Source organism: Alosa sapidissima, chromosome 7 (assembly GCF_018492685.1).
Source record: "Alosa sapidissima isolate fAloSap1 chromosome 7, fAloSap1.pri, whole genome shotgun sequence".
NCBI lineage: Eukaryota > Metazoa > Chordata > Actinopteri > Clupeiformes > Clupeidae > Alosa > Alosa sapidissima.
The window spans coordinates 25,674,544-25,746,632 of record NC_055963.1 but is presented as its reverse complement, the minus strand read 5'-3'; the positions used below and the strand labels follow the sequence as shown (position 1 = coordinate 25,746,632).

General features: G+C 41.3%; 1 protein-coding gene and 1 long non-coding RNA gene across 2 annotated transcripts; both read left to right on the top strand.

Moving 5' to 3' along the window:
• Positions 1 to 1,288: 1,288 nt before the first annotated feature.
• LOC121714107 lies at positions 1,289 to 4,752 on the top strand. Its single transcript, XR_006033027.1, has 2 exons — positions 1,289 to 1,531; positions 4,707 to 4,752. It is a non-coding gene; the product is annotated as an uncharacterized LOC121714107 (long non-coding RNA).
• A 40,547-nt stretch (positions 4,753 to 45,299) lies between these two features.
• On the top strand, positions 45,300 to 70,858 carry ngfa (nerve growth factor a (beta polypeptide)). Its single transcript, XM_042097959.1, has 3 exons — positions 45,300 to 45,491; positions 68,999 to 69,122; positions 69,713 to 70,858. Exon 3 carries the CDS (start codon positions 69,724 to 69,726, stop codon positions 70,579 to 70,581), a length of 858 nt encoding a protein of 285 aa, XP_041953893.1. The 5' UTR covers positions 45,300 to 45,491; positions 68,999 to 69,122; positions 69,713 to 69,723; the 3' UTR covers positions 70,582 to 70,858.
• Positions 70,859 to 72,089: the final 1,231 nt, after the last annotated feature.

Genomic DNA, 72,089 nt, shown 5'->3' with positions numbered 1-72,089 from the left:
TATTGCCAAGTTTGTTCACAGATGTATAAAATGCCGAAAGCTTAGACGACCTACAGAGGAGCAAAAAATGTCCGACCTTCCAAAGGAGCGCTGCCAAGCTTCAGACCCCTTTACATTCTGTGGGATGGACTGCTTCGGTCCATTTGTTGTCAAGAAAGGTCGTAAAGATTACAAGCGATATGGGCTTATCTTCACATGTTTGTATTCACGAGCAGTCCACATTGAAATGCTTGAAGATATGTCTACGGACTGTCTTATCAATGCCATAAGATGCTTTGTCAGTCTGAGAGGAGCAGTCAGTCAACTCCGCTGTGACCAGGGCACAAATTTCGTCGGAGCTAGAAATGAGCTCAAGGAAGCCCTTAAGCAATGTGATACAAAGGCACTGGAAGCCTTCCTGGCAGACAAACAATGTGAGTTCATCTTCAATGCTCCTTCCGCCAGTCATGCAGGAGGCATCTGGGAGCGACAAATTCGAACCATTCGGAATGTGTTGAATGCTACTGTTACGCAGTGTCCAGGTAGACTAGATGACTCTTCTCTCAGAACACTATTCTATGAAGCAATGGCCATTGTCAACAGTCGTCCATTAAACGTGGAAGGAATCAATGACCCTCGCTCATTAGAGCCCTTAACTCCAAATCACCTCGTCTTGATGAAATCCAAAGTCGCCTTGCCGCCGCCTGGGAAGTTTGTCAGGGAGGATTTGTATGCTGTAAAAAGGTGGCGCAGGGTACAATACCTTGTTGAGCAGTTCTGGAGCAGGTGGAAAAGAGAATACCTCCTGAATATTTCCATAAGACAAAAGTGGCACTTACCTCGGCGAAATCTAAAGGTAAATGACCTAGTCATCATCAAGGATGACCTGCTCACAAGGAATGAGTGGCGTCTTGGACGAGTGATTGACGTCACAGAAGGAAGTGATGGGTTAGTTCGTCGTGTAAAGGTACTAGTAGGAGATCGGAATCTGACAGGAAAGGGACACTACACTTTTAAAACTTCAATTATAGAAAGACCTATCCAAAAATTAGTCTTGCTACTGGAAGCTCAGTAAACGATTTCCAACACAAGCCACTTACCTCAGACATGTTTAGGTCACATGTGGAATGTTTTTTTTTTGTTTTGTTGTTGTTGTGCGTGTGTACTAATGTGGCCTAGAAATCATGACTGATTCATTGTTCATTTTCATGTTTGTACCTCATTCATCATAACATGATTTGGTGGGAGTGTAATTGACCATAGTTTGAGACTTTTATTTTGAAATTACACAGGACAGGGGTAAGGAGATTCAGCGCGCGGCAAGCTTTGTTAGACAAGTCAGACATTTTTTCTCTCTTGCGTGAACATACACCACATACGCACAGGAACACCTTTTCTCATTGTTTTACTTGAAGATTTATGTGTACATCACCGTTACGGATTACATTTTAGCATATTATGTTCGTGTTAAGTCTGTTTTGTGAACTACCTGCAAGGAGCTAATGGACAGCTAAATGAACTGCTAGTTTGCACCCTTGGAAAGTGGAGCGAGGTATGAAATCTTTAAGTATAATGTTCAGTTATCCAAGTGAACCTTGTAACGTAAAGTGTTAAATGATATTTGCAGTGTTTTCTTGAGTTATGAGTTGTCCACACGGGTGAATTTAATGTGAAAGTTGGCTTTATTGTAGCCTATTGCATTTTACATTACATTACATTACATTACATTACATTTGGCTGACGCTTTTTAACCAAAGCGACTAACAACATGGTAAACAGTAAGTTTTTAGAACAATTCTCACAATTTTAGGACAGTTTAAAAAAAACATTAGAGTACAGTAAGAATAAGTGCGTCGGTGAGTGCTGTTTTTAACAGTTACTTGTCAGTTTAAAACGGCTGGTGAGTGCTAGGATCAGTAAGACTTGTTGTAAGTGTTGCTATGAGAGTAGATGTTCTCTAAAGAGCTGGGTCTTCAGGAGTTTTTTGAAAGTGGAAAAGGATGTCCCTGTCCTTGTAGGAACTGGCAGTGTGTTCCACCAACGAGGAACAACAGATGAGAAAAGTTTGGATTGGCTTGAGCGTACCGGTGGTAGAGCTAGACGTCGTTCGTCAGAGGAGCGCAGCGGTCTGGAGGTAGTGTAAGTCTGTATGAGGGCATTCAAGTAGGTGGGAGCAGAACCGGAGACTACTTTGTAGGCAAGCGTTAGAGACTTGAATTTGATGCGGGCCGCCATAGGTAGCCAGTGTAGCTGGATGAGCAGCGGGGTAACATGTGCCCTTTTGGGTTGGTTGTAGACCAGGCGCGCCGCCGCGTTCTGGATCATCTGAAGTGGTTTCACTGCGCAGGCTGGGAGACCTGTCAGGAGGGCATTGCAGTAGTCGAGTCGTGAGATGACTATTGCCTGAACCAGAAGTTGGGTAGCATCTTGAGTCAAGTAAGTCCTGATTTTCCGTATGTTGTAGAGTGCAAAACGGCATGACCGGGCGACTGAGGCAACATGATCCGAGAAGTTTAGTTGGTTGTCAAGAACAACTCCTAGATTTCTTGCAGTCCTGGTCGGTGAAACAGACAGGGAGTCAAATTTGATGTTGATGTCGTGGTGTATGGTAGGTTTAGCTGGGATGACCAGCAGTTCAGTCTTTGAGAGGTTCAGCTGGAGGTGGTGTGCCTTCATCCATGTAGCTATGTCTGAAAGGCAATCCGAGATCCGTGCTGAAACCAGGGGGTCGTCAGGTGGAAAGGACAGATAGAGCTGTGTGTCGTCTGCATAGCAGTGGTATGAGAAGCCGTGCGAACGGATAATCTGTCCCAAGGAGGTGGTGTAGATAGCAAAGAGGAGGGGGCCCAGCACTGAGCCCTGGGGGACCCCTGTGGTGAGATGGTGAGGTGCGGATAGCTGACCAAGCCATGATACGTTAAACGAGCGTCCTGTGAGGTAGGATTCAAACCAGGAGAGAGCAGAACCGGAGATTCCCATGTCAGCGAGTATAGAGAGAAGGATACGGTGATTAACCGTGTCAAAGGCAGCCGATAAGTCAAGCAGAATGAGTACTGATGACCGAGCGGTCGCCCTGGCTTCTTTTAAGGCTTCTGTTACAGACAGCAGAGCCGTTTCAGTAGAGTGGCCGCTTTTGAACCCAGACTGATTTGGATCCAGAAGGTTGTTCTGTGAAAGGAAGTCAGAGACCTGTTTGGAGACTGCTCGTTCAATGCCTTTGGATAGGAAAGGCAGTAGTGAGACAGGGCGGTAGTTCTCGACTTGAGCAGGGTTGAGAGAAGCTTTCTTAAGTAACGGTGTTACCCGGGCCATTTTGAACGCTGTTGGAAATGTGCCGGAGGTTAGCGAGGCATTGATCACATGTGTGATAGCTGGAGCGATGGTCGGGCTGATGGACTGAAGTAGGCTCGTAGGTATAGGGTCCAGCGAGCATGTGGTAGGACGGCTGCATGTCAGGAGTCTGGACACTTCACTCTCGGAGAGAGGCATGAATGCTGAAAAAGATGTTCCAGCAGTCCCTAGAGGTTGTAGGAGTGCGGTATCTGAGTCAGATGCGTTGAGTGGGCATGTAGAGAATTGACTGCTGATTGCCGCCACTTTGTTTGTAAAAAATGAGGCGAGGGTATCTGCAGTAAGGCTGGATGGAGGAGGAGGTAGCTGAGGGTTGAGTAGCGATTTGAAGGTTGAGAAAAGTTTTCGAGTGTCTGTAGCGCTGTTGATTTTGTCATTGTAGAAAGCAGTCTTAGCAGCAGTGATGCTGGCTGAGAAGGAGGTCAGGAGTGTCTGGTAGTTTTTGAGGTCGTCAGCTAGTTTGGATTTGTGCCATTTCCTTTCCGCGGCTCTGAGTTTGGTGCGCTGCGATCGGAGGGTATCATTTAGCCATGGATGAGAATGTTTAGATCGAGCCGGCCTTGTGGTAAGAGGGCACAGCTCGTCTAGACACGAGGTCAGTGTGGAGCAGAGCGAGTCAGTGGCTTCATTAACCTCCAGAGAGGAGAAGGTGTTGAGTGGAGGTAGACCGGAGGCAACCACAGAGGAGAAGTGCGTTGGAGACAGGTTCCGGATGTTGCGGCGGAACGTGACCATCGGCTGAGGAGCTGGAGGCTGTTCTGACAGGCTGACGTTGAACTGGATGAAGAAGTGGTCAGAAAGATGGAGAGGCGTCACCATGAGGGTGTCTGTGCTGCAGTTCCGAGTGAAGATCAAGTCAAGCTCTTTGCCAGCTTTGTGAGTCGGTGGGCTTTGAACCAGTTCGAGGTCAAAGGAGTGGACCAGGGCCAAAAAGTCCGCTGAGCCTGGGGCATCTAAGTGGATGTTCATATCACCGAGAACAAGAAGCGGACAGTCATGCTCAGGGATGGAGGATAGCAGAGTGTCAAGTTCGTCAATGAAGTCGCGTAGGTGGCCTGGAGGGCGGTAGATGACCAGCACGTAGAGTTTTGCTGGGGCGATCACTGTGATGGCGTGGAATTCGAATGAGACATATTTGTTTGAAGGCAGTAGCGGGGTGAATTTCCATTTGTTGGAGATCAGCAGGCCCGTCCCGCCCCCTCGTCCAGATAGGCGAGGGGTGTGGGATAGTGTAAGGTTAGTGGAGAGTGCAGCCGGGCATTTACACGAGCATATTCTTCATTTATCATTTTGAGTATCCAGTTAATAATTGCATAAAACTATGCACTCTGTTTGTGTATTTTTATTTACTTGCTCTTGTGTGTATCATACTTTAGTTTCACGGTGCTGGAAGAGCGACAATAAATGTCATTGCACCCGTTTTCGTGACTCCTCTTCATTTCGGTTCCGAGGGCTGCTACAATCAGGCTTGCCTGGTGTCCCTTTAATACTAATGTCTGGTGAAAAATTCATACAAATAGCCTCACTGGAAGTATACTTACTCAAAAAAAATGTTGACGCGTTGAATACTTATTTCCCCCGCTGTGAGTATGTAGATATTGCTCTGCACTCTTGGGAGACCTGATCATATATGAGTGAAGGAGCTCAGCTCACACATGAACTCCATCAGCTCATACCGTCAGATCCTGTACATCAAGCTTTTCCTTTTGAAGAAAGACCACAATATCCATGACTATTGAGGAAAGGTAGCAGTTAGTGTCGTGCTGGAATTATATACCATTTAAGAATGACCATGATGAATACTTCTTAAAAGTTACTTAGTATAGTCAAACACCATAATCCTGTTTGAAATGTGAACCATTCTGTCACTAAACCAAGCAATCATTAACTAATGTCCTCTTTGGATCTTCAGAAGCATTTGTTATCACAGAACATACTGTACTAATGTCTATAGTATTTTACAGAAATAGATGTTGCACTTATAGGTGTGGAAAATAGAATAAAACCACTTTTCATGCTTTTACAAAATCTAGTAAACAACTTTTCAAGTCAAATATGTTCAAAGCAAGTACAAAATCTATTTCTGTAAAATGTTATGCACAGAAAATGCATTAGTGTGTTCTGTGAAAACAAATGCTTCTGAAGACCCAAAGAGGACTACCGGTATTAGTTATTGATGTTGGCATGTTGTACTGTAGGTTCACAACAGGTTCAGTAGAGGTAATGTATGAATGTTATCCAGCTGAAAAAATCATCACACATCAGTTCTGTTTACCAGTCTTGGAGATGGACGAGGAGTGTATGAAATTCAAAAACTACAAAAATAGCAGATGGCATTCTAGCCCAAGATAGCATATGCCTATAAAAGCTTTTAGTCCCAAAGACCTTCTGTTCACCCCAACTCATCATACTTAGGTACTGCCATTGACTTGAGTGTGCCAAGTGTTTTGCTCAAGTCCATTCAGCCAAACCGAGACTGCTCACAAGTACGCTGCTGTGTGGTATCTGTGTGTGCTGCGTGTGCCTTTGGTTGGCCTCTGTGACCATGCCTTAGGTCGCCATCATACTGAGTCCTAAAGGACCCCCTCGGTGCTCTTCACAGCCCCAGCAATCAGCCCTGAAGACGGACAGCTACTGCGCCATACAGGAACTCTGTACAAACCTGCACTGAACCTGAACTGTATTGACTTCAAAAGAGCATATAATATCTATCAAATTCAAAAATATATATGAAGGGCAATACAGCTAGGTTGCATTCATAAATCCATCTGCATAATCAAAGCATAAGAGAGAGCTCTAAACAATCCCACCCCCCCCCGCCACAAAACTCTAAATGCTCCCTCTGATTTGCACTTAATTCAATATAATATTTGTGGAGTCAGTGAGGTCAATGGTGCTTTTCCATTTTGGACTCCCCAGAGGTTTCCTCTGATGGGGTTGTGGTGTGGTGTTGGTCTGCCATGACAATCCACAGGTACAAGAGGAGAGATTTTCCTTTTGCTAGGTCACCACTTACTGGTGTCACGCTCACCCTCCACTGGGGTGACAAAGACCTATGGTGGTCATTCAACAATGCATTACAACAGAGAATAAAAGTGACAATCAAGAGCCTTTATTCCAAAAGCAGAACTGAATAATTTATAGAAGGCCCTGATTGAACCAGACCACCAGAGAGAGAGAGAGAGTGAGAGAGAGAAAGAGAGAGCGAGAGAGAGGGAGAGAAAGGAGAGAGAGAGAGAAAGGAAAAAGGAGATAAATATAGAAGACAGTGAGTAGGGAGAGAGAGGAGAGCAAGGAGTGCATGGGAAGGAGAGAGAGAGAACAAGAGAAGGAGAGACAGAAAGAGAAATAGAGAGATGTTACACTCCATCCTCCCCTAACAAACTCAAACCTCACCTCTGGCCCCTGCATTACAAAAGGGAAAGGATGAGTGACGTGTGTTGGTTATGTAAGACAGCGCCTGGACATGGGAACATGACCACAATGCATCCGTGGCCTTGTCCAGCCATTAGCAAAGGTATCGACGAGTGCAGGGAGAGATGGAGAGAGACAGAGAGAGACAGAGAGAGGGGGGGGTTGTTGGGGTTGGCTCAGCACGCTTTTATGAGGCTTATAAGTGAAACCACAGGCAGGAGGGGTGGTATAGAGGAGAAGAGAAAGGGAAAGAAAGAGGAGGGTGAGTTGGTGAAAAGAAAGAGGGAGGGAGGAGGAGGCTTGTGAAAGAAGGAGAGTCAGCTGGAGCAGGCAGGAGAGACTCAAATAGACAGACATGGCAGTAAGAGAGTGAGAGAAAGTGAATTAGAGCAAGTGATGGAGAAATAAAAAGACAGACAGATTGAGTCTGAGTGAATAGGCCTGAGAGTGAATAGAGAGAGAGAGAGAGAGCGAGTGAAGGCAGAGAGAGCATTTGTGAAAGGGACGGAAAGATGAGAAAGATTTGGAGAATGAGGGGACCTTGAGAAGCGGCGCTGAGTATGTTACTCATAAGATTTGCCACAAAACCTCTCTCTATCCCCATCTCCTCTCTCTCTCACTTTTGCTCTTTCTCTCTCTTCCTCTCTTTTTCGAGGCTGGTGGTTGAGATGCACATGGCGTGCCGATGATTCACTCGTGTCGTCAGGCCTGTGGAATCTTAATGCTGCCCCCAGAGCCACCTCGGGACACCAGGTGTAGACCAGACAGCACACGAGCCACAGGCTGGGTCTTTTTTTCACTAGACTGGCAGTTATTAAAACACACTCCAACAAGGTCATTTCCTCTTTCACACACACACACACACACACACACACACACACACACACACACACAAATAGCAGTTATGTGAAGACACACAAACACTTACACACTACGTACAGATAGACGCATATGCATAGAGGCAGACAAATAGAACAGATAGACACACACACACACACACAGAAAGGCATATACATACACACAAACACATGCACACACACACACACACACACACATTCAATTTGGTGTGGTTAGTCAGATAAATGAGGTGTTTAAAGGATGTGAAATGTGTTAATACTCTCTCTTTGCTTCCTGCTGAAAGTAATGGATTTCAAACATACAGGGGGCATCTGTAGGAAGCATGACTGCTCTTTATATGGCACTAACCATATATTCCATGAGGCAGCCTTTTCCAAATTAAAAATCAGGATATCCCATTTTTCCCAATTACGTTGATCAGCATGGAGCCCTTCCTGCCAAATGTTAAATAATTATGGAAGTAATTACTGATGTTTTATATTCTCGTTTTACTAACAAAAATAGAGTTTACGACCACCTAAACCTCATTAGTATCACGGGCCTTCAAATTCAGGACAGGAAACAAAGGGGTAATAGAAGGCCTTTGGGACTTTGAGTTGTGCAGCAGACACCCGCAGAAGCACTTAATGAGGCATCATAAAATAAAGTTGCTGATGGCTTTTGTTCCACTGGAGAAAGTCATATTGTGTGTGTGTGTGTGTGTGTGTGTGTGTGTGTGTGTGTGTGTGTGTGTGTGTGTGTGTGTGTGTGTGTGTGTGTGTGTGTGTGCGTGGTGTGTGTGCGTGGTGTGTGTGATTACATACATGGGCAGATTATGAACTTTTGGGCCCCTGGGTCCAGATGTATTATGGGACCCCCACTAATTGTCGTATATGTGGGAGGGGGGGTTTGGGGGTCCTCCCCCAGAAATTTTTTAATTTGTTTGATGTGATTTCCTGTATTCTGGTGCAGTAGTTGGAGGCACAGAGGGCTCTGCAGGGCTATGCAGTCGATTCTACGCAAAAACGTGAATTAGGCTTCAGTAAACCTTAGTCTGAGGTGAAATCAAGATGACGAGGTGCATATATGGACAGATGTCTTGGTGGACGTGTGGAGAGCAGTGAACTCACAGGGGTAGGCAGCCTCGTACCGTGTGTTATATCACAACAGCTCGCAGGGGCTGACGAGACTTTTTTTTTTCACAACTCCTGCATCAATATCTGGTGTCCAAAAATATCAGTGTTGGCCATGACATTGTTTTTTTCTCCAATACACACACTTTTCTGTTAAATAATCATTTTTCTTCTCTGCTGTGTGAAAGAGTTTCCTTCAGATTCCCATTCAATTATCCCTCCCTAAATACCACAAAATTAAAAAAAAAAAACATCTTACTTTCATAAAATATCACAAATTTGAGATCAGATTGAATTAAAGCCAAGAGCACACATTGTAGTGAATATTGTAAGGTTTACTTGGTTGTTTTCTTATACATAGCTGAAATGCATTCAAAGGTCCAATTTCATCCAGTCAAAACAATGATAATGTAACTCAACTCTGGCTTCCATGAAGGAAAATCTCCACCTAAGTTTCCCTAAACAAACCTAATTAACTATATATATATGAGGTAATCCAATTTCCTTCACAAATATATATTCCTAGGACTTCTGTAACCAAGATAAATTGAATTTGGGGTAGGGAAATTTCACAGCTCACTCATATATTTTTGTTTCTTTTTTTCTCATGTGTGAACTCACACAGTGAAATGAGAAATTAAACATTTTCCTCAGCCCTCTCAGCACCATCCATTATCAGGCCATCAGGGCATGCTGAGGATCCAGGCTTTAGCTATTCTCACATGTCTCTTGAAGTGTCTTTAACTTCTCGTCAGCACCTGGAAATGAGTGAATATGGGTTTTTAGTCAAACACATGCGATACTGAGACCAAACAGACTTGACAGGCCAATGCCTGCTATGCCAGCTTTGTTGCAGTGTTAGTTCAGTCTGATTTGAATGGATCATAACAGTCCATACATTCTCACCATTCTTGAACTGTCAATGAGAAAACACTCCGCTCTGGAAGCAATGGCATTCATCCGTTATTGGGGAGAGGAGTCAGTTTTAGTGACAACCAGTCAATGCAGATGACAACACCGGAGAAGGTTATACGTTTTAAGGAATGTTTCCATGAAGAGACATGCCAACATGCTGGCTGGATAACACTGGCACATTTACAGAAATGTTGATTAATGTGTGTTGTCCTTAGAAATAAATGAATGAAAATGAATATAATAAATTAAAATAAATTAACATTTTTACTAGCTATTTCAATATATTTTTTTCATAACATACCAAGACAATAATGGCTTACAAATGAAGACATTTACTACCCTCTTGTGGTCACACTGGCACATGCATCCTCATGAGGGGGGGGGGGCTGTGTCCCTAGAGTATCCTCTCTCTTTTACTCCTCAGCACAAAAAAAAAACGACAGAGGATTTCAAAGCTAACACAGGTATAATGAGACCAGCATTTTTTTCTCGCAAAAAAGGGAAAAAAGAGGTTTCATTCAGCTTCAGATTAAAAAAGAAATGCATTGTGTCTACCCACAAAAGGCACGACAAAGGACCTGTGACATCCTATCCACCTAGCCTCTGACAACGGGGCAGATATGCGGCCACAATGGAACAGAAGCCCTTTTGTTTGGCCCGTATTAATGAGAGCTTAAGTTTCCACACAACTAGTCCATTACTGCACTCGTCAAGGGGGATCAGACAGGCATCCGTCTGGGTTTATTGACCATGCAAGGTGGATAGGAGAGGCGAGGTGGGGGCGGAGAGTACAATGGCGAGCATGCTCACCTAGACTTCCTTCAGAGCTGCAGGTACAAAGGTACTTTTACAGAAGGACAGAAGTTACCTTCTGTTTAGCATGCCTATTGAGCGGCAAGATGGTATTAATGATACCAGCCTTGCTGACAAAGAAACAGAGTAATAATAAAAAAAAACCTCTTTGTAGATTGCCAGTATAAAGATGTAGTTTGTTTTCAGGCACACTGGGGCAAGGCCCAAAAAACAAAGCAAACTCTCTTGAGCCATTTTTTTCCCTCATCAGACATGACATTTTCTCTGTTATAATGTGGTATTACCAGATGGGGGCAGCAGGAGAGAGGTGTACACTGAAACTCAAGACACAGAGAAAAGCACTTGAAGAACATGCACTCCTGTCCTGGAGAGAAAGCCACACAACATGTTCAAGTATACTTGTTTAATACCATGTTTATTATTGTTCCATGGATTCCCTCAAATCTCTTTAATTTTCTGTTACATTTCCACACCATGCAATTCATAATCCATGTCAAAAGGAATATAAATACTTCTCAAAAAATCAAACGAAAATGTTTTACTAAAGACTTTGTTGTTGCTGATCCAGAAATCTAGATATGCCTAAAGTATCATCTGGATTCCAGATTCATGAATGGGCTTGTCAAGGACTAACTGTCTAACAAGCTCAGGTCGCACAAATAAAAAGTGATGATATGTGAATGGGCATCACACGCTCTGACGCACACACCCACACATGCAAAAACACAAACATCCCATCGAATACAGTATGTTTGACAAACATACACAAACAGAGAGCACAAGAGAGAGAGATACAGAGACAGCGAGAGAGAGAGTGAAAAGACAGAGAGAAAGAGAAAGGGATATAGGAGAGGCAGATGGCAGTGGACTGATGTAATGTTCTGGAGATCCAGGAGTTGCCATCATGTTCGGTAATATCTCCACCTCACCCCCACTTACAGTAAAGCATCGTCCCTATTACTGGTACTGGTGTCCAGAATAAATCCCTCACTGAACTTTCCACACGGCCACTGAGTGTAAAGCAGTCTCATTCTAACCACACATGCGTAGTTATAGTCTCAAAGGAATATAATTATTCAACATGTTCTATGATTCCATATTTAAGGGTCATTAAATAGAATATGTTTTATTGCCAAGGGTTGTATTACCCGATTTCTTTCTCGTGCCATGGCAGCTTGCTTTGATTGCTATGCATTACACAAATACAGTCATTAAAAGCCACAAGTTACTGACAGTACTTAAGAGCCTGACATCTAAAGAAAGCTGTAATTATCCAAACTACTGTTATTACAGTGCGGGCTGACGGAAAGGTGATCAGAAGTGCTACCTGTTTCTTTGTCAGTCCTGACAGTCCTGAAACAAACATTCCAAGTGTCCTCTGTTGGCTACTCAACCCATTCTCGTTGTGGAGTCGTTTGTGGACTCCCTGTCTTCCACCAGGAGTGATATTCATTCGTGGTTTCGCTCATGTTTTCTTTGTCGCTGCTTGCCACAGATGAGAGGGAAGACAGGCCCTCTCTGTGTTTGGCAACTCTATTAGTCACTCAATGCACTCCAAACGGAGAAAGTTTTTGGAATGTGAACAGCAGGTAATGTGATAACTTGCCTGTAATTCAGGCTTGTTATTACAGGGAAGTGTCCATTGCAAACTTATGCTTCACTCACCCTGGCCTGGCTTGGTCTGTGAGTACTACAGCACCAAAGTTACTATAATTGACACACACTTTAAAAAAAAATGTTGACTCACTCTACTGGGTTGAGTGAGGACATTCTGAAACGCCTGCCCAGTGACTTCTGTGTGCGGGAAACAGACACAAGCAAACCGCAAATTGTTGCATTGTTTTTCAAAACTGATGGAGAAAATATCCAGGGTGTCTTAAACTATTAAATCCAAAATGCTGTGTCTTTCACAGACCCATTACAAAGGAATGTTATGAAAGGAAATAGGATTATAAGCTCAATGTCTCTCTATTCGCACCCTTAGGCAGCCAACTTAGTTGCAAAGAATCTGATCAAAGCCTCCTTATCCAGCAACCTGGGAATAAACGCAGTGCTCTGCTTCAGCGCATACACCTCAGCTGGATTCAATACAGACCAATTCTGCGTCTGCACAATGTCAATGTCTGAAAGTGCTCATCGCCACATGTTCAGGATCCAGATGTACTGTTGAGGATTCTCCTGCAGCTGCCCTTAGATAAACTATGCCACATCAACATCTGTATGGAACTTCTTGTCCTTTCAAATTTGTGTGTGAACAGCTTCTTCTTCGTGCATCTTTCCAATGATATCTGTAAAAAAAGGTGGTATTTGGCAGCAATGAGAACTTTAAAAAAATGTTACCATTTTAAAGCTGCCCAAGCAAACATTGGCATCATTTCGACAATTCTGTTAAATTCTGCTCAATTCCCTCACGGTGGCTCTCACACAGCTTGGCCCCAATCCCAGCCAACACAGGCCTCATTAGGGGACACAGGACCAGCGGAGCTGTCCTCCTAAGTGGCTGTGGCCTGTTTGATGTCATCCTGGATTTCAAAGCGAGACATCCGATCTGCACCGAAGCTGCCTGGTAGAGAGGCGGGGGGGAGGGGAGGGGGTGGGGTGGCAGTGAGGTGTCTCTGTCCGTCCCAAACACTGATAGGGGAGTGAATGTGGTGGCGGGGTGGAGAAAGGTGGGGGTTGGAGATGGAGGGTGAGAGAAGGGCGGAGGGGCTTTGGCACAAATACCTGCCTGGCCTCTCCCTTGCTTGAGTTAACATGCTATGTAATACCTGTATAGTGTTTCAAGAGCCAGGTAGAGTCGGAGAGGTGAGGTAAAAGCTGGGGGCCGGCGGGGTTACTGGGGTGAGGCGTTTAAAAGGGAAAAGTGAGCTTTCTTTAGCATGAGCCGAGGTTATCTACTGGCCATCTTTGGGGATTGGCCGCTTTGATCTTCCTGATCCTCTTGATGTCAAGTCTGATTCTGATACTTAATTAATTATCTCATCGCTCTGATCACACAACAGCAGGTGGAGCAGGATAAGTTTCCCCACAGCACAGTGGTACTAATCCATTTTTCAGCATGACAACGCTGTTCAGACAGCACAACATTGTTTCTGCAGTGGATTTAGAGTAACCTAGAGCAACGATTAGATTATATACAATGAGGTCAGATTGATAAATATAATCAGATAAATGAGTTCAAACAACAAATACAAGTTTGGCAGGAATAGTTTGTTTAGTCCTCATCCTGTGTTGTCCTATTTCCTCATACAAACCATGGCAAACTGTTATCGTACTCTGGAACTATAAAACAGTAGCCAGCACTTTGGATAATTTCAAGAGGGTCAGCTACACTAACGCATAGACGTGAGTGTAAATTGTACTGATTTCAGATGCCAAGTGCAGGCACAAAAGCATAACAGAGCCTTTGTGTAAGCAGTTCCAGAGAATTTCTCTTGAGCTACCTTATTTACCCCCAGTAAGTATGTTGATCCTGCAAACGCACTGTTAGTAAGCACAGCAGACCTATAATGTAAGCAGAGTTGGTCCACTCACTGCACCAATTTGAGTTCAATGGGTCATCAGACACAGTCATCTAAATTTGATGATGCTTTTATTCAGGAATTCATTCAAGGGATTTCCACACCTCTGTGTGATATAATATATATATAATGAACATCACCAAACAAAATACTGAAATGCAATTTCTTAATCACTTTTAGACTGTTGATTCACAAATCTAGACTTAGATTAAGAATGTGTCTGGACCTTCTATTCACTTCTGAATTCCAAAGGCCATAAAACAACAGCAAAATTAAACTTAGATAGATAGATAGATATCCCAAAGGGGAAATTCAATTTAAATTAGTACATTAAACTCTTACCAAATCTTTCTGAAAGTACAGCAAGCACATCTTTCTTGTAAACAAATGTCTTAAAGTGTAGTTGTGTCAATTACAAAGAAAACACACATCCATGTTGTTAACACTAATTAGCATAGCCAATTAGCATAGCCACTGGTTGTTTGGAACAATCCTGTTAACTGTACTTCTATATCTGTTATCACATAAAGCATGCTCCCTTCCGGAAAAACGGACCTGCTGAGCAAATTCAAACTTTCTAATAGGTTCGTCTGGGTTCACACAGGCTAAATGGGTCTACAAAAGAGACCAGAAAGACTCCTAAGACCAAAACTGTATGTTGGAGTAAAATAAACTCAAAAATATGAGTGTTGTCTGACTTCTGAATTCATGAAATTACACACAACAGTTCTGCCATATGGAAGACACCACAATTTTTAAAAAAGCATGTCCATCTTTGTCCCTCGCAAACATAAGCCCATTATGGTCATTCCCTCTGAAACCTGATCTCCCTCTCACACATTAACCATAAGAGGTAATACCAACAATTCCTTTGAGATTCACCCGTCAAACACAACTACCAAACAAGCGACAGCTGTTTTAAACCAACAACCATTGGTTCAAGGTAATAAATTCTACTATTCCTGAGCGGTTGTGAAACACCAGCATTTGGCTGATCCTGCAATCTGTCATTCATCTCTCTCTCTCTCTCTCTCTCTCTCTCTCTCTCTCCCTCTCTCTCTAAAGCAAAAAGGAGAAAGAAAAAAAAGACAGCAAGTGCTTTTTGAGTTGAGCATGAGCCATACAGTAGGCTGCATTCTTTGTCAGCGGCCAGGAAGGCATGGGATTTGACAATCGGCGCCAGGCTTAGTTCCATCTGAGTGCAAGGCTGTTGTCTCTGGATAGCTCTCCAACCCCTTCTGTGTTATGTAATGTTAATGCCACTCTATCCATACCGTGTACTTACAGACGTTACTGACAGAACCTCAGGCAGCCACGTAGGCATGGCAGCATAAAACATTGATGATGATTTGGGCAGAGCTGAGAGGAGAGGTGAAGAGAGGAGGTGAGGGAAGATCAACAGTCAGCACTGACTGACAGCTGAAGAATGATCTGGGAACTTCCACCATAACAATATGCAAAGCATTATAACTCACTGTCACTGACACTATCATTGGGAAAACAATGAGCTATCCACACACCTGGCCGGTAAAATGCAATCTATTGGAAAATACAATTGATCAGTTCATTGGTCTAGTGACGCCCTGAGGAAGCCTCACTTTCATGTCTTTGCATGTGTAAACACAATCCACACACTCTGTGACTTTGATGAGTTGATTTGATGGATAGACAGTGATGGCTCATTTTCTCACGAAAGTCATGGGCTTTGATTATAATGCACAAAAAAGGCACTCCATGAGAGTGTATGCAAATGCATCAATGCAAAAACAAGATCAGATAATTTAGTAATCAGATACTGATGTTCACAAGCAGATGATATAGTCATACAAAGTGTAAATGGGGCCTGTTTTTCTGAAGTGAAAATGTTTTCTGAAGGGAAAATGTTGCGTGCCATTTCAGGGAGGTCAAGGACTGTTCAAGTGGTTGTCTAAGCATTTGATAAACTCCTGGTGAGTTTATTGTAGGCTTAATATCTTGGATACTAATGGGTTATTGTTTTTGTCAATGTAAACGTGTGTGCTGCTTCCTGTATTTATTAATGGAAATGAAGACAAACTGTTAAACTGTTTGTGGGAGCTCAATTTTAAATCAGCTCTGACCAAACTTTTGTCCCTGCCAAATGCATGAATTGGCATGCATTACAGCTGAGCTATTGAATCCTTCTAATAGGAGGAAAGATTCAGTCACTTGCCAAATATTTAAATTTCAGACACCAGAGGAGAGATTCAAAAAATGTAATAAACAATGCATAACGATGACTGCCAGCAAAACAGAAACCTCAACATTATGAGGTATCGATTGCAGTTGTACAGCAGCCATTTTTAAAAGCTCTTTTTTGTCTTTATTGTCTTTATATCAACTAATACTATAATTTCATTATGTGAGATGATCTGGACATTGTGCATTGAACTCATGCCAAAAATGCATGTTAGAACATTAAAGGCTCTCAGATCAATTTAGACTGAAGCCAATAAAGGATGAAAACACTTAGAACATTGTGTGGGGGTGTTCCTTCATGAATAACAAATGTGTGGGATTTCGAATATAACCCATTAGAGCTAAGAGACATAGAAGAAAGTATTTCCTGATTGCAATCACAAGTGTTTAAAAGTGAATGAACAATGGCAACCACAAATGTACATTGACTACCCCTTTCATCTTATTTTTTTCATCTCAGCTCTATAGCTATACAAACAAGAGGTGAACATGGAAGATCATTATGACCAAACTGATACACTGACAGCTTCACAAAAAAACCAAGTGCCATGTATAATTCTGGCAAGATAGGTGCAAGAGTTTTACTTAACACTGTTGTTCTTTACCCTTTAACTAATTATTCAGAGCACTGCTGAGTACTTCATCACAGTTTTAGAGGGTTGGCTGACATGGTTTGTGCTCTACCAGAGGAGAACATGAACTGATTCTGTGGAAGGAGGCTTATCTTCCTGCAAATGAGAAGAACATGCACCTGACCAGAACAAAATATTTGTGTTGGATGTAAATACATGCAGGTATAATTTACCTCATCACAGTTTTAGAGGTTTGGCTGATTTTTGGACATGCCGTGGTAATGATTACTGGTAAATGAAGAGTGTGCTTTTACATGATCCATTTCCATTGGCAATATCTCTGAATGTCTGGTGGCATTGCCATTAATTTGTCCTGAGGCTGCTATACTGGCAGTGTTTAAGATTCCACAAGAACATCTTGATGGGGTTTCTGAGTTGGGATCATACGACTTCAAGGACCACCCTAAAAAAAGGATTATGTGGATGTTTATGAATATTTATGGACATCCTCAAATTGTTATGGTTGCCAGGTGCATGGTTTTCTGAGCAAGAGGCCCGGGTCAAACGCCATATGTCCTTAAACCACTGCGGGTGTGGAGTTTATGAACCTTCTCTCCCCTAAGAACAATCAGTGGCTCTAATGGTTTGCGGGTGTGAGCTATCCCTGTGGCTCTAGCCTCCTGCATGTGGAGATACTTTAGTCTCTTACTTAAATTCAAAAGAACATGTTTGAGTGAAAATGATTACAAAAAACAAACAAGCGAAATGTACTTTGATTACATGTAATTTTGAGAGGTTAAGGAATATGTTTATTCACAATGATAAAACTTGTGGGGCCCTATTGTGCACCCAGCGCAAGGTAGCACAAAGCGTGCCACAAGGCTTATTCTTATTATTCTTACACTCAATAAAGTCAGACATTTTTCGCCATGCGCTCCACTTGCGCCCAGGGGAGTGGCAATTAACGACATAAAGTGTGGTCTGGTGCATCTTACACCCTCTAAAAATCATTACGCCACAAAATCATACGACAAAGAAAAATCTGATCTATAACTAAAGACGCATATATAAAGCACAGCTGAAGACGCACTGTCACAAGATGTAAGCAGTAACTCCTCTGCAGGATAAATATTCTTAGGAATTTGATTCAGTCATTCGACGATTATTGGAATAAGTGTTGCATTTTCAGGCTATGTTTTTGATAGTAAAATGTTGTTACCTTATTTCACTGAGGACTTAATTCTGCACACATAGCCTTCAAGCAACTGTGATAAGGAGAGGAAGGTCTATGTTCTAAAATCTTGTTATATATATATAAGATCTGATATATATATCAGATCTTTTTGCCGCTCAATTGGGGTGTTTTCCCGTGTTCAAATGCATTAAGAAGAAACAAACATGTCCCAAAAAAAAGGATGACCATTGCTCAAACAGCAGATGTGACATGGCTCGCTCAAACTCAAAGAGAAACAAGCCACAGCTGAAACTTCTACTGATATGCCATGACACACATGAGAAATTACTTTGAAAAGAAACTGAACCATGAACGAAACAATGTTTAACCTGTTCCAGAAAATTTGGGGAATACCAGTGCTAACATTAAACAAGGCCAAACGACGCATTCAAGTCAGGGCTTATGTAAATTCCAGAAGTTTAACAGTTGATTGTAAAGGAATCCTGATTCCTGGGATGATATGAAGTATGGTAACTGACCACAGTAGTATGTATTCTTTACTTTTCAACCGCAGAGCACTTAATGCAATCTTCAAAAGCTTATATACTCTCGGACGCATACAACCTCTACCACACATACAGAGGACTGATACAAGTGAAAGAGTTTGTATTTATGTGTGTAATTATACCTATGAAATGTTGTGATGTGGTGATGCAGTTTGGGTTTATCATTCAATCCAAACACAAATGTATTGTCCTATGAATATGAAGAAGGGCATTTAGCTAAACTTTGCTCCTGGATCTGTAAACAAGGGGATCTCCTTAGAGTGTATCCTCAGTCAACATTCTGTGTGGGCGGTTTTATCTCTGTGGTTTCAATTCCCAGATACAGATCACTTTTAAAACATGTCACAAACATGAAACTAAATATCTTAAAATGAATAATAATCGCTATGTGGTCTAATTCAGTAGGCCTACCACTAAGGCACAACTTTCATACTTGCCTTACATTTTTGCATATGCAAAATCTATGATGAGTCATCTGCAGTGAAAAAGCCCACCCACGAGTTTCTCACTATAAACCGGAGGCCCTGTGCTAAATGATAGGTGAGCGAGGTTAAACCATTTAGAGCCATGCTGATGTTTTGACCCTCATTACAGCAACAATTACTCAAGAAATGGGATAGCTAACAAGGCAGTGAACATAAGCCCTCCTATGGCCAACTCCATGGCAAGGCATTAATTACTTATGACTGTGCAGTGGCACGGATATTGCAAGCGCATGAGAGGAAGGCGGGTTCGGTTGCAGCAATCAGCCGGCGGTACAGTGGTGGGCCTTGTGGTGTCCACTCTGCTTATTAGCGATGTCATTTTGATGAGATGTCAATGGCTGGCCCCATGAAATCTCTCCAGGCAGGTACAGATTGAGCCACAGAACCCCCATGGAAGTTTTAATCCGGTACATTTTACAATTGCCTTAAAAAAAAAACGACTGGATGGATAATGAGAAACGTTCTCCTCAGGCGGGTCTTTGCCAAGGAATTTTACAAGCTTTACAATGCCCTCCCCCCTTTTTTCACATATGATGTTTCTGGTAAGCAGTTTATCCAATTAGCAGCAAACTAGCAACACAGCAGGGCAGCGTGCATAGGGCTGCTATTCAGCTCTAGACAAACTTGTAATTTGTCACCGAGCTCTGTTTGTTTTCCATACAGTTGCCCAAGCGCGTGCAATGCCGGCCTGTTTATTATTTCCCCCTCTGTGTGCGCTGAGCAGCTGGTGAATGCACTCCGCTCAGGAGCTGAGGCAAATTCGAAACAGGTTGGGCGCTGTAATGGCGCTTAAACAGAGAAGCAGCGGTGAGCACAGCTACTTTGAAATTGATGGCGACCTTATCTACTCCTCTCACCTTGGTTTGTGTTTATGCTTCTTGATTAAATAAGTGTAGGCTATCTCTCTTTTCACACATATGCGCTTCATGGTTTTTACAAACAGGAATGTTTCATTCATTATGACTAAATATCCCTGTCAAACACGCATCACAGGCGAGTAGTTAGACAAAACACAGATGCGTCTGGTCGGATTCCTTTGTTGTAATGACCCCAGCATTATTTATTTAAATCACAAAAGAGCGGTTATTTCCTATTTAAGGTAATTTATCCATCTGCCTGAAAGGTATGACAGGACTCTCCAAACAATAATCAGGCTTTGTAGTATTTTGGTACACCAGAAAGTGTGTCACAGTATAAGAGTAGGAGTTCAGTGTAATATTCCTACACCTTCCATCACAAGTACAGTTGTACTAATAACAAAGACAGTAAATGTAAATATCAGTAGTACTCTGGATATGCATGCGTACACATAAAGGCGTCCCATATAAGACAGCATATACAAGGACATCTGTGTGTCCCCTGCACTTTCCGGCCCATGTCAAAGCAGACAAGAGCTGCTTGCTTTGAACTGAATAAGAGTGCAGTGCAACTACAGTACTGTAGGTAGAATTGTTTGAAGGTAGAATTGTTTGTTTTGAACATGATGAACATGTTTTGAATTGTTTGTTTTGTTTGAGTTTTAGTTCATATACGTCGGCATGCAAGCAGGGAATATTTCCTACCTTCGTGTGAGCAGAAATGCAGGTAGAGGTGTTTGTTTTGAACTGAGTTTGAGTTGATATAGCGACCATGGTCATGCAGGTGTAGGGAACAGGCACAGGGCAGGTCTCTGGCTGAGGCAGTGGTGGTCTAGGGTGAGGCTCTGCAGCCCCATCTGGAGCCACACTCCCTGGGCCAGGGGTTAAGACCATTCTGTGGTTTCTTACCCTACTGGGGCCAGTTTCCACAGCTGGGCATCACTGCACTGCAAGCTGGCAAAAACTGAAAAGGGCGTTTGTGTGTGTGCAATTAAGTCTGAGGCCAGAGTTCAGTCTAGCCGTACTGCACTGGTAGCTCGTCTGGGTAAGGCACCCAAAGCAACACACGGCTGGAGGTCTTGTTTTTTATATTGTAATTTTCTGTGTGAAAGTAAAGGCTTTACTTCTGAAACTGAAGATGTATCTCTAGCCCAAACATACATAAAGCATAACATAACATTGCTTCTTATGGGATACACCTACCGTAGTCTTTGATTCTGATATTTACTGATCATTATGTTAAGGCTCAGAAACCTTCCTTTTCATTCTCCCCTTCTCCATTTAAGTCAGTGATAATGTGATGTGACTGCCATGCCAACAGTAACTTTACACAAGGGAAGACATTTCTCTTTGACGTCTTTGAAAATGCAGGTAAAAGACCCAAAGGAAGCAAAAATAGGGGGCTATTGCAGTAATGCAGTGTTAAGGTCACGTTCATCTCCTGTTTTTCACCGGAGCCAGGGGATCAGTTTGAGTGGTGGAATTTAGATCGAACATTCAGGTTTCCTGTGTTTTAGTCGGCAAAGGAAATCCATCATAGCTGCCAACGCTCAGCACTTCACATGCTTTTGTCTAACCCTGATGAAACATCAGTCTGTGTCTGACATGGCTTTTGTTTAGCTCTGCCGGAGGAGAACATACACTGATTCTATGGAATGAGTCTGTTTTGCCCAGGCTTATCTTCCTGTGAGTGAAAAGAACATTTGCCTGACTAGAAAGCATTACTTGTGTTCGAGGAACTGTAGATACATACAGAGGTATAATTTACCAATGTCAAAAACACTGACTACAGTCACTTTGCTCCCCAAACCAGATACTACTTCTCAAGTTGTGGATAGCTGTAAAGTAATGTTTTAAATTGAAATTTCCATTTGTGGTAATGCATTGGTAATAACATCCACCACACATTTTGTTTGTGTACAACAGAAAAAGTCTGAAACAACCATCATGAATTTTCAATCTTTATTTATTTACATTCTGTTTTTTTTTCGGAAAGAGTAAAAGACAGGAAAAACACTCTCACACACATATGATCCAGTATTAAAAAGATTGCCAGGTCATGCTTCAACAGACAGGAACCAGTCATTTTGAATTTGAACAACTCAAATACAAACTGAATGGTAAAGGTTCGCTGGAGGACACCCAGGCATTGTGATGTGCTCCGAGACTTTTGGAGACTGACAGGAGGCTAGTGAGTGGGCAGACACCACCGTAACCTGCAGCGAACAACAACATCTGACTTCCTCTGGCAAGCATGCTTCAGTGCCATGTGAAGTGGTCTAGTGAAACGAAAATCTCATGCCATGTACTGCCATCTCTGTGTTATTTCCTGTCACCTTTACAACTGATGATGGTGCTTAGATGAACACTGACAGACAAACAGTTTACATGTACACATAATGTGTCCCCACTGTGTGTCTTGAGCTGTATTTGAAGAATAAGTGTAGTATGAGCAATGGGTCTCATTACAAAGACAAATTGTTAAAATGTGCTAACTAGGGCTGTCAATCGATTAACAAATTTAATCGAATGAATTACATACTCTGTGATTAATAAATCTAAATTAATCACATATATCATTTTTGCTGTGAAAGTATTTTAAATATTTAAATTCAAATGAATCATTGAATAATCAGCATTAGTGACATTAAAGTTCAAAAAATCTTTTATTATTATTTTCACTGTTCAAATAATGGCCATAATAACCTATGATATGACCTACAACCCCAAAACAGAAAAAGTTGGGATATTGTGTAAAATGCAAATAAAAACAGAATATGATAATATACAAGTCTCGTAAACCAATATTTATCAGCAAAAAGGACATAGGCAATATATCAAGTTTTGAAAATGAAAATTTGGACTATTTCATGGAAAATATATGTTAATTTTGAATTTGATGCCAGCAACATGTTTCAAAAAAAGTTGGGACGGGAACATATTTACCACTGTGCTGCTTCAACTCTTCAATTAACAAAATTCTGTAAATGTTTAGGAACTGAGGAGACCAGTTGCTAGAGTTTTGAGAGTGAAATGTTGTCCCATTACTCCCTGATATAGGATTTCAGTTGCTCAACAGTATGGGGTATTCTTAGTCATGTTTTTCATTCCATTATGCACCTAATTTGACAAATCTGGACTGCAGACAGGCCATTTTAGCACCTGGACTCTTCATCTATGCAGAAATACTATTTAAATATGTGCAGAATTAATTTTGGCATTGATTTCCTGAAATATTCAAGGTCTTCCCTGAAAAATACATTGCCTGGATGGGAGTATATGCTGCTCAAAACCTGTATACATCATTCAGAATTGATTGTGCTTTGCCAAATGTGCAAGATGCCCATACTGTAGGAACTAGGGCTCTTCCACACCATCATAGATGTTGGGTTTTGAACTGAACACTAAAAGAAGTTGGATAGGTTGGATACTTGGATAGAGCATCTCCTCTTTAGCCCAGATGAGTCCATGATTTTCAAAAAGAATGGCAAATTTTGATTGGTCTAAACACATGACCTTTTTCCATGTTACCTCAGTCCATTTTAGGCCCAGATAAGATGGTGGTATTTTCTGTATCATGTCTCAGTACAATGTTGGCTGTTTTGACTGTTATCATTTTGGCTGTAGTTTTTGAATCGAGTATCAAACTGTGCACATAACCAATGGTTATCAGAGGTTTTCCTGAGCCCCAACAATGACAGGTCTGGAAACAGGTTTGGTGTTGGTGCAGTGCCATCTGAGGTCCAAAAGACCACGGCCATCCAATTTGTTTTTCAGCTCTTTCCCTTATTTGCAAAGATTTCTCTGGATTATCTGAGTGTTCTAATGATATTATGTCCTGTAGATGATGAACTCCCCAAATACTTCACAATTGCATCTTAATAAACATTTCTTTGCATTGATGTGCGACTTTAGAGTTGACGAACTCCGGTGATATGCAAATTCCTTGCTGCAGACATTGCAGAGGACTTTATTTTAATCAACACTTTATTTTTATCAACACCATCAGGCCGTTTTTTTTTTTAAAGTAAATGTTCCAATCAATGATCTAGGCAGCACATTTTCTTCTCTCTCCCTCATTTTACAGTCTAATGGTTACTGACTGGAGCGGTTCGGGGTCAAAGGTCATACGGAATAGATTACAGTAATCTACGCTATTTTTTTAATCAGTTATTTTTCTCAAATTAATTAATCAAAATTAATCAGTTATTTTGACAGCCGTAGTGCTAACATACAGTACACCCTCCCTATGGCAATTGCTATGATAAATGTTAGCACTAATCACAATGTAATACGACATTAAAAATGCTTCATGATGAAAATAACTACAGTGAGATAACTGTAACTTATTCCCCATTTATAATTGAATGACGCTCATGGAACATTCAAGCTCCTCACACTCTTAAAACGAATGTGTTGAAAGGATTGCCAGGTCATTTTCAATTTGAACAACTTAAATACAAACTGAAGGATAAAGGTTCACTGGTGATGTGCTCTGAGACTTTTGGAGACTGACAGCTTGTGAGACATGAGTGTGACATGAGTTTTATATGCAAAGAGTGAGTGAATTAATGTGCTCAGACCTGCCAACATTTCAGTTTCAAAACACAGGAGATGATTGTGCCTGTGGGATAGGGTTGGAGGGTAGTGAGTGGGCAGACACCACCATAACCTGCAGCGAACAACACCATCTGACTTCCTCTGGCAAGCATGCTTCAGTGCCGTGTGAAGTGGTCTAGTGAAACGAAAATCTCATGCCATGTACTGCCATCTCTGTGTTATTTCCTGTCACCTTTACAATTGATGAGGGTGCTTAGATGAACACTGATGATCACACAGACAAACAGTTTACATGTACACATAATGTGTCCCCACTGTGTGTCTTGAGCTGTATTTGAAGAATAAGTGTAGAATGAGCAATTACAAAGACAAATTGTTAAAATGTGCTAACCTACAGTACAGTACACCCTCCCTATGATAACTGCTATGATAAATGTTAGCAAAAATTACAGTGTAATACGACATTAAAAATGCTTCATGATGAAAAACAACTATAGTGAGATAACTGTAACTTATTCCCCATTTATAATTGAATGACGCACATGGAACATTCAAGCTCCTCACACTCTTAAGACGAATGTGTTGAAAATAGCACACATTGTGCTGGGTTTTTTTTAACAAATCTCTATGTCCAGATAGGGACAACACAGTTGTGTTGTTTCTAACACATTAGTTTTAAAAGTGCACCATTCTTAATGGGGCTAGTCCAGTCTAGTCCAGATGCTGTGCTGCTGTGCTACTGTGCTGTACTGTAGGTGCTGCGGCTATTTGAACGTCACAAGAACAACTACCACTGTTTGAGATGTAGGTCACACATGTGACCACTTAAAGACAAGGCCCACCACCACGACCACCATTATGCTTATTTCCTTTTCCCTGGAGGCTCTGCGCTCGCCACTCAACTGCCAGCCCTGTATATGTGTTTATCCTGCCCGTGAAAATATTGGCAAATGCTGGCCGTTCGTCTACCACATGTAATCTGTTGGCTTGCATTAGCCTTACAAATGCCTAAACCACACAAGGCAGAACTAATCAGACTAAGCTTTAGCTCATGGCTTTAACCATAGCCAAGATCATAGCCATGATGTTATTTCATAATCTCGCTCTTTTGAACTTCATATTTTCTTCTGCCCACAAACTTTATATAAGTAGAAGTGGCTGTTCTAGCAGTCAGACATGTCATATTTAATGAACTGAAACCCTTCAAAGTTGAGGAATATTGTCAGTTTTCAGTTTCTAAGAGTAAGAGAGAGAGACAGTGAAGAACAACACAAGGAAATTGTTCATAATTGTTCAAATCTATCATAAACTCCTATGCTTACATAACAACTCTGAGCATCACAGTAAGCAACATTTATCTTGATTGCACAGCAATAATAATATTGGTACAAACTGAAGTGATTATACAATCCATTGCTATAAGCTCAAGTAGGGGATCTCTGTTTCACTAATTCACGGATTGGGATAAATGCAGAGACCAAATTTCCCTCACGGGATCAAAAGAGTATTTATACTTATACTTATACTTAAGTCATTCAGAGATCAAACCAAGCAGGAACCGTCATTAGTGATGAATCAGGTCTGTGGGCGTGGAGAAGCCCAGATGGAAAGTCTGGAGTGGATTTGTTGTTTTGACCGTCACCACTGGTTCTCTCAAATACAGCCTTGTGATGATTTCCCTTTCATTCATCAAATAGTCATACACTTTGACTTGGCATGATGGTGTAAAATGATAACCTGCCATGTATCATGCAACTCTCCTGCACACGTCTCTCAGACGGGATGACTTAGAATCAAACCACTGGGTATTTGTTGATCTTCTCTACTTCTGTACCAGGTGCTCAGTGTACTCTGAGGTATCAGCCACCCTTGGATGACTGATTCTCCCAACAGAACACAGGGCCAGTTGCTTATTCATTGAAATATACCCAAGTGAATTTTCTATGTGTCAAAGGACTACAAGGCCATTTCCACCCACCTGTGCCTGAGGCTGACATTTGTCCCATGATGCATTAGGTCTCCTGTCACGATGTGCACTGTATGTCAGTATTAAAAAAAGGACTCACAAAAGCACAAATCTCATTAATCAGTGTCATTAATCAAATATGGAGACGTGCCCCACACACATTACACAAAATGAGCCCATTAGAGGGATGAAAGGGAAGAGATCTGTCATCACCTCCTGAACAAGCAATGAGATTGTGCTCAGAGAGAGAGAGAGAGAGAGAGAGAGAGAGAGAGAGAGAGAGAGAGAGAGAGAGAGAGAGAGAGAGTGTGGGCCCCTGAGAGGGGTGCCAGTGTTGATGGTAAAAGGCATTAAGCCGCATTTCATTCATTTTCCGATAAAATAGCCTGTGGCCATTTAGGTTGGCCATGAAGAGTTGTCATACAGTAGGTACTGTATTAACTGCTGTAAAGCAGTAGAGACTCAGGGGCAATACAATGTTCTCTGAATCATTTGCTTTACCTCACCCTCAAATTAAATAAAGAAATTAAAGAGTCTGCTTTCTGTCTATCCTCCTCATAGTCTTTGGAAGTGCCAGTATCCCTAACACAACAGTGTAATAAAATATCATCTAGAGATGGGTTCTTGATAGACTCACAAAATTGCTTATGACACTTAACCTCTCAAAGTTTAACTTTTTTTTCTTGTGAAACATTGCCCGACAGTTCCCAGTTTCTCATATATTCCAGATGGAAAGCCTCATGAAAGCCAAGTGCATTTAGATAGCTTAAACTGTCCAACAGTACGCCGCTGTGACGAGCATCCAAAAATGCTCGCCTGGATTGAGTGGTCCACTGTGAGAGGTTCGCTTGTTGGACACAGAAAGAGGTCCCAATTATCCTGTTAAGAGGCATGCCAATGATGACAAATACATTTGCTCAAACTGAGAAGTTCTTTGCAATTCTATGAAAGCTTTGGAGGTTAATATCAAATTTGCCACCGATTCGACACAGAGATTATCCATTTAGATTGGTTCCATATGCCACCCTTGAGTTCAAATGCAGGGCCGGCTCTGACTGACCAGACGAAAAATGGCTTCCTTATTTTCTTTTTATATACAATTATCAGATGATAAAAGATAGAAGGTTGTTCCTGGACAGAAAACTGTCTGAGCGGTTTTTGGCTTTCTGGACACCTCACAGGGGAAAACAGTATCATTTCAAGTGGAATTAAAAACTGCAAATGTGACCTGTTCACCTATGTCTACATTGGATAAGCTGAACCTTTTTGAGATGAGAGTCTATTTTCTGTTTGAACGGGCAAACTACCCCAAGAGCCACACCCATCACAATTACCAAAGGTTATTTGTCCAGGTTATTTGTCATACAAATTAACATTTGCATACTAAGCACTAGAATGTGTTCAGAGGCCAACTGCAATAGTTTCAAGAGGACAATTAAAGTGTCAAAGTTCCTAACCCTTTGCAGACACATTGAACACTCACTCGTGTCAAGGAAGCCACAGCTGTAGGAAGTGTATTCCTTGAAGCATCCGGCCGGAGCTCCGCTTACGAGTGTGCTACACCTCCGACTTTCTCTGATGTGGTAGAGCAGTGCCAAGGCTCATTTTCCAGAGGCAGCCTGAGGAATCACACTCACACTCGCAGACCTATTCCATGACGCCACCTAGAAACAAACAAAAGACATCTGCCCTCTCCTTCCAATTCAACTCACCAGCACCGCTCTTTTGAAGTCTATAGGGGATGGTTTCCTGCATTGTGTGTGTGTGTGTGTGTGTGTGTGTGTGTGTGTGTGCGCTATATGCGTTAGAGAGAGTAATAGAGACAGGGAGACAGTGCGAAGGAAGGACAGAAAAGGGGAAACGTTTTTGTTAACGGTGATATCCTGGAAAGGGGTTACAAACAGACACGGCAGCAAACCAAACCAGCCCCTCTTTCCTCTCCTCTTCCTCCCCCTCCCCACAGCCTGCACTCCCTCTGCTCCTCTTCCTGTACTCTTTTATTTGAAGTCAACTCCCTGTCCTGATAGCTAAAACAGATGCCATGCTGTGGTTGTGTACCTCATATTTTAGGGAGCTTGCAAAGCACCGCATGGTTTGCTCCTATTACTGTCTGTCAGAATCAATACACTGCGTCCAATGGGAGGATGATTACACTGCGAATAGGCCTCCCCAAGTTGAGTTGGGGATTTGGGTTATCAGGGAAAGTATTTAAAGATTTCCTGTGCATCAGCACTTGGATCCAGTTAGTGTTAAGGATGGTATCAGTATAATAAAAGGCAATAAAAGGACTTTTGCTGATGGTTGACTTACTATGGCATGATCGATATGTGACCCTGCAAGGCGAAACCAGACGTTTTGCGCACGGTGCTATTTTGAGAAAATCCACGATAAACAAACGTACAGGTTAAAATGTCAAATTTCACGTTTTCACATAATTCGACAGTATACAGTCTACACTTTCATATTGTGAACAAATTTCACAGATAAACATACATTTTGACTGTTAAACCCTTACTTTATTTAGGTGAAGATTCAACACATTAGCAGTCATTCCCTTTGTCCACGCCGCTATAAGGTTTGACGGTAAGGTATACGGTAGAGCTAATTTACTCATTAGGCTACTCATTACTCGTTACTCAATGTGTCAGCTCTATATCGTTCTTGACGGATATAACCGAATATGAATGTGAAAGACTTGCCTTTCAGGGCACGAACGGTCAAAAGCACGAACTTTTAGAAATATCCTGGTGTCATTTTAGGGACCAGGAGAAGTTTTCCATTGAAGTAGGCTAGGCTAGCGCATTTTAAAAGTGGGCTAGGCTATACACAATCTGTGTACACAGAACTTCCTCTCCCTTTACTTCCCCCGAAATACATTAATTATATTCCATAGTGACACCTTATGACCGTCCCAGGTATTAACTAGGGGGCAGAAAAAGACTCGTTGCACGGTTGAAACTGCATAGTCAGTCATCCGCTTCAAAGTCACACTATAAGGCTAATCATAGCTGTGCCCTCACACTATCGCACGTGACAATTTACTTAAAAAGGTGATTTTCTCCTCTTCTGGCGTATCGTGACAGGAGAACCATGCCAACTTTGGATGAGGTTATCCTAGCAATACTTTTTAATTTTGTAAATTTTACTAAAGCGACTGGTTTCACCTTGCAGGGTCACAATATGATTTCCTGTTTATCTTTAATTTATCTGTCCTCTTTTTGTGATGCTAACATTAATATACCATTGGTTTCATACTCCTATGTGTTTTGTAGACATTTACATCAGAGCCTATATAACGTCTTGTCATATTTGATAATCGCCAACAGTTCTCAAAAGTCCATATTTGTAACTCTCAACGATTTGTTGAATCTCAGGATTTCCCCCTCTGCTGGAGAAATTGTGCATTATGCTATTTCAAACTGGGAAAAGGTAACGATAAAGCACATGGATTTGTTTACAAGCTAGCGAACGGTTAGCATAAGTTTGGTAGAACTATGTGGATGTTACAAGGTAAGAAACACGATTTAAAACGAGTTTCTTGTTTCTCACTTCTCTTTCCGGGACGGTAGTCTCAATGTTGCAAGGTTGGTTTTCCGCCTGGGGACAAGGCGCAGCGGGGAAAGTCACCATTTTCACTGGAACAGGTCATTTAACCATCTAAATGATTTCTAAACGGGTTTATTACGTTGAAATAGTTGCCAAGTTCCCCTTTAACATTGGCTCTAAGTTCTAATTTCACTTTGCACGTGTTGTGTCTGAGCGTACAAACATATACAAGTGTGAATGATTATGTGTCTTGGCTTGTGTGGGTGGGTGAGAATGTCGACACTCTTTCCCAATCATCACAGAACCTTTGATTTTTTTAACTGTGGGTCACTAACTAAATAGCTTTTACATCACTGGGTTTTGAAGGATTAAGCATGCCCATCTGTTAAACCTGGATCTGATCAGAGTGCTTTGTTCATGCATCTGATTAATTGTCTTTTTTGCCCTTAACTGCAATGCGGAAAGTAGCTTTATCTAGGTGTAAAGTCTTCCTATGAAGCGTCTGGTTTGGTTCCTACCAACAGTCTCCCAAATAATTTCAAAAGTAAACCTTCCAGTAAATCAGACCTTCAGCTTGGGTGGCACAGGTTCAGCAGGAGAATAGGGCTGAGTACATCCCTCGTGGTTAACATGCTTTCTTTTGTAGACAATGTGTAAATCAATTTGCCAATAAATCCTTACAAGGAATCTTAACCTCAACTATACAGCGTGTTTTAGTGCAATCTGGTCTGGTCACGTGAAGTGCCTTTGCCTGGCACTGTTTATACTGAAGGACCGTAAAGAGGGAAATGCATGAGACAAATAGCCCACGCTTGGAAAAATGCTCCATTTCTTTTGAAACCACATCTGATCACATAGTCTAATCATTTAAGTCAGTGAAGAAATCAAGAAGCATGTACAGCATCAGCTCTTTATGCTGTGTCACCACCACAAGGCCACTGGTAACTAGTAGTATACAGTAATGTCTCATAAAAAGCTGAGTTGCCTGCTTAAGGGGCTCTTGGACTCTGATGTTAATCAAGAGCGAGCTTTCTCATTGTTCCCAGTGACTCACGCCTTTCTGAGTGGGCCACGGAGGCAGGGTGAGGGATGGAATGGAATGGAATGGGATGGGAATGGGACACTTGAGATTCCAGAACCCTACATACAGTAATATGACAGTATTATGTAGCTAGCATTTTTTTTTTTTCGTCATCAACTTCCTGAATTTTTGGTCAACGATTCCCGGGACACCGAAACACTGCGGCACATGAAACTTGGTGGGCATGTAGCCCCACTAGACTTTTAAGGATTTTTTTTGTTTGGTCCCCCCACAACGCTAACTTTATGTGCTGGTTTGTTAGATTGACTAAAATCTGGTAAAAACATAATCTGTTGGTGATTTATTGTAATCTCACAATGAAAACAAAGAGGAAAAATCCAACTTTGAAGGGAAGCCAATTTGTTTTGAGAAAAAGGAAAATATCATAAAGAAAGAAATATTTTCTAACAAAAACACGTTGCTCACAATTATTGGCACCCCTGCTTAGTGTATTATACCTTCTTAAGCCTCCCTTTGCCAATAAAACAGCTTGTAATATTCACTTATGACACCCCATAAAGTTGGAGAACACAAAGCAAGAGATTTAAGATTGTTCATCTTTACAAAATCTCCCTAGATCGTCCAGATTCCTAGGTCCACACTTGTGCATTCTCCTTTGACTCACCCCACTGTTTTTCTATGGAGTTTTAACCAGGGGACTGAGAAGGCAATGGCCGAAGCTTGATTTTGCGTTCAGTAAACCATATTTGTTTTGATCTGGACATTTGTTGTGGGTCATTGACCTGATGAATGATCCAATCATGACCAACGTTTAGTATCTTGGCAGAGATTGACAGATTTCTTTTGAAAATATTCATGTTTTCGTTGTTGTTCGTGATACCATGCACCATAATTACAAGGCCCCTGAGAATAAAAACAGCCCCACAATAGCACAGCCTCTCCAACATAATTCTCATTAGGTATGGGGTTCTTTTCAGTATAGTCATTCTTCTATGTACGCCAAACACGCCTAAAGTGTTCCTAGCCGAAGAACGCAATTTTCATTTCATCTGACAATAGACCACACTTCCAGACAAAGTCACTGTACCATCCAGTAACTGCTGCCGTTTACATTGGTAATTAAATGACTAGACAGGCGTTTACCTGGCATGCCCTCTAAATAAGCTATTAGCAGTGAGGTCACTTTTGAAGATTGTTTGGGGGACTTGGTGACCCCAAGATGACACCTTTGTCTGTAACTCTCCAATAGTGGTCCTTATGGAATTTTTTGCCTATCTTATCATCCTCCATACTGGGGGCGAGATAACCATGTGTCTTTATCCAAACACATTTCCAGTTGATTAAAACCTTTTAATAATTGTTTTAACTGTAAATATAGGCATTTTCAACAAAGTACATAGTTTTTATAGACATTCCCTGACTTACAAATGTCAACACACTTTCTTTTTATTTAAATATAGTGTATTGTCTTTCTGATGTTGAAAAATGATAAGGGTGTTTAGCCTCTGTGTCACTTTAGCTTCATACCTGTGTGAAAAACAAAATAATGAACTACCTCTGAAAGTTCACAGACACTCTGATTAACTTAACAAAGTTGAAATTAGATAGGGAAATGCTTCTGTTAGGTTTTGTATATAAGATTTTCTGGGGGTGCCAATAATTTTGAGCAACGTGTTTTCGTTAAAAATATTTATTTCTATTTTCTATTTTCTTTTTTCTCAGAATTTCCCTTCAAGGGTGGATTTTTCCTTGTTGTTTTCATTGTGAGAGTACAATGAATCATCAAAATATTATTTTTTATACCTGTTTTTAGTCAACATTACCAAAGGTGCTAATAATTCTGGAGGGTAATGTAGATATTTTATTGATCTCCAAGGAGAAATTCAAGGACGCAGTAACTTAAAGACATACAACACACAACATAAACAGTACCGGTATGGTAAAATAACAAATCCACATGAATAATATTGACAGAAAAGATACTAAATCAAAGATCCACATAAATATACTAAGAGATGTAGGTAACACTTTATAATAACTACACACAATTCATCATTTATTAAGCCTTTGTTACTTATTAGTTAATAGTTTGTTCATCATTAGTAATTTCTTGTTCATACATAATTTATCATCAGTAAAGCATTTGTTCACACAATTATAAATGGTTTGTTCATAGTAAATAGGCCTATCCAAAAAATATGTTTGTAAGTACATGATTTATACTTAATAAGTAATGAAACAACCACTTATAATTAAATCATTGTTTTTTTTATTATAAACCAGTTGCAAACTATTACAAAATGCTTTGTTCATCATTTGTAAAGCATTGTTCCTATGTTAATTCTCATAAATCAAGTATTTGTACACACAGTTATAAATGGTTTGCTCATAGTAAATAAGCCTATATCTAAAATATGTTTATGAATTATTGTTAATACTTAATAAATTCTGCAATAATATTTTGTTGATGAAGTAATTTAGTTGTAATAATGAAGTATTTAACAGTTGTTACATACACATGCACTAATGATTAGTTAGGGTAAGGATACATTTTTTATAAACCACTTCCTAATACTATAATTCATGATTAACTCAGGAGTTACAAGTGGTTAGTTAATGATATTTTCTGAGCTTATCTAAAGTGAGGACTTTCTATGCCTTGCAACACATTTTCAAATGAGTTGTAAAGATTACATTCACATTCATTCATTTAGCAGACAAGCGACGTACACATTGACATAACAGTGAAAGCCGAGAATCGAACCCCAACTTTTCAGGCTACTGCATGCTGGTCCAGCTCCTTATCCACTACACTACCTTGGGCCAGATAGAAATGCCCACAATTATGCAAGAGTTTCTGTTGTCTTCTACTACACACTGCTATTAAACATCTGTAAACTATTATTAAATGCTGTATTCTTCGTTTTTAAAGCATTATTCCTAATTCTCATCTGTAAATCATGTTTACACACAGTTAAAAATTGTTTGTTCATACAAACATATCTATATTTTGAATTTACGGTTGTAGGCAGAGGTAGTGTAGTGGATTGGGAGCCGGGTTAATATGCAGTAACCCATAAAGTTGGGGGTTCAAACCCTGGCGTCCACCAATGTGGCATTGCCCTTTAATTTCATTGACATGTGTAAGTCGCTTTGGGTGAAAGTGTCGGCTAAATGAATAAATGCAAGTGTAAACTTTATAACTCATTTGTAAATGTGTTGCAAGGCATAAAACGTCCTCACTTTAGATGAGCTCGCAAAATATCATTAACTAACCACTTGTAACTTCTGAGTTAATTATGAATTATAGTATTAGGAAGTGGTTTATAAAATATGTATCCTCACCCTTACTAATCATTAGATAGATAGATAGATAGATAGATAGATAGATAGATACTTTATTGATCCCCAGGGGAAATTCAAGGTCTCAGCAACAGCATACATACAACACAAACACATTCTTTCTTTAACAGCAGAAAGAGTAATTAAAGTATATAATATAAAAACACAACTAAGCAGTAAGGACAGTAGAAGATAAAGAATATGCTAAATATACTAAAATACAGTTGCGAAGTAAAAAGTAAACAAAAAGTAGAACAAAGACGTAGAAACAAACACTAAGACACGGAGCTGCTGAGTAGGCTGCCACACCTGACGGCGCCAGAATCGAAATCATGTGTATGTAACAACCGTTAAATAATGAAAATATTACTTAATCAAAAACATATTATTGCATCATGTATTAAGTATTAACAATAATGTATAAACATATTTTAGATTTAGGCTTATTTACTATGAACAAACTATTTATAACTGTGTGAACAAATGCTTTACTGATGATAAATTAGAAATGACTAATGATGATCAAACCATTAACTAATAAGTAACGAAGGCTTAATAAATGATGAATTGTGTGTAGTTATTATAAAGTGTTACCGAGATGTATAACCATGAGGCGCTTGCAGTGACAGGGCAGGGACTGACCCTGTGATTCATTATGCATGGTAAGGTGCTCTATGAGAGTGTGTGTCATGGTGGTAGTGCAAATAAGTCCAACAGTGCAAGTATAAAGTCTAGAGACCAGCATTAAATATGGACATTATAAGAGAATAATGTTGACATAGTAATATAAAAACTATAGCAGTGCAAGGATAGGTTAGGGTAATGGTTACAGCCATTAGTCAAGTATTAAGTTAGGCTTCAGTCCAGGCTGGGGGAAGAAGGGAGGGGTTGTGCATATGGGCTAATATAGCCAGTAAACAGTGTACACAGTGGGCCATTGTTATAGGAGGTAGTGGAAGTAGTGGAGAGGCAGACAGACTATGCAAATAAGTTTATCTCTCTTCTTCTCTTTTGTGAAGTATTGAAGAGTTGTATGGCCCTGGGGACAAATGACTTCCTCAGTCTGTCAGTTGTGCATGGCAGTGTGCATAGCCTTGAGCTGATCAAGCTCTTTTGCTTTATAATAGTGCTGTGGAGTGGATGACAGTCATTGTCCAAAATGTTGATCAGTTTGTTCAGGGTCCTTTTATCTGATATTGAAGTGATGCACCCCAGTTCAGCTCCCACGACAGAGCCAGCTTTAATTACCAGCCTTTCCAGTCGCCCAGCAGCATACCTCTTCTTAGGCCTAGTCCACATGTACCAAACCGATCTTTTTTTCCTCCGTCTTCCCTGGAACCGTATCAAGAATATTTGCGTCCAAACGGATCCATCTCAACACGACTCAACACGTTACTTCATACCCCAGGCCTATAGGTGGCACTGTGTCTTTACAGAAATTCACCAAAACTTGCAAAACGTGCGCTTTAAAAACAGACAGAATAGGCTACGGCGAAATGGATAGTGCAAGGAAACCAGATTTGTTTGTGTGGACTGATGGTGAACTGTCAACTGTAGTTAACTGTACTTTATTTTACGGTTTGTGAAGGGTGCAGTCCCGTCCTTTATTTGGCTAACGCAGATAGGCCTACTAATCACCTTTACTTTCTTTGGTTGTAGGATAGTCCGTGATTCACATTAGTTTTGGCTATCACCGCAATTAGGCTACTAAACGCAAGGCTTACCCAAGTTCTAGGCTATTCTGTCGCCACATTTATAATATTGCTATAAAACCTTCGTTACTAACAGTCAATACTTTTGCCTGCATCAAATCGTGCATTCGCATTCAGTGTGCTACCATCGGCTTAACGTGAGTTCTAAGCGTCTTTGTATGCTTATATCTGATTTCACTCGACTGTGAATGCATGTATAAATGTTGTAAGACATGTAAAATAAATGAATGACACTGGCACTACGCACAAATTAATGTAGCCTAAACTTACACCGCACTTTCCTAATAACTTAAGTTCTCTCGCGTCACTGACAGTAGCTAGAATGCATAAAAAAACACCGGGAAAAACAGTGTTCAGTCCACCAAGTCATAAGCTATCGGCGCTGCGCAGCACCAGTTGTGATATTTATCTTACGGAGTGTAATCGTAGGTAATGTCATGTATGAAAACTAGTATTGTTAGGCAATACTATAAGTGCAAGTCCAGGGCAGCTGAGGTGTGGCGATGACATCATCGATACGCAAGCAGGATGTGCGGTTTCGCTGTCTAAACGAACTCAAACGGGCTACGGTTTCAGATTTCTCCACTCTGGGACCAGGTTTCAGAAAAGTGCGGTTTCGGGCAGTGCGTTTACAGGATTCGTTTGGACACTCGGCCAAGACGAAGCAAAACCTCTGCGTTTAACCTAAAAAGCGTCTCCGTGTGGACAGGCCCTTAGTGTTTCCTCCCCAGCATACCACTACATAGAAGAGGACGCTGGCAACAACAGACTGGTAAACATTCAGAAGAGCTTGCTGCAGACATTAAAGGACCTAAGCCTCCTCAGGAAATACAGCCGGCTCTGCCCTTTCTTGTAAAGTGATTCAGTGTTGGCTGACCAGTCCAGTTTATTGTCCAGGTGTATCCCCAGATACTTGTAAGTGTTTATCAACTCCACATTGACCCCCTCAACGGAGACTGGCAGTAGAGCGGGCTTAGACCTACGGAAGTTCATCACCATCTCCTTGGTCTTAGCAGTGTTGAGTTGTAGATGGTTGAGTTTACACCATTGCACAAAGTCCTTCACCAGGCTCCTGTACTCCTCCTACTTAGATACCTGTCTACGATGCATCCTAAACATCGAGCTGGGACACTTCTGCTTGCTAAATAGGTTTTTCTGCTGTTGACTCACTCACAGTCCTTGGTGGCCCTGTCAGTGCTTTGTAAAATGTTGTATTAAGACCACAAAAAGTCTACACAAAATAAATGTGAGCATCTGAGCTAACGTTCATTCCCAAACACCCACTAGACTACTCCCTAGTTTCAGTCTTCAATTTCTTGCATTTCAACAAAGGTGTTTCAAGTAAGGAAGAGCATGGTTTAGGCTACAAAGGCAAAAAGTAAAGTAACTGATACTTGTAAAATGCTTTGCTCGCATAAAGGGAGGGTCATTAAGTATTGACAGAAAGTGGAATTATGTCCAATATTCCAATATGTGGTCTAATGTTCTGCATTTCTCATTAGTGGGTCACTTTACTAAAAGTATGATTCTATGTAATGACTGTATGATATCTGTACTGTCCCTGTGTATATCTGTGTGTGACTGTATTTAGAGATAAGCGGGAATATTATGACTTTGCAGTGTTTCACTGTTCTGCATGGCTGCGTCAGTAGCTATCTGCTCCGGATTGCCAGGTTGCCACTAATCAGAGTCTGATTCAGTGTATGCTACCACCAAGCTACTGAGTAATGTAGTTAAGCTAGTAGCTTTGCTTCAAGTACTGTAGTAAGCTACTGCCCATCACTGCGCAGAATAGTATTATAATCTTATAATTCACTTTGGACAAAGGCGTCTGCCAAATCCCATAACCATAACCATAACCATAATCTTCACAGACTCTTAAAATCAGCACAGTGATAAATTGGTCTAGTGGCTAAAGCATGTGACTTCTTGTCCCAGCGTTGTAGGTTTGATTGTCTTATGGAGTGAGATTGTCCTCTTGCTTCTCACTACCTGCTGATGAACTAGTGTGACATGTGGATTCAATTGTTTTTGACTGACATCATATACCTATTGGTCTCTCGATGTAGAGTAACTATATGCATAAATATTTATGGTCAAAACCTGTTGTTGTGTATTGTAGGCCTAACCTACTCTTACTCAGAAGTGAAAAGGAGAGATAGGATGCGAACTTCAGTCGAGCGCGCAGAGCGCCGATGCGCTGCCATTAAGCCATGAGATAGTCAACAAAACTTGCAATACCCGGAAATTCGTGTAGGCTATATATTTTCTCCAACATAGATATTAAACTCAAATAATGACACATATTGGTCGGCTTAAGTTAACTGTTTTATATACTTGCAATAGGTTTAGGTTTTTGCTGAAATTTAAATTAGAAAAATGTCGACATAGGTCATGGCAGAGAATTTCTAGGGGGTGGGGTATTACACGTTGCCACTGTTTCCACCAATGATATGTATCACTGCATCATCAACAACGTTGTTGGAACTACAGTGTTCGAACGCCAAAGGTAGCGAATTGCGACACAGGTACGATGCTTTCTGGAAACAGGTGTAACAATGTTGTTGTTGCGTCGTACCACGGTGGCTGAGCAAAGTTGCTAACTTTTCTAGAAACGAGCCCCTGATGTTCATACCAACACACTCATTTGATAGCTATGCTTGAATTACAGCGCCATCCAGTCCTGCTCTGCTTGTCTCTGATTGCTCATGTCTGTCTCATTTTGACATCCTGTACCTGTTGCTGCCTAATATTCAATTATTCTACAGTACAGGATACACAGTTGCAGCACTCAGATGTGCGATGTTGACTGACATGTACATTTTTGTTTATGTTTCTCCCTACATTATAAAGAGTTAAACAAATATTAATGAACAATGTTTTCCTGAAGAACAACATATGGCATGTACACCTATTGTCAACAACATAGTCTGTGCTAGATGTACTAACACCTTTGCACCCACTTGAGGCGTAATTTCCTTGCAACGTGCACGTAATAACATGGCATGGTATGTACAGTACATCAGGTCTCCTGATAAGATCACATCTTTTGCAAAGGAAAAAGTTAGGATCAGTCACATAACAACAATATGAAGCTTATTGGACTTGCATTCTGCCAAAAGGATGCTTGAGCTTGAGTTGATCTCTGTCTCTCGGTGTATAATTATTTTCACAGACAACTGAGCAGCACACATGACCTTAAATGCCTATATGCCATATTTTAATAAACTGCACAACTGTCTGTTTAATATTGAGACAGACATTCACAGCAAACATCATGTTTCAAGAATGCAGTTGAAACACAATGTGATCAGTCATACTGTACACATGCAGACATAAGAACTCAAAGCTGAACCAAGAAAATCATTAAAATCTCTCTGTAAATTTGCGTGTAAACCTCTGTGTATGTTTCCCTGTTCTCAGAGGCAGAGTAACAGGCACCAAAGATATCCCTCTATAGGATATCAGGTGTTTTACAGGAAAACAAGAAACACTAACTCACAATTTCATCAAGGTACCGGTATGTTGTCATATTGGTCTGTTTGTACAGAACATTGTTACACGGCTCTTCATAATGCTGCAGAATGCTCCATTTACTTGGGCCTTCCCAACGTTCTGAGCTCCAGCTGGCGTGTCAGAAACCATTAATACCGTGGCTAATAGTTGGGAAATTACTGTAGTGAGGAAACTTTGTGAGTGAGTTCATCTTGTTTGTGCATTGTTAGCATGTGTTTTGATAAGTAAAGGTAGTGGTGCTACTAATAGCCAGAGTTTTTCACTCGGAGGACAATTTAGTTCAGATGAAGACACCGTTCCTGACTGATTCCCTCACTGTTCACTTATTCCTTCATGAAGCTGAGGCATGTATGTGAAATGTTGACTCATAATTCTGGTAACTCTTCTTTCCAAAGACTTAGTCACCTCTTCAATTACCTGACTGACTGACACAAAAAGGGAGTAATGAAAGAAAGAATTTCCATTCAAAGGTTAGAGAAACATTCCTTTGGTCCGTGAAATAAGAGAATTAGTCAGCCCAGTAAGTTCGCCTGCTCACTTTTAGACGTCACTGGTCTGATGTGCTGTTTGGATTTTCCGTGCTGTCACAAAGGGAGGCTTCCCCTGACACAGAGCACACATGTCATCACTGCAGATCAAAGTATCATTACCCCTGAGAATGGCAAGCTGTCTGTCGTGCCACTATTCAACTTGGGAGTCCGTGATTACAGACTCTTGTTCTCCGCTTGGCACCAACCCAAACCCTCAAATTTGCTTAAGCCAAACCAACAGTTGGATAGAGTTGTTCTTTTTCCCAGGCTCTCTCTCTCTCTCACACACACACACACACAGAAAAAAAGGCCAAGTTTTGTTTTCTGTGGGATGCACTGATGAATACGGGAATGCCAATGTGACAGTCAGGTTATCCAATTAAGAGAAAATGTGTTTTTGCTGGAGGATTTCTCCAGTGATGGTGATCGGAACTATGTAATTTCTCTGCAGACATGAATTCTGCTCATATTTAGTCATCAACTTCCACGTCAAGACAATTAGAATAAGTCAACACAAAATCTGGAGCGCAGTTAATATGGAGCTCAACTGAAAGTAAAAAAAAACGAATCAGGAGGAGAGACACTTTCTTTGAAACTTTGAACAATGAGAACAGGCTGCTGAGAGAAATTACCGGTAGTTGTTTTTTCATTAACAAAGGAAAGCTGAGCATTGGCCATTGGAGCAAAGCATTTCCTCTCCTTTCTGAACTGTTTGTTACACAAACTAACACATCTCATGAACTCATTTGTTTAACAAATGTGTTTTGTGTGTTTATGGATACAAACAAATTTGGCCAGCACCCTGTTTATTCTTTCATTTACAATTGCCCTCTACAGGCATAGATAGGCAGGACCACACAGGATCTATGGACATGTCTTCTGCCTATTTGTAAACAGATACACTAATGTGGTCAGCCAGTGCAAAAATGTCCTTTCATGTATGAATAACTGTACTGAGCTGTTGTTCTGAAATATACAGTATGTACAGGTACACTCTACTACTTTGCCCATTTGTAAAACATGTGTTGACTGAACAGTGCATGATTCCACATGGCCATAACTCATTGGGCAGCTGTCTTAATTAAATCTTTGAGAGGTTAATACCCTACTTGTGTTTATAAAAAATGCGGATGAACTGACAACAGTGAAAGCAATGAGCCGTTGTGAGAGGCCACTGTGTCTCTTCTCTGAAGCCTGGAGGAGTACAGTAAGTGCCATGGTCGTTTGAGAATGCAGAACTGTATGGAAGAGATCCAGACTGCTGTGCTGCATGGGTTATGTAATGACAGTTGGCAACCTGCAATGTACTGATGGTATAAGGTTAAGGTTGGGAAAAGTTGTCCGTCAACTGCAATTGCCTTTGTCTTCGAGGGGTATAAGAAACCCAGGTAATTAATGCTCTTCTCTTGACACTGGATTTTGCTGGTTATTTTAAAAGTTTAGTCTGAAATGGATACTCTGCATCTACATATAATTAAATACTGATGTGTTGCAAGGCCACCAAACCAGAAGGCTTGAAACGTAATTTATTTTCTGTCATGAAGTTCTCTTGAATGAATTCCGGAACCTACTGCATTTGTGACATCCTGCTCTGGTGACATGGCGAAGCAAACAAACAAACGTGACATTAAACAATGAGTTTGCCCACATCTATCTCTCATCTCACTTTCTCTCCATCTTTCTATCCCTGCTGTGTCTCTCTCTTTTGCTGTGCCTTACTGTCTTTCTTTCTCTCCATGTGTCTTTCTTTTCTCTCTTTCTTTTCCTCCCCCTTTCTCTCTTGCTCCTTCTTGCTCTCCCTTTGTCTGTCTCTATCGCTCTCTCTCTTGTTCTGTCCTACCTCTCCATGTTTACTCTGTGCAGTCTGTTCCTCGTGAGGGCCTTGTGTTCTGTGGCAGCTCACACTGGATGGCTTGGATGTTTGCTTGGCATAGGCGGCCTTGGCAGGACAATGGGCCGGATTCTCGCTGGTCGCTCGCTCGCCTGTCCGACGTGGGAGGCACAAACAAGACGAGACGATGAGTGAGGAGTGAAGAGGCTGCTGGGATATGTCATCTCTCAGCCTTATGGAGCCGGAGAGAAAGTGTGCTTGCGCGTGGGCGGCATTGCTGCCTGAACAATACACACCACGAGAAGCCATACTGTCCTTCACTGAGATGGACTGCTGGACAAATAGTGCTGGTTGAGGGGTTGAAGGGTTGAAATGGAAAGCAGCTACTGTACAGTGAGTCACTGAAGATAATGAGGACATGTGTATATGGTGTTGAATGCTGAATAGACTTGTGGTGCCGAGCTGTTATCTCTGTGGTGTGGGCTGTGGGCTTTGTGCCCAGGATGTGTCAGCCTCGTAACTGACGTTTAGTAAATCCAAGTTATAGATAATGAGGAAAACATGGCCTCCATAAAAAGTTAAAGGGAATTTCTAATAAGAGTGTTTACATGTAATTCATGTAGTAACATGAAGACTCACTGTGTACTCTGCCCATTGTTACCATATGGATATCAGATTGCTATGAAAATCATTCAAAATTTCAACATCTCCATTTCCAAAAAGAAACTACTAGTGACAACAATATTCAACCACATGTCAGTGTGCATAGACAAATGTAGAAATTCCACACATGTAGCACAGACTGATGACATTATGAAGAATGAAACCGACAGTCCGCTAAATTCCGCTTTGAAGACTCTCCCTTCTCACCCTGAGGCGTTCTGGGCAGCGGGCCAGGTGCACAAGAGTTGAAAACACACCTAAACGGGGCACAGTGATGGGGCATCGCTCAAAAAACGCAACCAGAACAACCCAAAGCTCCGGGGCACAGAGCAGAGCCTGCCACGCCCCATTGCTACTAGCAACCAAATGTTTTCACAATGTCCTGCTGAGGACATGTATGTGGTTAAGTCAATCAAAAAAAAAACTTGACTGATTATCAGGTGTGACTGTCTTAAATGCACCTGACATTATCACTCAGTTCACATGGCATTTTAGCATGGCTTCAGAGCAATGCAGACCCTCTGGAAATGCATGCAAGATAAAACACATGGTCATGAACTTCATCTGGTGATTTATTTATGTGTGATTTTCACTGGTCAAATGTCCTCACAGAGCACGCTCAAACAGCGTTTTTCTGAATACCCAGCAGGAACACATCATAGTCAAATAACAATCATTGTGTCAGACTAGTCAAAACATCAGGCACAAATGGCTGTGTTGTACGGAATAGACCTCAACACCTGTGAGGTAAGTGTGAGATGTCCCTCATAACATATGTCATGGTTCTCTGACCCAGGTTTACACGGTTCACTGACGGTTCCACCCTTTACATACACCCTAATTGAGCTGACACATTTTGCAGACCGGGATGAAATATGGAGGGCTACATCTTTGACATTATACTTAAGCTTAGTAGAATAGAGAACAACAGAGAAACTCAATTACCTTTTAAATGCCATCACCAAATGAAAATATTATTTTGTCAGCCACATCATGACAACATGACAATTTATTAATGAAATAGATTGGTTATTGGTCAAATTCATCTATGATCAATGTCATGTCCAGTGTCACTTCAGACACACCATCAGTGTTTCACAAATGAAATATGCAGATAACAGGAAAAAGTGTCCTCTTCACCATTTCTCTGCATTGCCTTGAGCGGATGTCCAAAGGGCCAGGGGCTAAAAAATGGATATCCTTTAGATGGGAGTGAAACAGTCAAGTCTGTGAAGTGAAAAATGTACTCTGAGACCCTTGTGTTGTGATACGAAAGCAGCACGTCCCAGTTCAATACTGGGTGTGGCACAGTTCACACAGTATGTATGGTCATTATGGTCTAGACCTATTAGACTACACTGTGTGCCGTCAGCATTCTTCGGGTAGACTATTCTGGGGTTATTCGAAATGAAATTACCCCCTCAAAAACCACAGACTGAAGTTATATAGAGTGTGTTTGGCAAGAGCAGGTGTTGAGTGTCAAACATTGCCTATGCTGAATACCCTAATGTAATCTTATAATTAAAGAAGCATTGGGAACGCTGCAATTTCATTGGTCACAGGGAAAGTGTATGTTAGTGGGGGTGTTTATGGGAATTTCCCGTCCAGCGTTATTAAAACCAGATTTTGATCCATCTGTGAGAAAGTCTTCCAGAGGTATGCTGCTTTTCACTTCCTTCGACATAATCCACAACTTCTGAATGTGATACAGTGTTAGGTTTAACACAAAATTTCATTTCATTAGCTCCAAGACGGTCATACAGCCTTTTTATCAATGCCTAATTCACTGAAGTGACGTTATACATTCTCACTGTAATACTGTTTAAGAGCGGGATTAGACAGGAGGCTGTTTGCCACTTGTTAAATGCGAGGTGTATTGTGTTTTTATAAGCACGCTCAGGGCGCCTCTGCCAAAGCGCTAAGTGCAGCAGGCCCACAAAATGTGAGGCACCCAGTGTACATAAGCAGCCGGCAAAACGCTTACTGCTAATACAAAAGAACGGAAAAAAGACGCCTTTCACTCCAAAAACAGTGTCCTGTCTGATCGCACCCTAATAGAACTGCAAAAATTAAATACTTTACGGGATTGACATTTTCTTAGTGCTTCCAAAATTAGTTCAATCAAAATCAGATCTGTCAATAACATACAGTATTGCACACACACACACACATGACAAAAGAACCATGGCAGCAGTACTGGTGGTGGATGTGGTTTGGCTCCTGTAATCTCAAACTGTGTCAAGTCAAAGTAAAGCGCCCATGACTAAGGTTAGCTCTCTCCACAGGAAATGTCAGAGGAGTGGGGCTGTTAACGCGGGTCAGGCCGACCACTCATGAATCACTGACACAGGAGGACCCTCACAAAGCCATGGATATGTGCTACACCCCCCCCCCCCAACACACACAGAAACAGACACACACACACAGGCATGCACACGAATATACACTCACACACACACAGGCATGCACACAGATATACACTCACATACACATGCACAAATATTCACTCAGTTTCACATACACACACTCACAGGGAGATGGACTAAAGTGGTAAGAGTCTCCACCAATGTTATTTTTTAGTGTGAGAGAGAGACAGATAGAGAGAGAAGCAGAGAGAGGGAGAGAGAGAGAGAGTGTGAGGCACTGTCAGGGAGTGGTAGGCACTAGGACCTGTTGGAGTTTCTCAGAGGAGGTGGAGGACTGGGTGCTGGGACTCTTCTCCTCTAACTTTCAGAACAATCAATCTCCCCACAGAGAGTGGGAGCAGAGAGCAGAGCCTGCGTGAATGGCACTCTACCTGAATGGTCATTTGTAGAAGAGTCAGCTGCTGGACTTTGGGCTTTGGGGTTGAACGGATACACTGCCTGGACTAGTGGAAGGTGGAATATACTGCCAAACTTTGCCTGGGACTTGACTTTGACCCACCCGAGAGTTGAAAATAGACCTGAGGTAAGAGTGACTGATGCTATCTCGCTCTTGGAATACTTTTGCTTGTGAGGGGAAAAGGTGTGTTGGAGAGAGGGTTTACGTACAGTATACCTGTCAGTTGAGCGAATGTGTTTTTCCAGTTATAATTTCCAGGTCTGTGTATTTATACCTGTAGCTCAGTGCTGAAGAAAGTTCTTTAATAGGTAAAACAGAATAGGAACTGTTCTGAGACAAGCTTTCTGAGACAGTGAACAGTGTGAATGGGAGTGAGAGAGAGAGAGAGAGAGAGGAAGAGTTGTAGAACAGTGCATTTTCTCTGTTCTTTAGTTAAGAGTGCAGTGAAGTCTGGACTGGACATTAAAAATAGAGGAAACAGTCATGTAATTTATAGACTTTCTCCTTAACTGTGCACCAGAAGCTACTGGTTGGGAAGTGCTTGCACTGCGCTGGAGAGCAGGGTGGGGAGGGTGGTGGTGTTGGTGGCTGTTTGGGGCAATTCTGTAGAGTTCAATGGACCCCCCACCCCCTGCCTACCCATTCTTCTCAAGGGATAGACCTCTGGGACATCAGGTTACTTTTCTCCTTCTTTCTCTTCTTCTCTCTCTCTCTCTCTCTCTCTCTCTCTCGCTGTACATCTTACCGTCAGCCTCCTCATATTACACAACCCGCCACTCTCTCTCTCTCTCTCTCTTCTCTCTCTCAGAGCCACAGCCTTGCTCCAAGCACAGCACAGACATGGAACACGTTTCAGTCTTTATCATACTCATCTGGGCGGGGGCAGTTGTTAGCGTGTCGGCTTCATAGCTGGTATTCACACTGTGGAATACTGCACATGCATTGAAACGGGGGGAAACATCAGCTCCCGCGAGTTACAGAGCTTTTTACGAGGAAAGGAAAAAACAACTAAATCCATTTTAGATTACCACTAAGAACGGTGCTTAAGTTTAATGGAATAGGCGCCTCTGGGGAGCCAGATATCAAACTTTTCTTCTGCCATTTTGGAGCCTCTTTTTAAATGTTCTAAATTGTTCTGAAACATTTTCTATGAATTATGTCACTGCATCTTATGTACAGCTATATATTTTTGTTTACATTTCCCAGCCCTTTTGAATTTAGCAACATTGTAAGAGAAAAAAAAACAGTAAAAACTATAAAAACAATTTGAAAATTAACAAATTCAAATTCAAAGACTGCAAGTAAAAGTTAATATTATTATGAGTCTCCTATTAAGTCATTGAGCTCATCCTTCCCAGAGCCTGAACATGTTGAAGTCATCAGGGCCAAGCAGACCTCATCTCTCACCCCTCATCCACAGCAGATGGGCAGTGGCCCTTTTCCCCTTCATACAATGATCTCTGCAATTATTATTAATGAGCCAGCTTTGGTTTCCCATTGAGCCTGAATTAAAGCTTTCCCTTTGTAGTGCTCTGGTACCATCCCGCACTGCTGCTGCCCAACCTGTACACGCGTCCAGCCCCGCTCCGGTGCTAAAGAGGCAGCGTATAACTCCAGAGCAGAGCTGGGTCAGTTCTGCGGTGAGCGGTTATCTGAGCACAATCGATGGTGGATGTAGTAATGAGTGTTAATGAGGTCTTCACCGGCACGCGTGGACTACAGCCAAACGCTCCTCGTCTAAAAGCACCTGGGCGCACCAGTGCTGGCTTCATAGTTACAGTGGACAGAGCGACAAAGATATCAGATGTCCCTTTCCATCCGCACTTAACTTTAAATACAATGTATGCACAGAGAGAGAGAAAGAGAGAAAGAGACAATGATAAATGTATGGGAAACAGAGGGAAATGATTTTTCATGTTGAACCCTTTTGAGAAAAACTCCCTTTTGGAAAGAGCTTCCTTTGTGTTTCTCAAGAGGGGTGACCTGAGACAGAGGTCAAGGCTCTGAGAATACATGAGCCTTTGGGGCTGTCAACAGGGAGGGAAAGCCAGAGAACACTCCCTGCGATGATCACTGGACCGCTGGCTGGGAAAAGCTAATGAAATACTACCAGACATGTTACTCTTCTTTGGGACATTTTTTTGTTCCTCCCTGCCGGTCTGCCTGCCTTATGGATGACAAAAGAATTCAGACGAAGACTGAAGTTGTCACTTTACTGGATGTGACAGTAATGAGGTGTTACGGAAATTTGAAGATCCATGTTTTAAATTTGTAGTATTGTCCTCTTAAAAAATATTTGTGTTACATATTTGTATTATTGTATCTGCTATCTTATCATTATTTTCTAAATCAAAACGTATTTCTATAAATATGTATTTATCATCAGATTGAATGCATTTCAGATTAAATGCATTTGATATTAAGTCAGGTGAAAAATAATAAATCTGAGTTGTAGTGTTGTCGTAAGTAAGCCATCTGTACAGGCTTTCAGAAACAATCTGCTCTCTTTCAGAAAGTGTGTCTCATTAACAAAGTCAACAACTCAATTGTCTTTTTTAAGCACAAACACCTGCTCTTTGACATGGTACATTTCGCTCTGATATTCTGAGCATTTAGAGCACTGTTACATGGGCAGCCAGCTTCAAATAATGTTTTGCTTTATTCTGTTTCATCTGTCATCATTTTTTATCATTCCAAAGCTGCTCCATCATGCTGCATGCTACATCACCTGTCTTATAGTTTGAATAAGGGAACAATTTCATCTTCCCTCAAAACCTAATCCCTATAAAAATACCGATGCACATCACTGTACTTTCTTAATCCCACATTTCATTCATTCTTTTTTGTACAACCTTCTTGGAAGCCATCCACATCACTCGGCCTGCGAACAGTATGTCTCATCACTATTAGGTCTGTTTCAACAGCCCAGGGGTGTCCTCTTTCTGTGTCCCATCACCAGCCACTGATTAGTGGTAAATCATTTGGTCTGGCACGACTGGTATCATAACAATCCTCAGACGAAAGAGTGTTGACTTAACACTGATGTGTTTGTGTGTGTGTGTGTGTGTGTGTGCAGGGGTGTGTGTGTGTGTGTGTGTGTGTGTGTGTGTATGAAAAATGGAATGGTGACCACAGACGCATAACGGTGGTCTGAGCAAGCCATCTGCTTTGCCACGGTTTCATGATGACACCTTGTGTATTGCTTGCCTGTACATGAAGTGCACAATGCACACAAACACACAAACATACCGCAGACACACACACAACATACTGTAGGTGCGCACACATTCCATGCAAACAATACACCCACAAGCACACACACACACATACAACATAAACACAAACAAATGTACCCACATTGTACATTGTGTGTACATTGCTTTGAGTCTGCCGCTCCTTCCCTGTTGACTGGCTTTGGCCCATATGGAGGGCCAATGCACAGACTTGTCATTTCAGGGAAAGCAAAACTGTGGTGAGGTGAGTCAGAGTCAGAAGAATCAGAGGAAACCCGTGCTCTCACTCGCTCTCGCTTGCTCTCTCTTGCTCTCTCACTCACTCTCTCTCTGTTTTTCTCGCTCTCTCTCTCTCACTCTCTCTCTCTCTGTGAGCATTGCAGATCCTCAGACGCAACAGAGAGCATATTATGTGTAGCTTCTACAGGATCCGCTAGAAAACCGTAAAAAGATATTTCCCAAATGCACTGCAATAAAGTAGTCCAATGCATTGGGTACACTCCACAGTTAGTCTTTCTGTGTTTTAAGCAAGATTTTTTTGCTATTAATACAGTATACTGTATTATTTGTATTATGTCTACAAATATTTACACAGTCTAGTTACGTGCACCACAAAGCCAAAGCATTTTTCGGAGCCAAATGCACTACACTGACTCTATTCCACTTGAGAACCACATTGTGTTTAGACTTCTAAAAAACAGGTCCTGGGCTTTAACCCAGCATGCATCAATACAACAGTTGTATTCTTCTCCAGCAGATATTACACAATAAACGAATCTCTTCCCGAGAGACCTGCATAGCCCATCATGCAGCCCTGAGACCTGACTCTGACAACTGAGGATGTCCTGATATAAAAACCATACCCTTTTCAACAACATTTCCTCACAATGCACAAGGCCCTTTGTGTGAATCTTTGACTGCAAACATATGGCAATGATCTTTACCTTTCTTTGCAGTACGAAAAATATGTAACTGTTCAAATGGCGTGACCTTTTTGCGCTTGCAGCCAACCACACATCATGGATTCCATCCACCCAGGTCTAATTAGGTATTATTACAGGGTTATAAAACAGTAGGTCTCCCTCTCTCACTCCTTTGAGAGCAGCTCACGTGACCAAGGCTTTGCTGACTCAACTGTGTCTCGACTGACTCAACCGTTTCTCCTATGACTAAGCATGTCTGCTCATTTAACCTACTTTGTCATCGTGATGTATTCCTCTTAATCCTTTTTTTAATTTGGCTCAGTTTTTTTCTCAGGAAATGTGGTCTGAGTGTAATCACAAAGTCCACTGAAAAGAATAATTATGACCGCCGCTAGCGAAACGGCCATATAGGGTATAGGGATTGTCAAAGTTTTGTTTTTTTTCTGTCATCTACTTCCTGAATTTTTGGTCAACGATACCCGGGACACCGAAACACCGGGGCACATGAAATTTGGTGGGTATGTAGCCCCCCTAGACTTTTACAGAAAAATTTAGTTTGGTCCCTGGGGGCCACTCCCCCCCCCCCCCCCCCGTGCTGGGCCCCCCGAAACCCAAAAATTGCAGTTTTTCCTAAATAACTACCTGAACCGTGGCACCGAGGATGAAGAATTTTTTATTGTATGTTGGTCTCAAGGGCCCACATCAACCTAGCCCATAATCACTCATTTGTGATTTGCAATTTCCCGGTAAAAAATGAAAATGCAATATCATTCTGCTTTAATCGCCCCTCTCTTCAGTTAAGATGTTCAGAACTGCCCCAAATTGTATGTGTATGATTAGCCTGACATTCTCTGGGGGTATGCCAAGTTTCGTAGAATTTCATCCATGGGGGGGGGCAAAAAAGGAAATTATGTGTACATTTAGTGACTGTACATTCATTGGCCTGTAGATGGTGGTGCACACACATACATACGCACACACACACAGGCACGCACATACTATCGGTATCGGCAATTAGAACGGCCGATACATAATTACAAATTCAGTAGGATTAAAGGAAAAACAAATATTCATCATCATTTGGCAGCATTTCCAGTATTTGCGTTACGTAGTCGTTTGTCCACCAGATGGCGCATCGTTGCAGTGAGACGTAATTTTGTTGAAAGTTAATCTAAAGTGGGTTGGAAAGACGCTTCAGGACAACACTGTAGTTTACCGCAGAGAACGTCTAATAAGGGTAGGATGATTTTCACATGAAATGTCAGTCCCATTTCTTCTTGAAACTGAAATAAACCTGAGAATGTTTATCGGACATGCTTGGTTTTAACTGCAGGTACGTTAATCTTATACAAGTTGTATACCTACGACCTAGGTAAAATAATGTTAGGCCTACCGTTAGCATTGGTTGAGTGATGGAGGCCAATTTGATTATTGGCCAGTGTATTTGTAGAAAACCATAAATGCGGTTACCAAGCAAATTGATATCAGCGCTGTAATTGTATCTTTCGACTGTCATCTTCTTGTCTGACCATATAGCCTACAGGAGCTAAGTGAGTTAGTCACAACGCGTTCGCTAACGTGATGGTTTTCTAATGGAAAATATAGGCCTAGCCTACCTGAAAGATAACCTGTCTATGAAGCATCCTAAACAGGCTGGGTTAAATAGGTTTTTCTGCTGTTTATTCGCTCACAGTCCTTGGTGGCCCTGTCAGTGCTTTGTAAAATGTTGCATTACAGTAAGACCACAAAAACAAGAAGAGGATGGCTCAAAGTAAAGTAACTAGGGCTGACACGACGTAATTGACTAGACTACATAAAAAAGTGAATCATTTGTGTCAACTCATCACAATGTAGATTTATTAACGCACCAGTGATGATCTAGGCTACATCTCCATTTAAACCAAATGTTTTAGAGTGCACTTTGAGAGATGTATCCAGGGCAGGACTGTACCTATTGCACGTGCTACAAAAATCATTCTGTGCGATGGATGAGTTACTAACGTTACGTCTGATACAGTTTTGCCTATGGCTATACATGCGTGAGACTGAGACGCTTGTTTGTTTGTTTGAAGTGCTTGTTTAGGGTGTGACCGTGAGAGGTGAATCGATGTGCTTTGATTCCAGCTTGGTAGTTGTAGTCTATGCGATTAAAAAGCGGGGAAGTATCCAAACAATGATAACACTTTCATTATGGCTGATTTAGCCACAGACCTTCAGCTACTGTACAGTGGGTCCCATTTAGAAGTGGCCACTTCATTCGCGCTTTCTGTGATTCATGCAGCTGGGTGAAATGTATTACAACTTTTCACCAAGAGGTGGCAGCTTAAGTCCGCTTGATACTGTAAGCCAGGTGTTTTCAACCAGTGGTCCGCGGCCATCAGTATTTTTCCCATGAACAATAACTGACGTAGCTCTCAACTTGGCCCGTTAAAATGTGAACAGTCTAGTGACGCATTTCATTAAGGCCCTTTTAGACATGTCAGTTATTTGTACCACTGGTTAGATGTAAAACTGCATTTCGTTTTAGACTATTGGTATTTAATTTGTGAATTGACAATAAAGTTGAATATCATATGAACTAAAGATGACTAAAATCGTGCATATGTAGAAGAAGAAACATTCACAAAAATCCATGGCAAGACCTCTCTTCTTGATAGCTGTTGAAAACTGCATGGAAATGACAGGGATTGGTTTGTTTGTTAATAAATAAATAAATAAATAAATAAAAAGTAAAAAAAAGTAAAACTGATACCTTCTGCTTTCCCTAAATACAATGTACTTGCTGTGCGGTCCACACACACACACACAGGCATGCCAAACAAGCATACACCAAAGTTTCAAGACTGTGGGTGGAGTAGAAGATGGATACAAATTGCTTAGTGTGATTTATGTTCGCGGAACGGATGTACAGGACTGAGCGGCGGTCATATTTTGTACCGCTATGCGGTACATCTAGTTAATCATCTAATGCAATATACTGTAGTTTGTAGAAGCTTGTAAGAAACTTGGACCAGCAAATAAAAGCCACTCCTTTAACATACCACTAGCATAATAATACGCTTTATTTGTGTAGTAATAATAAGCTTTATTTGTATAGCACCTTGTATAGCACAGAATGCAGCTCAACGTGCTTTACATTTGAGACATTTAACACAATAATAGAGAAGAAAATAATAATAATAATAATAATAATAATACATTTTGAGTCACATCACATCAAGTTATTGCAGTAGTATAGGCTCTGCAAATGCTTTGCATGTTAGGATCAGATGATCAGAAATGAATTCACTGCCAGCACAAATCTCAGAGGATTTTCATGTTCAGAGAAGTTCTAGCATGCATGTATTGTAGTGATGGTAAAGTTGGGCATTGTGGTTAAGGTGAGACTGAGTGCTAGGGCCACTGGTTTCAATTAGCTACACTGTGAAAGGCTAAAAACTCCAAAAAAGGCAAATAGTCAATTGTGGGAGAAGTTAGATACTTCTGAGTGAAGGTACCATTCGTCTCTCTCTCTCTCTCTCTCTCTCTCTCTCTCTCTCTTTTTTCTCACTCTTCCTCTCTCATTCAGTGTGCACAGGGAGCATGCTTGTCTACATGTCGCTCTCCCAATTCCACTGTGAAAGATAAAATTCTCACCAGCTACAGGGAATTATGGCAGAGCTACTGCCAAAAAACGAACACGCTTGTCATGAGAACATTGCTCAATGTCAAGGTCGTGAAATGGCAGCAGTCTGGAAAAGATGTTCAACAGGCTCTCAAGGTCCCACCACCCACAAAGCGTTTTTGAGTGGGGGCACGGGTGGGGGTGAGGGGTATGTAGTAAGAACCTCTGAAAGAGCACGATTCAACCGTTCCAAAGCAGCCTCTGGCATCCTTTGGGTTATGTTTCAGGGCTTGTGATATGCTCTGGGAGAGTTTGTTAAGAGAACATTAAACACGGTCACACTTCTGAAATTCACAGGCTATTGAGCAATGTCTCAGTAGGGAGAAGCAAGCCAATGCGTGGCCTCTGTTCTGGCTAAAAGAGGGAAGTTGAGCTTTTGCTATTTTGTTTTTTGTTTGTTTCGTTGTCTTTGGGTTTTTTTTACTGATTTTTCTCAAGTATTTAGAGAATACATTTGATAATCAAGATTTCTGAAAATAGTCGGCAAATGCAGTTTAATGAATACTTTATTGAGAACATTTCAGTTGTCTTTAGCCAAAAAAGTTAAACTTTTTTTTCTCAGAAAACAGACTGCATTGCAGTCACTTAAATATCTATTAACAACGTATATGCAAGCACTTCAACAGAAAAAGATGCCAAGGACAAGAGTAATTATCCAATGTTGCATTTCCCGGCCGAGTATTTTTCTCTGTGCAGAGACAACTGTTTCTAGCAATACAGCAGCATTGAAAATTATTTTGTTTTTGATGTTATTGTCATTGGCTTTGTTTCTGATTAAAGATGTAAACATGTATAAATTAAAAAAAATCTAAAACATTCTAAACTGCAGTGAACTGCATATCTCTAAGCTTATCAGTACAAGAGAACAAGTCTTTATTTTAAATGACATAAGGCATCTATGAACTTCCAGTATTTATGTGTGATTTAACAATACCATTTTTTCTTCACTCTCCCCATATCAAGGTCCCTCTTGCTGAGGTGGACGTAGAATGTATCTTTAAATCAATAAGCTTATCTATTGTTAGAGGATAGCTGATATTAAATTATATTTCGATAATGGTTTCATCAATTAATAACTCTGTAATAAAGCCTATCTCCCAAGTTATGGATGGTTTGAAAGACACATGTTAATGTCACAACCAAATAAATCAAGTCTATAAATTTGATAGTTGCCATTCATTTAAGTGGTGAATTGTTTTGAACAACCTTCAATTTGCTCACTAAATAAAGATACTAAAGGACACCTGTGTAGGCAGTCATATCTAAAGCATCAGTAAGAGGATTCTGTTAATGAATTATATATTAATCAATAACATTCAATTAGTAAGATGAAAGATATCATCAAAACATAAAACACCTGTGCTGTGGATGTTATGCTAAATGCCCTTGTGAAATGCCCTTGTCAACACAGAGGTATTCAATGGATGACATGCAAATACTAATGAAAGCAGCTGAAAAAAGTTTTCTTTCAGTAAACATGTGTAATATGTTTTGTGGACTTTGTCAACACACAACAAATCATATGATATTTGTTGGAGTAGTATCATATGATATTTATATGGAGTAGACCGTGTTTTCAAAACGATCCTTGGCTTCTTTTAAAATGTGATCACGGCGACGTTTTCTGCAGCTTGGAGCTGTTTTTAAAGTTGAGAAATGTTCAACTTTTAGTGGAAAAAAAAACTAATGGCAGATTTTTTTTTTTTTTTTTAAACTGGAAAAGTAGTCTGCATGACTTGTTAGAAAAAGACGCCATGTCTGAACGTACCCTTACTTGGGAAGTACAGTTTCAAAATGCACGTTGTTACATTAGGCTGCTCATGTGTCACTACTGACAGAGTGCGAATTACCATAATTGGGGGGTACTGCTCCTTCACTTCTTCTATGACCATCATGGTCCACTACCATATCAATCCCCATCGTGATCGCCAAGTGCAACATGTGTTGTGCAACACACATACAAGGTGTAAACATGCGACCAACTGATAATCAGTTGGCTACAGAATATCTCATTGTTATTATATCCAAAAGATAAGAAGATCAACTCTCAAAAGTTAGAAGTTCAGTGCACTGAAATACCATTCTAATTACTAGTAAAAGTACTATATTTACAAGAAGCCTATTGCTTATTTCATGACATATTGATTTGGTTTATTTTTAGATTTTATAAGGCCTGGAGGTAAGATCCAACCCTCTAATATAGCCTAGCCTACTGTATAAACAGAAACCAATTTTCCATTAGTCTATGGTAGTCAGTGTCAAATCAACACAATTGCCTAGAGATATGTGAAACCTAAGCAATCTTTAATGTGATTAAGGAGCATATAGCCTACTATGAAAAAACATACTACCACATAAGAACTACAGAGCGGTAACCTACAAGAATCCGATAACCAGAATGTAAAAACAATAGGCCTACTAACCAATTAAAAACAAATTCAAATACTAGCATGTACTATTTACCCTAGGCTACTTGGCTCTTTATGTTTCCACAGGTATCACTAATGTTATGTAGGCTTAGCTACATCAGACCCTCTTGTGCATAATAAAAACAACACAGGATCTGTGCCAAACTAATTCAAAAGGGCGCAATAATTTATTCAAGATAAAATGAGAATCAATGGACACCTAGACTATGGACTGGAGTTCATCTTCTTGGAAATGACAATCGATTTTACCTCACCACAATGTAAAATAATAAATTATTTAAATAGAGAATTATCTTGCTAACTAACCTTGGTAACTAACCAAGGTCCACTTTACTAGCCTCAGTGGGTAAGTAAGTAGCAGGTATAGTAGCCGGTAATTAAATGTATGAAGACGTGACATGAGCTATGAAAGAACAAAACACGTTAATACACGAAGGTTGTAAAATAGCACATTTTCAACAAGCTAGACGTCTACTTGCAACTTACATTTACCCATGCACGTCAGCAGCAAACCGAATTTAGGCTACTAGAGGAATCTAGCGTTTTGTCATTCAACGTCGTTGACACTTGCTTGAGAAGTTGAAGTCGTTCTCTATCTCTTTTAGCACCACGGTGGTTAAAAATGGTACGGTCCATAATAGGGGTGTCTGAAATCGCTTTACATTAAACTTTTCCTAGTGAAAATAGGAGTCGACTTGTATTGTAGCCAACTGTAATATTTTTTCATAATATCAGAAAAATTATCTGACCCCCCCAAAACTGATATTTCTGTCTCTTTATTGGGGGGTATAGTCCCCCCCAGTACCCCCTGTAATTCGAACTATGACTATTTTTGACTGATTTTTATGGGCAAGATTTATGTTTCAAGCTCAGCCAAAAGACCACCAACGCTAACCAACTAACGCTAGCCAGCATTTAAATATTTGTGAGTGATTCATTTAACACAAATCATCTGTTGACAGGCTAGTCTACACACCAGACTTCAGATGTAACCTTAGCATCATCTTATCTGATCTGTCATTTTTTCACAGTATAGCATGAATTGTAGCAATTCCACTCAGAATACTCAAATAGCCCACTGCAGCCCTGCTTTGATACAGCCTAACAAGACTGAATTGTATTGGCATCCTGTCTTTTTTAAACAACCTACATGATTTGTGTTCTCTCCTGCAAAAGTCTACTTTTCCAGTCATGCGCTCTACAGTAATAGCAGTCAAATGTTGTTGTTTGTTTGAAAACTGATACACTCTAAGGGGCCGTATTTTGAATAAGTCATGTCCTATTGGCTGCTTTCCCAACAATAGCAAGCCAGAAATGAAAATAAAAATGATTTTTGTCAGGAGATGTGAATTTCACTTTAACAAGAATTCCTACAAGGAGTGTGTGTGTGTGTGTGTGTGTGTGTGTGTGTGCGTTGGTGTGTGCACCCATCCGTGTGCATGCCTTTGTGTTTGTGTTTGTGTGTGTGTGTGTGTGTGTGTATGTGTGTGTGTGTGTGTGTGTGTGTGTTAGATAAAAAAAACTCCTCAGACACAAAGAGGCGGCTGGCTGCACCACCATTTGTCATTCCAAACTTTGAGTTCGAGGTCATGGTTTCGACTCAGGGGCAGTGTTGCCACAGTTACCTTGAAAAAGTAATCTGATTACTGATTACTGATTACTCCTTTAAAAAGTAACTTAGTTACTTTACTGATTACTGGATTTTAAAAGTAACTAAGTCAGATTACAAGTTACTTTATTAGTTACTTTCAGCAGCTGCCGACAACATCCCCAACGCCTCAACAAAATGATAACCGGTTTTGCCAATATTCACTATACTGGAAGTGCATTTTAACAGCAATGTATAGCAGACATCCCAACCTAACCTACTTAGATACTGAAATTCAGATGTTTGTTCAATAATGTCTAAGTACACCAAATAAGGAAGGCCTATTGATAGAAATTGTTATAGTAAAATATGTAGATTTTTTTTTTCATGTAGCCTTGGCAACTAGCCATCTTGTATAGGCCTGAGTAATATGCAAATGAAATTACACTTGTTAAACTCACCTCAACAAGTCTTTTGCAAATCATTTAACCCGCCGTGAGCAATGCTAAAGTCGCTGTTACTAACAGTGCAGTGTGCAAGATTATCATTATGTTTTAATCTTTTGAGACAATTGGGTACACCTTTGTGTAGTCTGATGTGAAATGGGTCTTAAATCATCCTTTTTGAGGGGCACTGACGCTGCCATGACGCTTCTGTTCCTAGATACACTGACTGAACTGATTAATTATGTTTGGGAGAAAAGAGATATAAACACTGAAAACTGATGCTCTGTCTTGGATGCGCTTCAGGCACAAACGCACCACTCCTCTCTCTCTCCCTCTCCGTTGTGTGCGCATTAAGCTCATATGCACACGCGATTTGAAGCAAAGATTCTAGAATCTTTATTTGTAAGGTTAGCAGATCATTTCATGACACTATTTTGCAGCTACCCTGCTGCATGTGAGGACAAAAAGCATCTCTCTGTTTACGTTCTTTACACATTAAAGGTTGTATCAGCGATATTGGGGATACGTCACTTCTGTTGATGTTCAAACAAAACAGAGAGCTAGCTCGCTACTCCCTCCCCCTCCCTCCTGTGCAATTAAAACTCTCCTAAACGCGCATCTCGTCAGTTATTGGTTGAAATACTTTATTTTGCCTTTGAGGGGTTGCCAACCCTTTTTGGTAGCAATTGTTTTTGTGTACAGATCTCAGAGCCTAAGCTGCCTACAAAGACAGGTTTTTTGACGGCCTGCTTATGGAGCAGGCAGCTAGCGGATTATTAGGAAAGATTAGATGAATGTGATCGTTTATGTTTGGGCCTTTTTTGGGCCTGAAATCGCTGATACAACATTTAAATACAGTGTATTTAATACACATTAAATTAAACACATCATGACATGCACATTATGCAATGATTTGATTGGGGACAACTCGTGCAATGTCCACTATGGTATCTGGAACTTTGACTGAGATTAATTATCCTCAATGGACCGCGGCAGAGGACCTGGCCAAGACAGGGAATGGACAGTCTGCTGTAACCCATCTGCTTTCATTGTTAAGCAAACATCTCAATGATATTAACAGTCTACTCATCCAGGAAGCTGTCCTTTAGCTTTTAACAGTGCTCGACCGGTAAGGAGTGAGGAAAATATTCTAGAGCAATCCACTGACAGTAGAGCTTGGAACTGTGTGATAAAATGATTTATAGCCAGCAAAAGGTTTCAAGCATTTCCTGTCAATTGACATCTGTGTGATTGGTAAGCTGTTTTGTTTGGACTGCTATGAATAGGTCCGTATAGGAGGTCCTGCCTCTGGGGTTCAGCACCCATGGAAAACAGGAAGCCTTACACTACATTATGTGGCTTTTAGCAAGACTTGACAAAATGATTATATATAATTTGTGTGACAGCTGAAAACAAATTATGTCATGACAAGAGTTTCTTTCTAATTTTCTGACCTCTATAATATGAGTTCATTGTTAGCTTATACCCATGTGATGTATCATAGTTTCCAATCGTGTCATTCCTTAAAATGAAAATTGGCACTGCACTTTTGAGGAAATGGTTAACTTGGAGGAGACCTATAGTGCTATTACTGAAATATCTTCGACTACTTGGCTGGGCAGTGTTGCCTTGGCATGCTATTGTGTTCGGAGAGGGACTCAGAGCTCTAGTGCTGTTGTTGGTATTTGACTTTGAACGCGGAGGTCTGGTAATCATTTAACAATGGCACAAGCAGTGATAAGGATTTGACACGTCTGCAACTGAGGGAAATATCTGTTCCTCCTCATTTAGCCTATCCAAGAAGATCTTCACTGATCCGTTACCTTGTGAAAAGACTTGATTAAGGGCTGAACCCTCATCAGAGATAATTTGCTTTTGGAAATTGAAAACATATTATCCGTGAAAAAGTCCAGTTTCGTATTACATCAGATTCATAATGAACATCAGCTAACAAGCTTCCAGAGGCAGCTTACTCAGCTCAGTCTGCTGGAAACCCATCAGTAATTTCCTGTGATTTCTTCCTATGAGTGCGGGCATCACCACCATACAACAAGGAGGAGAGAATGCAGTGAAGGGGATATGTCATTGTGACTCTGTCTTGTCTTGTAAACACATCATGCTATCATGCTGACAAACACTGCATTCTGTATTCGAACTGTATTCCAAACCCACAGCTCTTCAGTTTACATCTATGTCAGAGATCAAACTAATAGCTGACAATCTGCAACTGAACAAACACATTTTTAGTTTACTTCAATTTAACTCTGTTATTTAGTTGCCAATTAAATAACAGTTTTCACTGAATAAATGTAATATATAATCAAGTAGTCGTTTATGCAAACACCATATGGTGGCCTGCATAGCCAAAGAGAACAATGAGCTTAGTACCATGAGAGTGAACTGCATGCATCATTTACTGTACCAGAAATACACATATTCTGCAATTTAGGGCTGGATCACTGCTTAGTTTTATGGTGGAAATCATTTTCAACCATAAATAATTGCTATAAAAATCAGTAATTGAACTGTGAACAGTAATTGAACATTTGTAGTTATGCTCCAGATCAACACCACCAACAGAGAGATTTAGAAATATCATTATCAAATCATCTGCAGGAGTTTTTTCAGGTATGGCACCTTTAAAAAGTCTTAGGCACACACCCTGTATGACTATTGCAAGTTTGTCTACGACCTTAAGCAACTCCACATCTAAACTGTACTGACAATATCAGGCAATCCCACGTTTATGTACAGGGTTGTTCAGAAATGTTCTAATCTTGAAAGCACAGAAATGACAATGTAAGTAAATAAGTAAATAAGAAAGACAACAAAGAAAGATTAGAGGCGTCTTGAAAAGTGAACACTTCACATGTTTGCACATGACCTCATGCAGAGGAACTCACTGACTGAAAATCATTTATCATTTGTGTGCATTGCATGCATTCAGGTCATAATATACAGTGCAAGAAATTGAAATGTCACTGGGCGCTGCAGTACTTTAGTTCCCTATGGAGGAGTCTGAAGAATCAGCCCTCTCAAATGTCAAATGTAAACTGCATATGGAGGATAACTCATTTGATTCATCGTCATTGAGCGTCCAGACATACGAGCCACTGTTAGGAACATTTGTGGGCACTCCGTCTTTTGACTTGGCCCCTTTGATCAGGGGCCCGTGCAGAACAACTTCTGGCGTGGCGAATCCCGAGGCGATGCTTGAGACATTGTGTCATGCGTGACACGTCCGCAAATGTCTGCCGGGGCGTACATAACCATCCCCGCTCCGGACAGGGGTCCATGCGCACCCCTTGTCCCCCCAAAACACACAATGGGAAACTTCATCTCATTGCGCTGCTGGATGAGAGTGGCTATTGTCCGGCGGAGTACAGTAGGTTTGCAGAGCAGCACTCCACAGAGCAGCACTGTTGTGTGAGGGAGGGTCCCTGTGGCCGACACGGTCAAGTAATTACTCCTGATGAGTGGGGCGAAGAAAACAGCAGTGTGCTCAGAGCTGCGCCCTCTGCCCTTGGGGCTTTCCCTCAGGCAAGGAGAGAGAAAGGGATGGCATCTATCTATCTATCTCTTTATCCCTCTCTTTCATTCCACATCTCTTTATCTGTCGGTCTCACTCTGTCTGTATATCTGTCTCTCTCTCTCTCTCTGTTTTGCTGTCTTACTGTTTGTGTCTGTCTGTCTGCCCTACTCTCTTTGTGCAGCTATTTAAACGATAAACGAAACTACATAAGACTGAAACTATAAAGATATGGTAAAGATATGGTAGTCCACACTGACCAACTATCTGGTCTGGTCTTGGCCATCCTAATGACAACTATAAATAAACCTGTAACTTTAATGATATGAATGTCCTTCTCAGGAATATTCTTCATGTTCATTAATGTAATGTTTTCAATTCAGTGGAGTCTGGTTGGCTATCAGTATTTCTACTATTGACAAACTCTCTCTGAAAGTGATACCCAAAAATATTGTTCATGTAGTCGTTGTACTGGTGGTGTACAATGTGGACGATGTCATTCTTATAAGGTAGAGCGTTAGTTATTGTTAGCATGGTAGAAGGGCCATGTGTTTCTCTCCTGCTGTCTCTCTCTCTGTAGTTCCCTAACTGCTCCCCCCCAATCACCTGGTGATAAGGAAGTAGCCATCCACCTCTTAGCTTCATAATCTCCCTCCCTCTGTCAACACCAGTGAAGAGGTGTGTACTTTTGTAGAACATGCTGTTGACATATGCGGCCAAATCTTTTAACAGGCTGTTGTTGCCATTATAAAATACATCATGGCACCCTTGCCATGTTTCCTTTAGGAAGTGGAATATGATTTATCTAGGCCTAACTGTATGCATAGTGTGGACTCCACTGAGCACAAATGCAAACACATGTACATGAAACACACAGACACACACACACACACATTCACAAAAGCAAACACTGACACAATCTTTCCGTGCATCACCAGGTTCCCAGTACAATTCTCATCTAATATTCTGCTTTACAAGTTCCTCAGTTCTGTTCATTTGAACTCACTGTGACCATGGATTTACTGCGTGCTGTAAATAGAGGGAGTAAACATGGACCATATGGCTCAGTGGATTGTCATCTTCCACAGAAGAAAGCATGATTTTAAAGCCATGAAAGGCAGTTCTGCAAACATCCCAAATCAAACTCTCATTTACAGTGAGAGGCCCTAGGGGGCTGCAAGATTCCATACTGCACGCTGATGCTAAACAATGATAATCTATCCAGGGCATTTCCCCCATTTCAATCTAACCGCGAAACCTATTCTTCTCCATTGATTGCATTATTTTTATTTTCAGAAATTCACATGATAAAATTATATAACATTACATTTCTAGAAATATACAAATCTGAGATGTCCTTTGATTATAAGGAAATTGTATGTCCATTCACTTTTTTATTTGACACACTTGTGCCCTGTGATGAAAACTCTTGTTAGCATTATTAAAGACCACTAAATGCTTGTGTTTAACTTTAAGGTCAGATAACCTAATTTGTCAATATATCAATATGTAATTGGCATAATTTTTTTAAGGAAAGGTGTATTTCCATTAAAGTGTTTCAATTTGCCCTATTTGACCAACCTGTTGCATTTGACATCTCCAGTGTGATAAAAAAAAGTATAATAATTTCAGCTTAACTTGGAGCTGTGATGTCCTCATTTGTCAATATCTGAAATGTGTGACAAACCAGCAGATATCTAACAGACTTAACACCCTTTTGTTATGCCAAGGTGAACTGAAACATGGTAACTGGGAGATTTCAAAGAGGGTGGTCTTGATGACAGGAAGCATAAACACTGATAAAACTGGATAAGAGTGTTAGCCACAACACCACCAGCTTGCCCTACCCATGTTTTCCTTAGCACATAGAAAGGGAAACATTGTGACTTTTACGTCTAAATATATTCTGTGTGTGTGTGTGTGTGTGTTGAGGATAGACTGACTCATTTTACTCTTTTCACATCTAAAAAAACACTAAAAACATAAGCCTCAAGGCTCTATCCCAGGCACTGGAACGGGCAGATACCAAGAAAGCGCCATTAACACTAAGTCAAAACCTGCTCCGCTCAACCTCTCTGACCTTAAGTGTTCACGTTGGGCAGTGTTTACACAGGCGACCCACTGGAGCGCATAGACCACATATTTTTAGCATTAAAATACAAAGCGCACTCCAGGCAATGTAAATAGCGGGTCCCCTTCGTCATCCTGTATCAATCAAGTGAGTGTGTGTTTACATCAGGCGCACATGTGGAGGGGAGCTCCTCTGCACTACAGCTCTGGGTGGAGACTTGACCACATAACATCAGAGAGAGGGTGGGTTCAGGTCCTAACCTTACCTAACTGGGCCATGGACAGGCAGACTCACAGTAGGGGTACACCGAGCATACAACTGAAGCGTCCCATTCGCCAAGCGTAACAATTGGTTTTAGAAGACTGGTCTACCTTTTTTTTTAACGTGCAATGCGCTGTCACGTCTGGTGTAGCCAGTTTAAGTGATTACAGTAGAAGCTAATTGTTGCAGCAAATGCACTTCGAACAGAACGCTTGAGTTGCACGCCTGTAGTAACTCGGCTGTCTGTCTCCAGCATGGGCTCTGGCTCTGTTTGATCGCTGAGGCATTTGATTGTACCGCATACCTGCTGATCCTGCAGCGCTTGCTGAAACCTATAATCGAAACAGCATGGGGCTCTTCCTCGTTTCGTGAGGGTCGATGTGAAACTCTGGCAAAACAAAGCAAAGTTGAAGTGTGAGGGAGAGAATGAAATATGGGGTTACATTCCACACTTGGCTTGTACACTTGAGCTTGTACCACCTTGAGCACTGGCAAAGTCTATTGGTACAACACCTTCACAACACACCTTTTAACAAGCCCCTAAAATATGACTCGACACCAGTGAAGAGAAAGCTATATAAATAAAATTTAAAAAATATGACTTATTTACTTACTTACTTACTTGCATGACCAGAACTGACATCGAATCTGGTCATTGTTTTGAAATTCAAGTGAACAGTTACGAAGTGAGTGACTCTATGAGTAGAGTATGTCACTGTAAACTATCAAAAGAGGATGGATTTCTTTAACAAATGTGAAGCACTTGAGGTAAAGTTTGAAGTAAATGCACATTTCCCATTCTTGGTGACATAGAGGCGATAAACAGCAAGCAGCGCTTGGGTATGATTTAGGATGTGACTATGAACAGGCCTTCACACTCTTGAGGGAGGGGAAGGCCTTTTTTTTGCCCAGAGGGATTCTCAGTTACTGTATCTCAGATCATCTCTGTATTTCCCAACTCTCACTGAAAAACAAGACAAAATGTAGTATCTTGATTCCAATGAAAATACTGCTACCTTAAGATAGAAAAACAATAACTAAATAAACTAAATCCTAACCACTGGGAATTGTAAAAATTAACTACTTTCACATCTCTCAAAAAATATGTCATATTGACATGTAACACCATACTGTATGGAAAGTGAAACATTGTTCCCTTCCAAGCTGCCACGTAAGTTTAATGTTGTTTGGAACTGTAGAAGAGGTATAAAAAATAGCGTTTTGTAGCGGCGAAATGACTTGCCCTGGTCACTTCCAGGCTAACGAGTTTTGACTAAAAACGGTAAAATCGAACTTTCTCAAAACACATCCGAATGACATCATTTTGATGTCAACTCAACGTATGTACTCCCAATCATCCGTAAATTGATCTAAAGTGCATTTTACTCCGGATAATTCCTTTAATATTGTTATGTGAAGGATGAATATGTTATTAAGTGATGGTGTCTGCTATTCATTTTATTCTCAAAACAGCTTATGCAATTACAGAGTGTGGCGCAACATGTGGTGCACAGCAAGTCTGTCAGTTATATGATCACTATACTTCATAGTCTTTCTGATACCGATGACACATGTGTTGTAAACATGTGGACTATAAATACAATGTTATTAGCATATAAAATATTACATTTTTCATTTCCATATGTTAGCTATTCACTGCATTGTCAGAATCTTATATATTTCCCAGTATAAGTGCTTTGAACATTTTCAGCCAGTCTGGCATCTGTGTCAGATCACCCTAATAAGAAACAAGATCAAATCCATTTGTTCAAAACATACAAACTGTATCAAATTTCTTGATTTCCGAATGTCTCTGGAAAGATATCAGTGCTGAAATTAATATTTTGTCTGCAAAGAGTCTGTAAAACAAAAGAAACTCTGAACTGGATTATGGATTTCCTGTCAGAGTGGAAGAACCCGGCTAGATCCATAGGAGCATTGGTATTTCATAAATCTTCTCATTTGTGATTACTAGTGCAGTGCCCGTTCAAACATGCCCTTCCTGTAGAAAAAACGTAGCCCAACTACATGCCTGCAGGTACGCCTGCCTTAAAAATAGGATGATAGAGTGTCGAAAGCAAATGTGTACCTTATTTTACTGATATGTTTACAGATATCTTACAACAAAGTCAAACTTGGCACTGCACTTACTCGTGCCCGCAGCGAGACACCTGCTAAGTTTCACATCAACGGGCCAACGGTTCCACAGGTATGCAGCACACACACACACACACACACGTTCCTTCAATTAGATAGAGAATAGCAATGAACTTCACAACTAAACTTGAGGTATTCAAGGAATTCAGGTCGACATTGCCCTCTATTGGCAGACTTGTTTCTATTTATTTTATCTTCTTAAGTATAATACAACCCCATTCATTAAATGATCCACCAGTGGAACATCCATACATTCACACACTGAGACACCCTCACCCACAACATCTCCAGACTCAGGGGCAGATCACCAGCACAAGAACGCATAAAAGAAGCATTCCCTCTACTCTGTTTTTCTACTCAGGAGAACGGAAAAACACTGCTGGGATATGCATTCTCAGGCACCTACAGCAAGACTGAGGGAAGTGTTTGTGTTATACATACAGCGCATGCAAGCTCAGCTCGTCACCTTGATACCTTGACACATATCAAACTTCTGGGGATTTCCCAGTCAGCGTGAAGCCAAAGATCTCGATGCAACAGCACGCAATCTCTCTGTACCTCGGACGCTTGTTCAGTGTGCCGCTTTCATCTCCCCAAAGGCAGGTAACCATGAATAGGGCCTGGCTTTTGGGGAGGAGGTGAGCGGCTTGCACTTTGACATTTAAAACCCACCAGTGGCCCACCGATAACGCTGACCCTCGGGCCCAAGCCTCTTCAAAGGGGGGGGGGGGGGGGGCAGAGGAGAGAACATGGCTTGGGTTACTCGCAGCGTTGCGATTGTGTGTGAGGTTTACCATATGAATGTGGCGCAGGTCTTTCGGGGAACCGTTTGGGGACCGGCGTATAGCGTCTTTGTGTCACTTGGGGTTGGCTGTCAGTCTTGGCAGATGGCATTCAGCGAACCAGGCCCATTAGAACTAATGAGGTCAGGGTCACTGCCTGTGGGTGGCCAGGATTGCGCTACTGGCAATATTTCAAGCCAGGACCCCCATATTTTGTACTCTGTGTGCAAAAGGCAAAGGCCATGAATTAAAAAAAGTCTCGGAGGGCGAGGTAGATCTTCTTTATCTAGAGGGAGCCTCTGTTCACCCATAACTGTGTCCAAGGGCTCTAAATGATGAATGGAAGAAGATGAAATGCATGTGTTCTCCCAGGCAACGTAAAGAATGATAGCAACAGGGTAATAAACTTGCAGGAGGCTATCCAAAATACTACACAAAGGGTTGTGCACATTTTTGCTCAGCTTGTGAGAGAATAAAGTCATGGTCCAACACAAGAGGAGTCTCAGATGGGTGGATGATGGATTGTTGGGTGTAGTTAATCTCAATGCCTGTGTCCCCCAAGGAGTCCATTCTTATCACAAATATCACTTTAAAACTCATAAACTTTCTCTTTAAACTGTCTTGGACATATTCCCAGGGATTGAATTGGAGGTTCAAAAGTCTGAACCATTATGCTTTTAAGTCCCACTATTTTTTCATCTTTCAATGTGATTATACGTAAGTGCCACAATCAGTTAAGTCAACTTGCCTAAATCCAATCTATTGTTTGATTTTAGACTGTTATATAGGTTTAAGCATTTCTCTGTCTTTGACTCTAAGTTGAACAGATGGAACATGTTGAGTAAGTACTGCTTTTGTTCAGGAAGGGTAATCAGCCATGGGTAATCAGCCATATTTTATTCATATTTTTGGTATGTATCCATGAAGCAGAATGTATTGGATGAAAACAATAAATCATTTCAAATACAATAGAATATGGTAAAAGGGGCAACAGGCTTATGTGCATTTGTGTGTAAGGATTCTGTAAAGTGGTGGTACAGAAGTTTATAAATTTGAACCTAAGAGTAACTCATGTGTTGAAGGTTGTATTGCATACTTTGTTTCACCTTTGAAATTCAAGTAAACAGTTACTAGGAGTTACAGAACTGTTCAAGAACCTATAAGGAGAGTATGTCACTGTAGTCTATCAAAAGAGGATGCATTTCTTTAACAATGTGAAGCACTTGAGGTAGTTTGAAGTAAATGCACATTTCCCATTCTTGGTGAAAGAGGCGATAAACAGCAAGTGGTGCCCAGACATTGGGATGGTTTAGGCTGTGACTATGAACAGGCCTTCACACACTTGAGCGAGGTAGAAGGCCTTTTTTCTGCCCAGAGGGGTTTCTCAATTATCTCAAATCATCTCTGTATTTACAACTCTCACTTAAAAACAAGACACAATGTAGTATCTTGATTGCAATGAAAGTACTGCTACCTCAGGATAGAAAAACAATAAAAGTAGCTCTGCTACTAGAGAATGCAAGCATTGTTATAAGAACACAGCACTGACTAATGGCCAGACAGATAACATATAGCATTTTATTTGCATCAAAACATATTTACATAATTGGCTAGTACATTTTGACACTTTACTAGCCAAGTCACTTTTAGGCCACAATACATATCTTTTAGAGCTGATCTCCACAAAAGAATGACATAATTCAAACTTGCTTCAAAGGTCATTCTGATTCATAGAAAATGCCTCAAGTCTTCAGAAGAAGTTTTGTGCTCATGCAGACATGAGTGAGATTGAGGCAGTCAGTGTAGAACGGCTATAGATTCCGATTTACAATAAAACTCCCTAAAGAAATGGCTATTATTCACTATAGTACTTATGGTACTCACAAGGGATTATTGTGAAAAAATATATCTATCATTTTGGAGAGAAATATTTTCCTCACGCATTTAACAAAAGCTCTGATCTTGCCTTGTCTGAGAGAGACTCTGAGAGACTTTGATCAGTACTGTAAAATTCATTGTTTCCAGCTGAGCTTCTCTTTCTGCATCAAACCCAGACTGGAACAGTGAAAGACCTACAACGAATGCATCAGTTTCCAGTTAGGTTTTCAGTTCGTAATTTGGCCAAAGATGTTTCAGAGATCCAATATTGTCATCATACGACTAGATTAGAGCAAAGTTATTCTACTCATAATTTTGAGAGGCTGTTTTGGAAAATCGATTTCTTCTGCTTTCAATCAAATTTTGGCTTTTGTTATTGTTTGCTCCAGTCACTGGAACCATACAGATGGTATTGTTCTGTTCAGAGCCAGCATTTCATATTTGTAGTTGGCCAGTTGAACTACCTTACTGGAATGAAACATATTTAAAACAAGTCTACATGCCACTGCTGACATTATCTTACGATGTGCTAAATATCACACATTCTGTGTGTGTGTGTGTGTGTGTGTGTGTGTGTGTGTGTGTGTGTGTATGTCCGTGTGTGTGCATATGGATGTGGATTTATGTGTGTGTGTGTGTGTGTGTGTGTGTGTGTGTGTGTGTGTCTTACAGAGGTGCGGGGTAAAGATTGGAGGAGCAGGGGTGGTCCTGATGGCTGGCGCTTGGGGAGTCGCCTGTTCCGGATACTGGCTCTAGGAGCCCTCAGGGTCCCTCTTCACCTGAAGACATTCCACAGGTGCTCCAGCCACATATGCCACAACCATAACACAATATTAACTATGTTAACATGGACTGTCTGCAATAATCTGATCTAAATAAGACAGTTTTTCACTCATGGTGTTTACATCAGTTGCTTATGTAATATTCCATTCATATTCCTGTTCGCATGTTAAAGAGCATCGTCTCTAGTTGGCAACTGCCATGTGTCACAAAATAATGTGAAAATTCCAATAGCATTAAGGTGTGCAGTAATCTTCCTGTGTATTCCTGTGTATTAGCCGCATATAAACCGAAGGACATTATTTTATGCAAATTAAAATCACAATGCCCAATTGCCCAAAGAATCAGAATTAAATTGTGTTTTAATCATAAAGAAGAAATGCACTCCCCCACATATAGCCTAGCCCTGTGCTTTAATCAGGTTAATTTTGCTGTCCATTATAAACATAGCCACTCATGCATCTCATACAGGCCTAAGCAGACAGCCTTTAATGACTGGCATAGTACGCTTGAGGGACTCTAATGGTGAAAGCACTCTGTTAGGATAAATAAAAGTCATAAAGTCATTCTAAATTTTTTTCTTTTTTTAATTCTGACTCTGCTCAGGACGTGTGCCCATGAGGTCGTTGACGCTGGTCCTGCTCCTCCTGAACAGCGTCCAGGCTGCACTGAACATGGGAGAGGACGCCCCGACGCCGCCGATGCATCACCCGCACCACACACACCACCAACAGCAGCAGCAGCAACGCCACACGACGGCCCAGCAGTCGCACTCGCAGTCCCACTCCCACTCAAACTCAAACTCCCACTCAAAGCACGGTGGTGGCGGCCAGCACCGCTCCCCAGACTCCAGGCCTGAACTCATCCCCACAGTGGACCCTAAACTGTTCAACAAGCGCCGCTACCACTCGCCCCGCGTGCTGTTCAGCGACGTGGTGCCGCCGGACAGCAAGTCAGTCAGGCTGGCCGCCGGCATGGGCCAGGGGCGGGCGCAAGGGCTGGGGTGGGACCAGGACCCCCGCGTGCGACGGGGGGCCACCGAGCAAATCATGCACCGCGGCGAGTACTCGGTGTGTGACAGCATGAACCACTGGGTGAGCAATAAGACCCGCGCCACGGACATGGCGGGCAACGAGGTGACGGTGCTGCCAGACGTGCGCATCAACAACCAGGTGAAGAAGCAGCTCTTTTATGAGACATCGTGCCGCTTCGCCAGCACCCGGCCCAGCGGGGGTGGGGGCAAGGGAGGAGCAGGAGGGGGCAAGGGCAAAGGGGGTAAGGGCAACCAAGGCAGGGTCAGGACAGGTTCCGGGGGCTGCCGGGGTATCGACACCCGCTTCTGGAACTCCTACTGCACCAACACGCACACCTTCGTGCGGGCACTCACCCTCTATCAGAACCAGATCACCTGGCGGTACATACGCATCAACGCAGCCTGCGTGTGCGTCATCAGCCGCACATCGTGGAAGGGCTGAGATCAGGACAGCTGACCACTGCTGCTGCAGCCCTCCCCAAGACCAGACCTTTCCCCTCCCCCACCATCACTCACTCACCTACCAATCACCACAGCTTTACTGCCAATCTGGCCAGGACATGTCCCATCAAGCAACACACGCCTGTCCTCCAAGGCCCTACCCCCACACCCTACCTCACGCTGTAAATTATTGGTCGTTTTAAGTTATGAGGACTGCATGTCATATTTATATAGTTTATACAGTCAAAAAATAAATAAAATATTAAATATATATATATATGTGTATATACAGTATGCTTAAAAGAAATCCCGCTTTTTTGTTGTGTTGTTGATGATATTGATGTTGTTATTTATTAAACACCTCAGTATGTGTATTAGGTAATCTCCTTATGTCTGTTTTGTTACCTGTTCCTTTCCTTTCTGGACGAATTGTAACTTGCAGGTTTCGCTGAAGGATTTCCATTGTGAAACAGAGGTCCATTAGTGTGGCTCAGCCATGGAGACTAGCAGCAGTCCATTAAGGCATTCTTCATCACTCAGTTATCCCTTTATATGGGTCTCTGTGACCGCAAACTTATACAGTGAGCCATTTTGAGCATTAGGCCCAGGATCCCATGTCTGACAGGGTCACTCAAGCCAACGTCCCATCTGCCAAGACATAAAAGGTGAAAACGAGACCATTAAGCGAAGCTTTTGTCTTTATGTTTCGTTTTTTTTTATGTTGCGGCACATCATACATTTGTCTTTAGTGTAGGAAAGCGACCAACATATGGTGGAATTATCCTGCCTGCGCTCCTAGTCTCCAGAAAACAATTGATTCAGAGCCTGGATAAAAAAATAAAAAAATTAGAGTACTCTTTTTCAAAGTGTTTGTGCATGCTATTTTCAAAAACCACAAAAGTACCAAGGTGGAATATATTGAAGGGGTGAGCCTATAAAGGGACTTACTGCAATCCCATCTAGTCATTCATCTCAAAACCACATTCCAAGGATCATAACAAACCTTGATGTGTGTGTATGTCTGTATGCCTGCGTGCGCATGTGTGTGTTATATTAATTTTGTTTTGGCCAATGAACCCAACCAATGAGCCAGAACGTACATAGTAAAAACACTCAGCTGGTTGCTTGTGAGAACAGAGGATCTGACAGGGACGCTCTTCCAGTTGGAACCTCTCTGCGGCAGCGCAGGGGTCAGGCAGGTCACCCAGGCAAAATATACAATAGGAAGGAGACAGATTATCATCCAGCAATGGATCCGCAGAGAAACCATCGCCATGGAGCTGATATGTAAACCAAAGCCACAGCCGTGCCAATGGGGTCAGGTGCACTCGGCAGGAATGGGACTGGAGACAACATCTGGAAAACTGAGGAAGGGGTTTGGGGATGTTGGGTGGAGATAGGGGATGGGGGAGTCTGAAGTTGACATTGGGGGAAGGGACTGTCTTGTTTGAGGATCTGTGAAGTGTGTCTGATAAGCCATGTTTCAAAGCAAAGGCCTCAATGATGAAG

What these genes read in the sequence shown, in the direction of transcription:
- ngfa (XM_042097959.1), top strand. Translation starts at nt 69,724, where the DNA reads ATGAGGTCGTTGACGCTGGTCCTGCTCCTCCTGAACAGCGTCCAGGCT.